This window comes from Zingiber officinale, chromosome 9B (assembly GCF_018446385.1).
Source record: "Zingiber officinale cultivar Zhangliang chromosome 9B, Zo_v1.1, whole genome shotgun sequence".
Classification (NCBI taxonomy): Eukaryota; Viridiplantae; Streptophyta; class Magnoliopsida; order Zingiberales; family Zingiberaceae; genus Zingiber; species Zingiber officinale.
The window spans coordinates 102,505,063-102,576,831 of record NC_056003.1 but is presented as its reverse complement, the minus strand read 5'-3'; the positions used below and the strand labels follow the sequence as shown (position 1 = coordinate 102,576,831).

At 43.2% G+C, this 71,769-nt stretch overlaps 2 protein-coding genes across 3 annotated transcripts; one reads left to right on the top strand and one right to left on the bottom strand.

Moving 5' to 3' along the window:
- The first annotated feature begins 47,328 nt into the window (after positions 1 to 47,328).
- On the top strand, positions 47,329 to 53,395 carry LOC122025587 (ubiquitin-conjugating enzyme E2-17 kDa-like). Of its 2 annotated transcripts, XM_042584421.1 has the most exons (5): positions 47,329 to 47,478; positions 47,612 to 47,696; positions 49,126 to 49,253; positions 52,504 to 52,608; positions 53,038 to 53,395. In XM_042584421.1, exons 2-5 carry the CDS (start codon positions 47,627 to 47,629, stop codon positions 53,179 to 53,181), a joined length of 447 nt encoding a protein of 148 aa, XP_042440355.1. In that variant the 5' UTR covers positions 47,329 to 47,478; positions 47,612 to 47,626; the 3' UTR covers positions 53,182 to 53,395. The 2 variants fall into 2 exon arrangements, with proteins under 2 accessions (XP_042440355.1, XP_042440356.1); XM_042584422.1 differs by having other exon boundaries at positions 47,387 to 47,696.
- Positions 53,396 to 54,126: 731 nt separating this feature from the next.
- Positions 54,127 to 65,010, bottom strand: LOC122025187 (glutamate synthase 1 [NADH], chloroplastic-like). The gene is made up of 23 exons (XM_042583958.1): positions 64,927 to 65,010; positions 64,272 to 64,529; positions 63,987 to 64,106; positions 63,746 to 63,859; positions 62,435 to 62,587; positions 62,227 to 62,327; positions 61,940 to 62,036; positions 61,503 to 61,612; positions 61,301 to 61,404; positions 60,975 to 61,154; positions 60,555 to 60,898; positions 60,416 to 60,480; positions 59,863 to 60,332; positions 58,839 to 59,684; positions 58,514 to 58,668; positions 58,278 to 58,439; positions 56,681 to 58,198; positions 56,403 to 56,618; positions 55,918 to 56,186; positions 55,493 to 55,798; positions 55,146 to 55,413; positions 54,799 to 55,056; positions 54,127 to 54,571 (listed from the first exon to the last, which is right to left on the bottom strand). Exons 2-23 carry the CDS (start codon positions 64,401 to 64,403, stop codon positions 54,371 to 54,373), a joined length of 6,189 nt encoding a protein of 2,062 aa, XP_042439892.1. The 5' UTR covers positions 64,404 to 64,529; positions 64,927 to 65,010; the 3' UTR covers positions 54,127 to 54,370.
- Positions 65,011 to 71,769: the final 6,759 nt, after the last annotated feature.

The following is a 71,769-nucleotide window of genomic DNA, read 5'->3' as shown; positions in this document are numbered from 1 at the left end:
GCAGCCCGAGCTACAGACCTGCGGTTGAGGGCCAGGAAGTACAAAGCGCAGGATGCAAGTCAGCCAAGGCTGGAAGTATAGGCCAATGGGTGGCGAGCTGATCAAGCACCGAGCTCAGACTGCGGTTGAGGGCCCAAATCTGAGCCTGAGGCTCGGAGCCGATCGAGGCGAGCCAGACTCTGCTTGAGGGCCAGGAAGTACAAAGCGCAGGATGCAAGTCGGTATCGGCAGAGCTAAGCAGAGGCCAAGAACTGGAAGTATAGGCCAATGGGTCGGAAGCGGCAGAGCTGATCAGAAGCAACCCGAGCTACAGACCTGCGGTTGAGGGCCAGGAAGTACAAAGCGCAGGATGCAAGTTGAAGATCAGCGTAGCTATGTCTAGACAGTTAGGGCTGCAGGTCTGCGAGTTGGAGGCCTGAAAATGCGAACCACAGGTGCAGGCTGGTGCGGGGACACAATGGATCGGAGGAGCTAAGTAATACGGGAGCGGAGAATCTCAACGGTCCGTCAGGGGTAATCATTACATACCAATGATGCGGGCGAAGACGAAGGTTCCAGAAATGAAAAGATGCCCTCATAGCCAGTAGTGGCCTGCCAGCTGTCCCTCATTACAGGACAAAACCCAAGTGCGAAGGCGGATGTTCCTAACAGAAAGATGCTTTCACAACAAATAGCAGCGCGACAGGTGTCCAGGACTAGAGGATAAAGCCGGGCGTCTAACGTTTTCTGACAGAAGGGCAGGTTCTAGCAGAGGACGCATAAAAGGGGAGAAATCCCTCGTACGCAGGTACGCGCACACACTCCCTCGTCACTTTTTTCCACAACTGTTTTCCTTTTCTTCTTCTGTCTGCTTTTTTCTGGGGAAAAAGGACCTGACTTGAGCGTCGGAGGGCCGGATCCGGGGACTTTTTCCCTGGGTTTTGGTCTCTAACGTGAGAGGGGGGGATCGTCTGAGTGTGTGCAGGGTCCTGCAGCCGCATCAGCCACCCGTGGGGAGCCTGCACCGCCCCCGACTTTCCGTCAACGCCCAGTCCACCGCGACCGGCCTTCGTCCGACTCAACTTCCGGACGGGATCAACCGTGATGCTCACCAAAGAGGAGCTCGACATGCTAGTGCAAGCCCGAGCGGCAAGATGTTCGAGCTGCAACAACAGCATGCACTAGCCGATCGGCTAGTACAACAGTCGGCGATGTTGGTGCAAGTTGCACCAGAATCAAACCTAAGTTTTGATGTTGTCAAAGGTTCAAGTTAAGTCTTGTTGTGATCTAACAAGTTGACTAAGTGTGCAGGCTGTTTACTCAACCGGGAAAGACCTAGCTGGAGGTTATCGTGGAACCCAGGTGCAAGTCCAAGTGGGTCGAGGGGACCCGAAGCTTGGCGGTGCGATCAAGAGGTCTAGAGGACCGAAGATCATGGAAAAAGTTCTGGCGAGCCGATCAAAGCTAAGTGAAAAGTTCAAACTAGATCTGGAGGATCTAAGTTTGACAGGTAGGTTGAGGTAAACAATTGGAGGAACGACAGTGAGGTCGGGTTCCCATAGGGAACAACCTTAAGTCGCTGATCCAACTAAAGAAACCAAGAAGGTTTCCAAGTTGAGATCAAGATAGTTCTACTGTCCTACATTACTCATGCAATTATAATATTATTGTGGTAACATTTGTTTTGCAGGATGTTTTGCCTAATACTGTTTTGTAGGTCCGACTGGATCGGTCAGCCGAACCACTGGATCGGTCGGCCGAACAAGGCAAAATCAATACAGTATTCAGATCAGGTCAGAACATATCAGAGTCCGATCAAACATTGATCGGTTGACCGAACATTATGATCGGTCGACTGAACCATGATGACTCGGCACCAGTTCATCAGCACCGATCAGCAACAAAGGAAAAGAAGCGGATCGGTCGACCAAACATAGGGATCGGTCGACCGAACATAGGGATCGGTCGACCGAACATAGGGATCGGTCGACCGAACCAATCAGCATTAATGGTGCATTAACTGTTGATCTCGACAAATCACGACGAACAGGGAAGGAAGCTTTTCGGTCGACCGAAAAGTTGGTTCGGTCGACTGAACCGTTAATGACTAGTTAATGCTAAAGATTGAGCCAGTGTCAGACTCCAGCTAGGAAGGAAGGGAGAGGGTTCGGTCGACCGAACAGAGGGATCGGTCGACCGAACAACAATGGTACTTATAAAAAGGAGCTCGAGGTCTGAGGCTCGGTAACGCTTTCTGATCTATAAAAAGGTTCTACTCAGCTCAAGATCCTCGTGCTACAAGTCTGTAACAAATCTTCAAGCTACTTCAGAAGTACCGACTGTGCTTCATATTCTACTTCTGTCGGTATAATATTTTATATTGCATTGCACTCATTATTTATTAAGATAGTAGGGTGTTACTATCTTACTCATTTGAATGATCTGCTTCTTTCCGAAGGATTTCGGAAAGAAGGATTATAGTGATTGCCCATCGGTGTGGTCAAGGACCACGAGCTTTCAAGTAGGAGTCGAGCTAGGCTCCAAACGAAGTAAATGAACTTGTCTCTCTCTCTTTACTTTCTGTTGTGCACGACTCTGATTTAAAAGTCTAAAGTTTTTAAAAGCGCGATATTCACCCCCCCCCCCCTCTATCGCACTAATTCGATCTATCAATTGGTATCAGAGCCTCGTTAGCTCTGAAATTTCTTAACCGATTTTCAAAGCATTTTTAAAAACTTTTTCTTTTTCGCACTTTTTTGGAATATTTTTCTTATCTATACTTTTCAAGCACTACTAATCCCAAGACGAAAGTCTTGGAAATATTCTTCTTTTAATTTTTTTCTTGTAAGGATGTTGAACTCGTACCAAAAAGGTTACAGTACTGTCCGACCTCCACTATTCAAAGGAGAAAATTTCAGTTATTGGAAGAATAGAATGGAGTGTTACTTGAAGTCCGACATTGAGCTCTGGTTCACGATCTTGAAAGGCTACACTCACGCGACGAAAGACGGAACACCTTTGGAACCAGAAGAATGGACTCCCCCAATGATCAAGAAGGCACAACTGAACTACAAGGCAATCAACACTATTCAGTGCGGGCTCACAATGGAGGAGTTGAATCAAGTTGGCCCCTACGACAACGCTAAAGAATTGTGGGACTCTCTAGTCAAACTACACGAAGGGACCGACGAATCTAAGGTAAATAAATGGGACTTACTCTTAAATAGTTTATTTAATATAAAAATGTTTCTCGGAGAGGCGACCTCGCAACTACACGCTCGACTGAAGGACATCCTTAATGGCCCCCACCTGATCGGACACAACCTGGAAAACCACGACACGATAAGATACGCTTTAAATGCTTTTCCGAGGAATGCTTTGTGGGCATCAATTGTAGATGCATACAAAGTTTCTAAGGACCTTTCAATTCTTAAGTTGGATGAATTATTTTGCGAATTGGAACTACATGAGCAATCTAACATAAGCCATGTCGAGAAAGGAGTTGCTTTGTATGCAGGCCGAGCAAGGAGACAAAATCAAAAATCAAGATCGAGTCAGAAAGCGAGTCAGACTCTGACTCAACAAACGAAGAAGAATTAGTCAACATGGTCCGAAGACTTCTGACGAAGAAGAAATTCAGAAGAACTGCCAAAAAAACACCTCTCAATCAGACCCAAAACAAATCAGAAATGATTTGTTATGGATGCAACAAGAAGGGGCATTTCAAAAACGAATGCCCAAATCGAAAGGAAGAAAGACCCAAATCGACAAGACGAAAGAAGGCCCCTCAAGCAACATGGGACGAAACTTCTTCCGACGAATGCGACACGGAGCAAACAAAGCATTCGAGCCATCTTGCATTTATGGCAAGAAACGAAGTTTCCGACACCGAGTCCGATGAAGAGTACGAGTCCGAGATCGACCTCGATTCCGAGAGAAGCATGGGATTGGAAGATCCAAATATGGTAACAATTTATTCCAAGTCTAATTTACTTAAAGTAGTTAAATGCTTATTTAAAAAATTATCAAAATCTGAAAAACAAAATAACTTGCTACTTAAGAAAATAGACCACCTTAAGCAACAAGTTAACTTGAGTAATTCGACTAACCAAGTTCAAGTCGGAACCTCAACTCAAGTTGAAAAACTTGAGGAAGAGAATTCCAACTTGAAGGGTCAAGTCGAGCGACTCAAGAAAACGTTGGAAAGGTTCGAATTGGGATCCAAGTGTCTAAATATGGTACTTGGGTCGCAACGTGTAACGACTCGGCCCCTCGGCCCCTTGGGCGGCCCAACTGGCGACCCCTTATGTCGTCGACCGACAACCCTCGATCGTGCAGTTACTCACTAGGTCTTCCCACCCCTGGCCAGTGGATTTTTTTCTTCCCCAGGATTCGAACTCTAGACCTCCAGGCTAAGTACTAGAGTTTATGAATCCTGGTAGCCAAGTACTAGAGCGACTCACTTGGCTACCAGGATTCATAAACTCTAGTACTTAGCCTGGAGGTTTAGAATTCGAATCCTGGGGAAGGCAAAAATCCACTGGCCAGGGGTGGGAAGACCTAGTGAGTAACGGCACGGTCGAGGGTCGTCGGTCGACGACATAAGGGGCCGCCAGTTGGGTCGCCCAAAGGACCACCAAGGGGCCGCCAAATGGGCTGCCAGTTGGGCCGCCCAAGGGGTCGAGGGGTCGGGTAGTTACACAACGAGCCGTGTACAACAAATCAGGACTTGGTTACAACCCTAAACAAACAAACAAATCATACTTGTCATTAATTAGTCAAAATGTTAGAAGGCAAGTCCAATCATGAGTCCAAACAAAACATTTAACCAAACCAATTAAACCAAACCTCTACTTTATCCCTAAGAGTCAGATTCATTACTTAGATAGACCTTATCTAAGTTATGACTCAAGGGGAGCAACTAGAAAGAAAATTCAACCAACTTGATCAATCAAACCTATACACTTAGGATTAGGTTTATTTTCTGCTTAGAACGGTTAGATAAAAAGGTTTACCAAACCCTACAACATAGCATCGGAATGGATTGGGATAATAGTACATCAAGGAAACTTTGTCGAAGGCATGTCTAGGCTGAATTTTATGTATTTTACCTGGTGCACTAGACTTAGTGGATCTAACCGAAGCTACCCCAGTCAAACATGGGCTAGTTAGACCAAAATTTAATATTAAGTTTTTTGAGCGGGAACAGTTTGGAAAGTCTTCAGCAAGTGGTCCACCGTTGATACACAAGAAGGTCATAAGTCTCGCCACTGAACTGAAAGTTTATCCTTAGGAGTCTGCTTGATTATCCCAAAGCTAAATTTGAATCTAACATGAGTTCAATAACGTTTTTCAATTAAAATTTCAAACCTAATTAAATTTTAAAACTTAAAAATTATTTAAAACTCAATTAATTTTTTTTTAAACCTAATTAAAATTATTTTAAAACTAAATTAAAATCTTTTTAAAACCTAATTAAAATTATTTTAAAACTTAATTAAAATCTTTTTCAAACTTAATTAAAATTATTTTAAAACTTAAAAATTATTTTAAAACTAAATTAAAATCTTTTTAAAACCTAATTAAAATTATTTTAAAACTTAAAAATTATTTTAAAACTTAATTAAAATCTTTTTAAAACCTAATTAAAATTATTTTAAAACTTAATTAAAATATTTTTAAAACTTAATTAAAAAATTATTTTAAAACTTAAAAATAATTTTAAACTTAATTTTAATTTTTTTTTAAAACTTATTTTTTCTTAAACTTAATTAAAAAATTATTTTAAAACTTAATTAAATTTATTTTAAAACTTAATTTAATTTATTTTAAAGCCTAATTAAAATTATTTTAAAACTTAATTAAAAAATTATTTTAAAACTTAAAAATTATTTTAAACTTAATTAAAATCTTTTTAAAACTTAATTAAAATTATTTTAAAACTTAATTAAAATCTTTTTAAAACCTACTTAAAATTATTTTAAAACTTAATTAAATTTATTTTAAAACTTAATTAAATTTATTTTAAAACTTAATTAAATTTATTTTAAAACTTCATTAATAATTATTTTAAAACTTAGAAATTATTTTAAAACTTAAAAATTATTTTAAACTTAATTAAAAAATTATTTTAAAACTTATTTAAAAAATTATTTTAAAACTTAAAAATTATTTTAAACTTAATTAAAAATTATTTTAAACTTAATTAAAAAATTATTTTAAAACTTAATTAAAAAATTATTTTAAAACTTAAAAATTATTTTAAACTTAATTAAAAATTATTTTAAAACTTAAAAATTATTTTAAACTTAATTAAAAATTATTTTAAAGATTAATTAAAAAATTATTTTAAAACTTAAAACTTACTTTAAAAACTTAAAAATTATTTTAAACTTAATTAAAAATTATTTTAAAACTTAAAAATTATTTTATTATTAAAAACTTAATCAAAATTATTTAATTAAAAAATTATTTTAAAAAACAAACTATTCTAAAAACTTAATTATACTATTTTAAAACTTATTAACAATACTAAGAAAACCTAAACTTATCCTTTAACCAAACTTTAGTTTAAGTCCTACATTTTTATAGGCATCCAAAGCTATAGATAAATGGATCTTGGACAGTGGCTGCTCCAGACATATGACTGGGGATCAGCACAAATTTACAAACATCAAATTCAAAAACTTAGGCTCAGTTACCTTTGGAAACAATGACAAACTAAAGATAATCGGAACAAGTGAAATTCAATTACAATCTAGCATATCAATCAAAAAGGTTTTACTTGTTGAACATTTTTGTTATAATTTGCTTAGTATAAGCCAACTATGTGATTCCGGATTTAAAATAGAATTTCTATCTTCTGAAGGCTTGATAAGTTATAATGACTCATCTAATATATTATTAAGAGGCTTTAGAGATAAAAATATATATTCAATTCATCTACCTGAAACAATACCCAAATATTTGTTAACAAATCATGATGAAACTTGGTTGTGGCATAGGAGATTAACTCACACCCACTTTAGAAATCTACTAAAATTAAACAAAATTGGTTTGGTTAAGGGTTTACCAAAGTTAGGGAATCCTTTAAATAAATAAAGTAATTCTTGTCAACAAGGAAAACAAATTAAATCAACTCATAAACCTACTAATCAAAATAGAACAAATAGAATATTAGACCTATTACACTTAGATTTATTTGATTCTCATTGAATAAAATATTTAAATGAGAGTCTTTACTGCTTAGTAATTATTGATGACTACTCTAGATATATTGGGTAAAATTTTTATCTAATAAAAATGAAACCTTTGAAATATTTAAACATTTCTGTAAACAAATAGAAACCGAAAAAGAAATTAAAATTAAGAAAATAAGAAGTGATAATGGAGGAGAATTTAAAAATCAAAATTTTAATAATTTTTGCCTAAAAAATGGTTATCACCATGAATTTTCATGTCCAAGAACTCCACGACAAAATGGCTTAGTAGAACGTAAAAATAGAACTTAACAAGAAGCTTCACGAATAATGTTAAACGAATATAATTTACCAAAGTATTTCTGGGTTGAAGCTGTTAATACAGCTTATTATGTCCAAAATAGAATTACAATTAATAAATATCTAAATAAAACATCTTATGAAATTTATTTTAATAAAATACCAAAGATAAAATATTTTAAAGTATTTGAATATAATGTACATATATTAAATCTTAAAGATTACTTAGGTAAATTTACTTTAAAAACTCAACAAGGAATATTTCTAGGTTATTCATCTACAAGTAGAGCATATAGGGTTTATAATAAGTCTACTTTAAAAATTGAAGAAACCACTAATGTATCCTTTAACGAATATGATGACATGTCTATTAATAAACATGGTTCAGTTGATAATGACGAAGAAGACAAGTTTACACAAACCAATCAACTTGAAAATTCTACTTCAAGAATAGTAAAATCTAACCCTAATCATCCAATTGATCAAATCATAGGAAATCCTGAATTGCAAGTTCAAACAAGATCTGCTTTTAGGAGCTTAAGTCAAATAGCCCTAATATCCAAAATCGAACCTAAAAACATAACTGATGCACTGGCAGAACCTGACTGGGTAATTGCAATGCAAGAAGAGTTAAACCAATTTGAATGAAATCAGGTTTGGGATTTAGTTCCTCCACCAACAGATAAGTCAGTCATTAACACTAAATGGGTTTTTAGGAATAAATTAGACGATCAAGGAGAAATATTAAGAAATAAAGCCCGTCTAGTAGCAAAAGGGTTCAGTCAAGTCGAAGGACACGATTACGATGAGACTTATGCCCCGGTAGCCAAAGGACTCGATTACGAGGAGACTTATGCCCCAGTAGCCAGACTTGAATCAATTAGAATGTTGCTAGCCTATGTAGCATTTAAAGGTTTGAAGTTATACCAAATGGACGTTAAATCGGCTTTCCTAAATGGACATATTAAGGAAGAAGTCTATGTAAGTCAACCACCCGAATTTGAGGATGTAGAAAAACCAACTCATGCCTTTAAGCTAAAAAAGGCTTTATATGGACTAAAACAAGCACCTAGGGCTTGGTATGAAAGAATGTCTAGTTTTCTTAAATCAAAAGGGTTTAAAGAAGGACAAATTGATCCTACACTTTTTATTAAAGCCTTTAATTCAGACATTTTCTTAGCTCAAGTCTATGTTGTGTTGGTCCCTTTGGAGGCCGGCAAGAGGGGAGGGGTGAATTGTCCTACAAAAATAAAGCTAACCTTTCTCGGATATATCGACTAATTAACAAACACTTGTAATAATAAAGAGACGAGACTAATTAAAAGAGATTAGACACAGAGGGTTTACTTGGTTTGCAATCAGGGGATTGCTAATCCAAGGAAAAGAAGGCGCAGTATCTGATGATCTCCTCTAGGCGGAGTAGCCTCTTACAGCATTGAGAGCACAGACAGAAAAGTAAAGCACCAAGAAACTGATTACAAGTGATCAGTTGAATGATCTGTGCTAATCAGTGTTATATTTATAGCACTGGTCGGGGCGCCCTGGGGGGGATAAAATTTTATCCCCCAACGTTCAGATCAAGTCAAAACTTGATTTGGTCAAAATCCATTTCCGGGCGCCCGGACGGTCAGGGCGTCCTGAATGGATCCGGGCGCCCGGACCACTTAAGTCAACCCAGTTGACTTTTTGTGGTCCGGTTCCATTGCTCCGGTTCAGCTCATCTCGGTTCAGGTCTTCTGTTCCGGCTCCGCTAGCTTGGGTGATCTCGGTCATCTGGAATAGGGCTCACCCGAACCCAAGTTCCGGCCTTCTCCTCGAGCAGCCTTCCTTCCCGGTTTCTCGTCCCTCGAACATCGCGTACGTTCTTCTCGTCCACCGGTGTACTCTTTCGCGGTCACCTCATCCCTCGGACGCACCGAGCCCGTCGACTCTCTCCCGTGCCGTCCTTCTCGCTAGTCGCGTCTTCTGCTCGACTTCCTGTGTTTCTAAGTTCTGTACACTTAGACACAAGGGTTAGACAAAACATGACCTAACTTAACATGTTTGATCACATCAAAACACCTTGGGGCTCCAACAATCTCCCCCTTTTTGATGTGAGCAACCCAAGTTAAGTTAGGGTAAACAAATGCAATAAAAACAAATAATTTTGCAAATGAGTCCAAAGATTATTCAATTCAAAAAAAAAAGTATATACCTCCCCCTAGACTTAACATACTTCTCCCCCTTTGATCACATAAAAAATTGGGGTTTCTAAACAAGTTTAAGGTAAATTCTAACTTAAAAAAATTTTCTAAGTTTTTGAGAACATGAATATTTTTGAAAATTTTCTCTAAAACAAATTGAATAACCCTTTTAAAGCATTAAGTAATTTAAATTAATGCTTTTTCAGTTAGTCAATTAAACTTTTCATTTCAATACTTGGTGATCCGGCGATAAGAACAGGGACCCCCCTCTGAGGGAAGTCAACGCCACGTGGAAGTCAAAGGGTCGAACGGCCGACCGGAGAAGAGGAGACCGGTCGGCCAAACGGGGTCCCATCGGAGTCAAAGGCACCCGGCGAGGAGTCAGGGTTCTGAGGCTCGTTGAACAGGATCGTACTGCTGAGCGGGTGGCCCACTCGGCCGAAGGCATAAGGTAGCAATACTGCGATCAGTCTCCACAGAGCACACTACCGGGAATATCCTAAGTGGACCAGCACGTATGACCGGCCAGACACAAGGGGACTGCCGACCGGCCGGACACTCGGCGTGTAGTAAGAAGAGAACAGGACAAGGAAACATCCTCTGACAGCGGGCATGTTCGAGGAGCAGGCCATACGCAGATCTTATGACAGGGGTCCGCTGTCCCATCAAAGACGTGCTCGGACTGTAGCAGTAAGGGGTCAGGTAAGCTTTTCTAACAAGCCCATATTGAGGTATGGGCTGAGGACACGTGTTCGCCTCGATCTGTGTGCGTGAGTCCCTTTCCAGCCCTATATAAAGGGCCTCACCCTTCACCGGAGGTACGTGTGCTACGATTTTTGGAGCCACTTCTTTGTTGTCTGTTTGCCTGACTTGAGCGTCGGAGGGTCGTCGCCGGGAACCCCCTCCCGGCCCGACTTCTTTGCAGGTTCGCCGGAGCGTCGTACGACCGGTCGGAGATCTACGTCAGCAACCAGGAGAGCGCCACGTGCCCAGCGTCCGTTGATTCAGCGATTCGGACAGGATCAATTTGGCACCGTCTGTGGGAACGCTCCTGAATCCGATCGGAAGCAATGGATGAGGCTGGACGACCGCACTCGGTGATGCTCTCCACAGAGGAGCTCGACGGTTTGATCGAGACAAGAGCCGCTAAGCTTGTGGAACAAAGACAAAAGTCGCAAGCCGAGCGGATTGAGCAGCAAGCAACATCAGCATCAGATGGCCGAGCGGAAGCACTGCCGGCCACAGTTCCATTCCATCGAGCCCTATTTCGCACTCCTGAAGCCGCAGCAGTTAATCGTGATCGAGGATCTTCTTCAGATGAAGTACCAAGACGAGACAGCAGAAAAGGCAAAGCCCCCCGAGCGGACGCCTCGCCCGAACGGATCAACCGTCAATTCTCAGAGGCTATTCTACAAGACTCTCTGCCAAAGCACTATGTGCCCCCGGCGATCGGTGAATACAATGGAACTACCGACCCGGATGATCATTTGGGTAAGTTCGACAACACGGCTACTCTTCATTAATACACAGATGGGGTGAAGTGTCGAGTTTTTCTAACCACCCTCTCGGGATCGGCTCAACGGTGGTTTCGGAGATTGCCGGACGGATCTATCTCAAGTTTCAAGGACTTCCGCACGGCCTTCCTTCACCACTTTGCAAGCAGTAGGCGCTATCAGAAGACTAGTGTCAGTCTGTTTGCCATTAAACAAGAAGCCCGCGAATCGCTCCGAGCCTATATCCAGCGGTTCAACAGGGTGGCTATGGATATTCCAACGGCCACCTCGGAAACCATGATGAATGCCTTCACGCAAGGCCTCGTGGACGAGGACTTCTTCCGATCGCTCATTCGGAAGCCGCCCCGGGACTACGACCATATGCTACACCAAGCCAATGAATACATCAACGTGGAGGAAGCCCAAGCGGCACGAAGAAAGGAAACTTCCACTGAGCGGGCTCCCCCTGCCGAGCGGAAGCCGCACAATGCTCATCAGCCGCCCAGAGGACCGAGGGCCGAAGCAATCCGCTCCCCCCAGGCTAGGTCCCATGTACAAGAAGTAGCTGCCGAGCGGCTCAAATCAAAGAGGAAGGTATGGACCCCTATGTTCTGCTCTTTCCATCGGACCGACACGCACAATACAAGGGATTGCCGAAGCCTTCCTCTGATTGCCCACCCCGTGCCCCGGGGTGGCCACCGCCGATCGCCATCATCCGACAGGCGACAGAGGCCTCGTGAAGCCAATCGGATGGTAGCCGACAGGCGACAACAGACTCCCGAGCAACATCACACTCCGAAGCGTGAGAATCCCCGGATGTCTCGGGAGCGGCCCCGACCGTCCGCTCGGGAAGAAGAAAATAGAAGTAACACTTCCCGAGGCGAAATCAACATTATAGCTGGCGGGCCGACCGGAGGCGACTCCAACCGAGCAAGGAAAGCGAGCGTCCGGTAGCTCCAGATCCATGCGGTCGGTTGCAGCCAGGAACGGGCAAGCGGACCCGAAATCAGCTTCGGGCCCAAGGACTTGGAGGGAGTCGAAGTGCCGAATGACGATGCCCTCCTCATCAAAGCGGTAATAGCTAACTATACTATTCGCCACGTTTTTATTGACACAGAAAGCTCGGTCAATATCATATTCAAAAAGGTCTTCGATCAACTACAAATTGATCGAGCCGAGCTGCTGCCCATGACAACCCCCCTCTACGGGTTTACGGGCAATGAATTTCTGCCGGTCGGACAGATCCGACTGGCTATTTCTCTAGGAGAAGAGCCGCTCAGAAGGACGCGGACTGCAAACTTCGTCGTGGTGGACTCTCCGTCGGCATACAACGTAATATTGGGACGACCGACTCTCAGTGAATTCTGAGCGGCCGTTTCCACCTTCCACCAAAAGATCAAGTTCCCGGTTGAAGACAAAGTGGGAGAAGTACGAGGAGATCAATTAGCAACTCGGCGATGCTACGTTGAGATGGTCCGAGCAGAAGCCAATTCCGCTCGGAAGACGCCACGGATCGAGGTGAACGCTATAACTGAAAAACCTCCCTCTTTGGTTTATGAAGAAAAAGAGGAAGTGCAGATTCACCCGACCCGATCGGAGGCCACCACGTTCGTTGCGGCCGATCTAGAGGCGAGCCAGAAAGAGGAAGTGATCAAATGCCTCTAGAGAAACTGTGATGTCTTCGTCTGGTCGACGCCTTGCAGAATTTCGCCGAGCATAAGCGACCTGAGCTACATGTCCGACGGACGCGGGAAGCGAGAAAAGGGATTTCAAGAGAAGAATGCCATCATCCGAGCGGAGGTTGAGAAGCTCTTGGAAGCCGACCATATACGCGAGGTCCAGTTCCTGAGCTGGCTGGCGAATGTAGTATTAGTCTCCAAGCCGGGCAACAAGTGGAGAGTATGCATAGATTTTTGGGATCTCAACAAAGCTTGCCCGAAGGATTTTTATCCTCTGCCTCGGATCGATCAACTGGTGGACTCCACGGCTGGCTGCGAGTTGATATGTATGCTCGACGCTTATCAAGGCTATCATCAAGTGCCGCTCGCCCGAGCAGATCAGGAGAAAGTTAGCTTCATTACAGCCGACGGCACGTACTGCTACAATGTGATGTCGTTCGACCTGAAGAACGCTGGAGCAACTTACCAGCGCTTGATGAACAAAGTGTTCAAGGAGCAGATCGGATGCAATTTGGAAGTATACGTGGACAATATTCTCATCAAATCCGTCCGATCGGCCGATCTCTTTAAAGACATGGAGGAGACTTTCCGAACGCTGAGGAGGTATGGAGTTAAGCTCAACCCTCAGAAATGTCTGTTCGGAGCAAAGGGCGGGCGTTTCTTGGGATACATAGTGACTGAGCGGGGCATCGAGGCAAATCCCAACAAAGTGAAAGCATTACAAGATATGCCGCCCCCAAGAAATCTGAGGGAAGTGCAGCGCTTGACCGGTCGGATAACTGCTTTGTCCAGATTCATCTCCAAGACTACCGACCGGAGCTTACCTTTTTTCAAAATCTTGCGCAAAGCCACTAAGTTTCACTGGGATGAAGAATGCGATCGGGCGTTCGAAGATCTGAAAACATACTTGAACTCTCTGCCTGTGCTAGCCAAGCCAGCCATGGGTGAGCTACTTTGTATCTATTTATCTTCAACTGAGCAGGCAGTCGACTCGGCACTAGTAAGGGCGAGCGGAGAAAAACCTATATATTTTCTAAGCCATATTTTAAAAGATGCTGAAACTCGCTACACTGGGCTCGAGAAGCTGACTTTCGCTTTGGTCCTCGCCGCTCGGCGCCTCCGTCCCTATTTCTTGGCTCATACTATCATCGTCCGGACGAATAGCCCATTGGGAAGAGTGCTGTTAAATCCAGAAGCGTCCGGGCGGCTCATCAAATGGACAACGGAGTTGAGCGAATTTGACATTCAATACCAGCCCCGTTCGGCGATAAAGGCTTAGTCCTTGGCAGATTTTATCACCGAAGTACAAAGGCCAGAGCCCGAAGCTATGTGGAAATTATTTGTGGATGGATCGTCCACTCGGCTCGGGAGCGGAATTGGGGTGTTATTACTTTCTCGCCAAGAAGAAAAGATGCACTTATCCATCCGGCTGGATTATAGAGCTACAAATAATGAAGCGGAGTATGAAGCCCTTATAATAGGCTTGCAGGCCGCCCGGCATGTGGGGGCCGGTCAGGTGACACTGCATTCAGATTCACAGCTTGCCGCGCAGCAGCTCTCAGGTACTTTTGAAATTAACAACGCACGGCTCAAACTCTACGCGGAAGCCTTCGAAAAGCTCAAGGCCCATTTCAGAGAGGTCATTATCCAGAAGATACCCCGAGCGGAAAACCAGGCGGCAGATGAGTTGGCCAAACTAGCAAGTTCAATAACGTCGGTCGTCATCCAACAGCCAACTGAACAAGTATCTTTGGTGGCACATGTCGACCGGATGGAGGGCCTCGCGTTTCCGAGCGACTGGAGGACAGCCATCATAGAGTTTCTGCGCTCGGGCACGACACCGCTCGATCAGGATGCTGCCCAACTATTAAGAAGGAGAGCCAGTCGGTTCACACTCATTGGAGACTAACTCTACAAGAAGGCTTTCTCTCGCCCGCTGTTGAAATGCGTGAGCTCGGAAGACGCGGCGTACATCCTCCAAGAAGTGCACCAAGGATCGTGCGAAGGGCATCCGGGCGGACGATCGCTGGCTAAAAAGATCCTGCTGGCCGGATACTTTTGGCCAACCCTGCAAGCGGATGCCGGTCGGACCTTCGCGACGTGCCTTTCTTGCCAGAAGTACCATAACTTCTCCCACCGACCGGCGGAGGAAATGAAAGCAGCTACCGTGTCCTGTCCGTTTGACCAATGGGAAATGGATATTGTAGGCCCGTTTCCTATGGCGATCGGGCAGCGAAAATTTCTACTAGTGGCAGTCGATTATTTTTCCAAATGGGTGGAGGTCGAGCCACTAGCCAAGATCACCGAGCAAATGGTCAAGAAGTTTATCTGGCAACATATCATCTGCCAGTTCGGCATCCCCCGTCGACTTGTTTCCGACAACGGGCGGCAATTCGCGGGAAAGTTGCTCGAAGATTGGTGCAAAAGCTATGGCATCGAGCAACACTTCACGTCCGTGGCATATCCCCAAAGCAATGGTCAAGCCGAAGTAGCCAACCGGGAAATTCTTCGCATTCTGCGTGCTCGGCTCGACCATTTGGGAGGAAGCTGGGTGGATGAAGTGTCGGGCGTCCTATGGGCCATCCGAACAACCCCAAAGGAAGGAACGGGCGTCACGCCCTTCCATCTAGTGTATGGCGGCAAAGCGGTTATTCCTGTCAAAGTCGGCGTCAAGTCCGTCCGGATCCAGAACTATGATGATGACAACGCCGAGCGGAGGAACATGGAGCTGGATTTGGTCGACGAAGAGCGAGCCAAGGCGTCCGTCCGGCTGATGGCGTACCGGTAAAGAATGAAGCAGAACTACAACCGACGCGTGATCCCTAGGGCATTCCAAGTTGGCGATCTCGTCTGGAAAAAAGTAAAGCCGATCGGCGACGTCGGTAAGCTGGAGGCCCCTTGGGCGGGCCCCTTCAAAGTCATTGAAAAGCTCCGCTCGGGTGCTTATTATTTGCAGGATAAAGACGGTCGGAGGCTAGATCGACCATGGAGCGCGAATCATCTCCAGCCGTATCGAGCTGGGTGAGAGGTGCGCTGATGTAATTTTATATATGTTTTGGTCACCTATATCCTTGTAATGCAGGAAGCAGAAATAATTAAAGGATGACAAATAGCTTCGCCGAACGGCAGTGTCAAAATTAGACTTAATGGCCGTTGAGCCCAGACGTTAAATATCGAGAGACGAGCCGGCGTCTATAAACCCTCCGAGCGGAAGACCGTAGAGCTCCGACGTTAAATATCGAGAGACGAGCCGGCGTCTATAAACCCTCCGAGCGGAAGATCGTCGAGCTCCGACGTTAAAAATCGAGAGACGAGCCGGCGTCTATAAACCCTCTGAGCGGAAGACCGTGGAACTCCGACGTTAAAAATCGAGAGACGAGCCGGCGTCTATAAACCCCCCGAGCGGAAGACCGTCGAGCGCCGACGTTAAAAATCGAGAGACGAGCCGACGTCTATAAACCCTCCGAGCGGAAGACCTTCGAGCTACGCCGTTAAAAATCGAGAGACGAGCCGGCGTCTATAAACCCTCCAAGCGGAAGACCGTCGAGCTCCGACGTTAAAAATTGAGAGACGAGCCGGCGTCTATAAACCCTCCGAGCGAAAGACCGTCGAGCTCCGACGTTAAAAATTGAGAGACGAGCCGGCGTCTATAAACCCTCCGAGCGGAAGACCGAGGAGCCGAAAATCGAGCCGGCGTCTATAAACCCTCAGAGTGGAAGACCGTCGAGCTCAGGCGTTAAAAATCGAGAGGAGCCGGCCTATAAACCCTCCGGGGAAGACCGCCGAGCTCAGAGCGTTAAATATCGAGAGGCGAGCCAGCATCTAAACCCTCCGGCGGAAGACCGTCGAGCTCACGTTAAATATCGAGAGCGAGTGGCGTCTATAAACCCTCCGGCGAAAGACCGTCGAGCTCCGGCGTTAAATGAGACGAGCCGGCGCCTATAAACCCTCCGAGTGGAAGATCGTCGAGCTCCGACGTTAAAATCGAGAGACGAGCCGACGCCTATAAACCCTTTGAGTGGAAGACCGTCGAGCTCCGACATTAAATATCGGAGACGAGCCGGCTCTATAAACCCTCCGAGCGGAAGACCGTCGAGCTCAGGCGTTAAATATCGAGAGGCGAGTGGCGTCTATAAACCCTCCGAGCGGAAGGCCGTCGAGCTCGGCGTTAAATAGAGAGACGAGCCGGCGTCTATAAACCCTCCGGCGGAAGACCGTCCGAGCTCCGGCGTTGAAAATCGAGACACGAGCCGCGTCTATAAACCCTCCGCGGAAGACCGCCGAGCTCAAGCGTTAAAAATCGAGGCAGGCGAGCTCCTATAAACCCTCCGGCGGAAGACCGTCGAGCTCCGATGTTAAAATCGAGAGACGGCGTCTATAAACCCTCCGGCGGAAGATCGTCGAGCTCCGACGTTAAAATCGAGAGGCAGTCGGCGTCTATAAACCCTCAGGCGGAAGACCGCCGAGCTCCGACGTTAAAGACGAGGCGGCGTCTATAAACCCTCCGGGTGGAAGACCGTCGAGCTCCGGCGTTAGAGACGAGCAGGCATCTATAAACCCTCCGAGAGGATAAGCTTGACGTTAAAAATCGAGAGACCGGCCGTCTATAAATCATCCGAGCGGAAGATCGTCGAGCTCGACGTTAAAAATCGAGGAGCCGACGCCTATAAACCCTCGGCGGAAGACCGCCGAGCTCCGGCGTTAAAAATCGAGAGAGCCGGCGTTTATAAACCCTCGAGCGGAAGACCATCGAGCTCCGACGTTAAAAATCGAGAGGCGAGTGGCGTCTATAAACCCTCCGGCGGAAGACCGTCCGAGCTCCGGCGTTAAAAATTGAGAGGCCCGCTAAGCCCTCCGGCGGAAGACCGTCGAGCTCCGGCGTTAAAATCGAGACAGGCCGGCGTCTATAAACCCTCCGGCGGAAGACCGTCGAGCTCAGGCGTTAAATATTGAGAGCGAGCGTCTATAAACCCTCCGAGCGGAAGGCCGCCGAACTCCGACAAATATCGAGAGACGAGGCGGCGTCTATAAACCCTCCGAGCGTAAGACCGTCGAGCTCCAGCGTTAAAAATCGAGAGACGACGGCGTCTATAAATTTTCCGAGTGAAAGACAGTCGAGCTCCGACGTTAAAAATCGAGAGATGCGGTGTCTATAAACCCTCCGGCGGAAGACCGTCGAGCTCAGGCGTTAAAATCGAGAGACAAGTCGGCGTCTATAAACCCTCCGAAGGAAGACCGTCGAGCTCAGGCGTTAAACGAGAGGCGAGGCGGCGTCTATAAACCCTCCGGCGGAAGACCGTCAAGCTCCGGCGTTAAATATCGAGAGGCGAGCGTCTATAAACCCTCCGAGGAGAAGCCGAGCTCGACGTTAAATATCGAGAGGCAGGCGTCTATAAACCCTCCGAAGCGGAGAGCCGAGCCGACGTTATAAAATTGAGAGCGAGCCGGCGTCTATAAACCCTCCGAGTGGAAGACCGTCGAGCTCGACTTTAAAATTGAGAGACGAGGCGGTGTCTATAAACCCTCCGAACGGAAGACCGTCGAGCTAAAAATCGAGAGACAAGCCGCGTCTATAAACCCTCCGGCGGAAGACCGTCGAGCTCCGGCGTTAAAAATCGAGAGACGAGCAGGCATCTATAAACCCTCCGAAGCGGAAGACCGTCGAGCTCCGGCGTTAAAAATCGAGAGACGCCGTCTATAAACCCTCCGAGGAAGACCGTCGAGCTCCGACGTTAAAAATCGAGAGACGTGCCTATAAACCCTCCGGCGGAAGACCGTCGAGCTCGTTAAATAGAGACGAGCCGGCGTCTATAAACCCTCCGAGCGGTAGACCGTCGAGCTCCAACGTTAAATATCGAGAGACGAGTCGGCGTCTATAAACCCTCCGAGCGGAAGACCGTCGAGTTCCGACGTTAAAAATCGAGAGATGAGCCGGCGTCTATAAACTCTCCGAGCGGAAGACCGTCGAGCTCCGACGTTAAAAATTGAGACGAGCCGGCGTCTTTAAACCTTCCGAGCGGAAGACCGTCGAGCTCCGACGTTAAATATCGAGAGACGAATCGGCATCTATAAACCCTCCGAGCGGAAGACCGTCGAGCTCCGACGTTAAAAATCGAGAGACGAGCCGACGTCTATAAACCCTCCGAGCGGAAGAACGTCGAGCTCCGACGTTAAAAATCGAGAGACGAGCCGGCGTCTATAAACCCTCCGAGCGGAAGATCGTCGAGCTCCGACGTTAAATATCTGGTCACGTTGACTAAGATACTAAAGTCGACTGAGAGATCGTTTTGCCGAGCGGCCAAGTAACCAAAGGTACTTGGCGAATAACTTTCAAAAAATTCCATTTGCGAAAAAGTATACCTTCATCCGAGCAGACTATCCACGCGAAATACTTCATAAAAACCCCTTTCGAATACGAGAAAGGTGGGATGAAAGGGAGAACTATGAGGAGAAGCAGGCGAATATAAATGGTAGTTAGCGAGCCGAGTGGACAACACGCATATGGATTAGCAAAGGGAAAGGCATAGCATTATAGAAACTAAGGCCGAGCGGCCAAATTACAAAAAAGGTAGTCTTCGCCCGTAGTCTTCGCCTGAGCGAGCGAATTACATCTAAATTTCTTATTCAAGATAATCGTACAGATCCTTCGGGATATTGTCAAGAAGAGCCACTTGATCTGCGGCCGGGATGGCGGCGGACTCGGGAAGTTGCCCCTTGGACTTCAAATATGACATCGTGGCGGTCATAGCAAGGTCAAACGCCGTATACATCCGCTCATAGACCTTCTCCGAAAATTCGGTCGAACGGATGTATTTCTGTTGCAGGGCAGCGACTCGGCTTGGTTCGGCCTCCTGGTATTCTTTAAAGGCCGCTCGGGAAGCATCGGCGGCTGCCTTGTGCTCTTGTAAAGTCGCCTCGAGCTTTGCCACCTCGTCCGTTCGGGAGACCTTTTCTTTGGCCAGTTGGTCCATGAGCTCCTTTACTTTCTGCTCTAGGCCCCGAGCCTCCACATTCTTTTTCTCCAGGTCAGAGATAGCCGTGTTCTTCCGCTCGGTCGCCAAGCTTATCTTGTGATCCAGAGATTTTTTCACTCGCTCGAGCTCGGCCAGATTGTAAGCCTGGTCGGCTGTCTTCTTCTGCTCGGCCGCCAGTAAATCCTGAGCCTTTTTAAGCTCTTTCTTCAGCTCGACATATGAAGGGCCTTGAGAGCCGGACGGACCGCTTGCAGCCTTCAGTTGTCTCAATTCTGCGTCCACCATCGCTAGACGACTGTAAACGGCGATCTCCTCCACCCATCTCTGTCACGAGCAAGGTGTTAGAAGCCGATCGAAAATAATGCGTAACGGACTATATGAAATAAACTTACCCCCGTGGCCTGTTGCATATGGCTGTTGGCCAGATTACTGAGGGGGATCAGGGCGACGCGCGCCCGAGCGTCGACCCACATTTCGGCTAAGGGCCCTTTCATGGTAATCAAGTGCTCGGGCGTTGCTGGCCGATCGACTTCAGGCATTAATTCCTCAGTCGGGAGATGAAGGGAGACCTGGATGGTTCGGCGCCGACCGGGAGTTGTCTGAGCAGATGCCGGAGAAGGATCGGAGACCGGCGTCAAAAATTGGGATAAAATGGTTGAACGTTGGACTTGACGGGGAGCGGGCGGAAGGACGCTGACTGGAATGGCCTCAAGAGGGTCCGCCGACGCGTCCAATTGAGATGGAGTCCGGTCGGAGGAAATAGCCTCGACCTCTGGAGCCTTGCCACGAGCGGTTGTAGTAACCCGCTCGGATGGTTGGACCGCAGACGTGGCCGATCGGAGTGGAGTCTCCACTCGGCACCTCTTTTGTCCGGGTTGTTCCTCTCCCCGAGCGGAACCTTCCTCTTGGCCAGTTGGTCCTCCGCTGGGGGTGGCTCCGCTTGCCACGTTCTGATGAGAGGCCTGAGCGGCCGACTCTTCCTGAGTCCCGCTCTCCCCTTCATGCGAGCCGACCGGTTGGATGCCGAGCGTCTCCATTTCTTTGGCTGCGCGGCCTCGAGCGCCACCACCCTCTTCTTCAAGATGCCAGCCATCACCGACTCCATGACAATGTTTGCTGCAAAGGAAAAAGGAGGAAATCAGTTAGCAATCAAAGCGAATGCACAAGTAAAATTCTTACCGAAGCCGCTCAGGAGGGGTGTTCTGATCGGACTCAGCCCGAATATGTACATAACCCCTTCTGGAAGGAATTTGGTGATGTCGACCCGCAGACCGGCAAGCATATTGGCAGCGTGTAGATAATCCGGTCGGGTCTTGAATCTTTTGAGCTCTGGGGAGGTTGGTGGTCCGATCTGCCACTTCATCAGGAAGGGGGCCCGCTCGGGCATGCGGAGGTAGAAATAAAATTCTTTCCAATGCTTATTGGAAGAAGGGAGTTTATTGAAGAAAACTAGACCGGGCCGAGCCTGGAACATATATGTGCCCAGCTCGGACTGTTTAGGGTAATAAAAATAATAGAAAACCTCCGGTCGGAGGGGGATAGTGTGGATTTTGAACAGGACAACGACGCCGCATAAAAGGCGGAAGGTATTGGGGACTAGGCTTCCAAGCGGAATGCCGAAAAAGTTGCAGACGTCAACGATGAAAGGATGAATGGGAAATCGTAGACCGGCTGTAAACTGGTCGCGGAAGACACAAAAGGCTCCGCGCGGCGGTTTATGAGGCCGAGCGGAGGGACCGGGTAAAATGACTTCGAAATCAGAAGGGATGTCAAAATTTTCAATCAAAAGATCGGCGTCGCGCCAATCGAAGCACGACTCCATGGTAGTATACCATGGGCCAAGGGCTTCGTCTTGTGGCTGAGAAGAGCTAGCCATTGTCCGAGCGGACGAAACCAAAAAAGATAAAAGGATAAAAGGAAGAAGACGGCAACGAAACAGTACCCCCGAAGATGGAAACATGGGAAAGAAATGCAAAGAAAACGCCGGAAACGAAGAGGGAAAGAAAGAGAACCTTGCAACGAAGAGGAGGATCGAAGAAAGAGCACCGGAGATCACCGAAACCAGAGGAATGAGATCGCCGGAAAGCTGGAACGCGAGAAGTTGGGAGGCACGCAAGAGCAAGAGTGCGGCGAAGGGAGAAAACGGAGCTTTTTATAGGGTGGAGCCCGAGCGGCCTCCACCGTTGGATCCAGGTCACGAGAATCGGAGCACTCATTGCGTCGTTCATTTTGAACCGCCTTGATCCCATCAGAACACCACGCTGACGCCGTACAATGACGGCAGCATCACCACGTGGCATTCAACCACTGGAACGCATTTAATGAGCGCGTGCTAGACCTTAATGATGGAGATTGGCGGAAAAATTCGAAGATTCTTTAATTGACAAACTATTTCTTTTGACTTAATATTTTTTGTTATATTTTGAATTTCTAATTCACAAAAATATTTCAAGAATATATGATCCTGTCCGAACTGTAAGCTGATTAAAGCTGGGGACGTGGCGCTCTCTGTTGGCTTCGTGTAGACGTCGGGATGAGGTGGACCTCCGGTGAACCTGCAACAAAGTCGGGCCGGGAAGGGGTTCCTGGCGACAACCCTCCGACGCTCAAGTCAGGTGAGAAGAAAACTGGAGCAAGATAATGAGAACTGTAGCTACAGTGTGGATCATTTCATACCTCCGTCGAAGTCTGGGGGTCCTTATATAGACCCTCGGGGAGGCGCATGCACGTTCCTCAACGCGTGAGCGCTTCCCCAAATATACCTCCAAATGGATGTGTCAGAAAAGCACGTCTGACGCCATACCGCAACTGCCCAAGCATATTTCTGACATGACAGTGAAAACTTCCACCGTACGATCTTCTGTCTGGTCCAGCCGCCGACCATGCTGTCTGTCGGTGACACGTATCTCGAAAAATATATCTCTGGTCGTCCCCTTTGTACTCTTCTGCACCTTCTGTCTTTTGTCGGGCCGAGCTGGAGAGCCGCTCGGCCATACTGGTCGTCCGGGGGGGGACGTAGGAGGGGTAAAGCGAGTGGGTTGCTCGGTCATATGCTCGGATGAATAGCGCCTATGTTGGCCTACGGCCCAGCTGAGCGACCCTTCGGCCCAATCAACTGTCGTATGTGAATTCCTGAGTGTCAGAAACTCGAACCTTAGCCGAGTTATCTCCTTGCCGACCTGGACTTCTGCCGCGGCCGCTCGACAAGGTGGCCCCCGCTCGGCGCACCTTTTACGTTGATCGCCTCGACCCTGACCTCCACATGTCCTTAACCTCTGTCCGTAAGGAACCCCTCCTTTGCTACTGGATCACGTGCCTCCCCCTCAAGTCTAGTCGAAGGAGGCTGCAAGTCCGACTGACTGAACCATCGGCCTGGTGACATGACGGTCGTTCTGCATCTGATGAGAATGTCGCTCGGCCTGGAACCCACTGACACTTGGAGAGTTCGACATGCCGATGGATGTCTTGCCGACCCAACGTTGGGCAACGCCGATGCCCTCTGAATTTCCTCAGAATTCGTGCAAATCCTCACCATTAAGGCCGAGCACGCGCCCTCGCCTGTGTAATGGCGGTCATTAAATGCACCCAATGGGGTGATGCCATGTGGCCAGGCGACCGTCATCGCCTGCTCGAGCTGTCAGGCTCGATGTGATCCCTGGCGCTTTGAATTCAACGAGTGGATGTGCTCCTCGGATCCCGTGCCATGGATCAGGCGGTCCTTGCAGCTCGAGCCCAACCTTTATAAGGTCGCTTCCTCTCCTTCCGCCGCTTCCACTCTATCGTGCCCGTGCTTTTGAAGGTTCCTGCTTCATTCTCCGGCGAACCCATTCTCGACATTCCGGCCCTTCGCTCTCTTCTCCAGCCATCCTCTTTTCTGTAAGAACTCTTTGATCATTCCTTTTTTGTTTTCTTCGCACTTTTTCTTTGCATTCCGGTGGTGTCTGCGAATCGCAGGCACTGTTCCGTTCATATCCTCCGTTGCCTTTTCTGTTTCCCTTTGCTTTGCATCCCGGTGGCAATGGCTAGTTCTTCTGCCCCCTCTCCTGGTCTTTGGTATCAAACCATGGAGAGTAGGTTTGATTCGGGAGATGCCTTCAAATTACTTAATACTTATGAAATCCTTGATGACCATAAACTGATTCTGGCCGAGTCATCCGATCGACCCCATGACCCACCGACCGGCACTGTTACCTTCTTCCGCGACCAGTTCGTAGGCGGCCTTAGGTTTCCGATCCACCCATTTATCTTAGAAGTTTGCAACTATTTTCGTATTCCGCTTGGCAACTTGTTCCAAATTCCTTTAGGCTGCTGTGCGGCGTAGTTGTGCTCTTCCAAGTACACAATATTCCCCTTAAGCCCCAAATCTTCCATTATTTTTACTACCCTAAGCAGCCCGAGCTTGGCACCTTCTTGTTTCAAGCTCGGATCGGTCTAGTTTTCTTTGATAAAATGCCTACCTCTAATAAGCATTGGAGAGAGCATTTTTTCTTCCTGTGTTTTCCCGAGCCACCATCCTTCCGGACGAAAAGGCAAACTTCGTTGCCGACTCCTCCCGAACTGAAAAGGTACCGGAATGAGCCCGCTTTTCTGCATGCGGCGAACTTGCTGGCCGGGCTGAAGCTAGACATACACAAGCTGTTGTCCGAAGGGATGATGTACCTATTCGGATTAAGCCCGATCCGAACGTGGCTTCTGAACGGCCCGGGTAAGGAATAACCTTCTCTCCTTTTCTTGGCGTATAACTGATTTCTTTTCTTTTTCTTGTAGCCGAGACTATGATGAAATCAATGGTGTTTGGCCTGCTGAAGCGCAAGGTCGACGAGATAGAGGCGTTGCCGCGCAGGAGGCGGAGAAACTAGGCCTCACCCCGATCGGCTCCCACGAGGGTGAGAGTGAAGAGGTACGTACGGGGGGCGAGGCGTCAGCCGCGCGGACGGTCACCACAGATGCAGCTGGGGAGAACGCTCCACCGAATGCGCCACCGGCCACTCGACCCGAGGAAGCCGGCTCTGATGATGATGAAGTTCCGTTGGTTGGGCGTAAACGTCGCCGAACGGGCACCCCCACCCGCTCAGCAACCTCTGCCATTCACGTGTCCGAACAGACAGACGATCCCCCAGCTCCTGCATCTGTGGAAGCGCTATCGTCCGACCGGACCCAATCTCAAGGAGACTGGCCTGCCGACCCCGTCGCCGCTCAACCTCTTACCTCGCTCCCTCCAACTCGCCAGATAATCAAGCGCTCTCTCATCCGCTCTGAGCCGGTCTGACAAACTTCTGCTCATTCCGCGTCCGCTCAGTCCACTCCGTGCCGACACAGGACTATCAAGGCTCTGCTCCACCTGTCGATAGAGGAATATTTGCGCTAGGCTGACCAGCCGTCGAGCCCCGAACACTTAATAACAATTCGGGGGCCCCTCACAAAAGTCTGGGAGGACGCCCGAGCGCGCATGGGCGTGATGTCACCTGGGCTGCTCGGCAACAGCCATCTGCAACAAGCTACTGGGGTAACCTTTACAAGCTTTTTCTTCTTATCCTCTGTTCGGTATTTTACGTTTTTAACTGAATCACAGCATTGGGTCAAGAGTATAGCAGTGTGCCACCGCTTAGCTTTCCTCTAGGAGGAATTCAAAAAGCTCAAGGTCTCTGGGGGGACCTCTCTTCAAGGCCCTTCCTACGCCAAGCTAAAGGCCGATCTGGAGAAGGCCAACAAATTGCAGGAGGTCGAACGACATAAATCTTCGGGCTTGCAAACCATGGTAGACCGGCTCGAGACCCAGGTCAAAACCTACGATAAGAAGATTACTCTGGCCACTAATAGGAAGAATCAGGCCATTACTGACCTGGAAGCGAAGAACGCTGAAGCCCGGGTTCTTGAGGTCAAAGTCAGCGAGTTGACCAACTTGTTGGCTGCTGAGAAGAATGGTTGTTCGGCGGAGGTGGCCGCCCTTCAAACTGACCTGAAGACACTCCAAGAGGCGTTGGATGCCTCTCGCTCTGCCTTCAAAGAATATGAGGATGCCGAGCCGAGTCGAGTCACTGTCATGCAGCAGAATTACATCCACTCGGAGAAGTTTGTAGTGAAGGCCTGCGCTGGCTCGTCCACGCTTTCGAGCTAGCTATCACCGCAACGACTGACTATCTGAAGAAAAAGGGCTAGCTGCCCGAAGACTTTACTGTTCTCGTCCGCGACCATATCGACCTTCTGACCACGATTCCGGACGAGATTTTTAATTATTTAGAGTGAAGTCCTGTATGTATGTTGGTCGTCCGGCCTCTATCACCCTTTTGTAATCGCCATTTGGCTAGTTTTGTTGAATGAATCTTTCTATGCCCGTTTTCTTGTCTAATCATGCACATTTGGACTGCGTGGTTTCTGAGCCCGTGCCTCTCTATATTCACGTTACCGTTCGGTAGCCTAATGTCGTATCACCGTAAGTTTATTGGGTGTTTATCAAGGCTGGACCCTCTAATTGTCGTTCGTCAATCTATAAGTCATGTTTTCAATCGCCGCTCCGACCCTAAGGTTTAACGTCGACGCTCGACGATCTTCAGGCCGGGGGGTTTATAGTCGCCGGTCCGACTCTAGAGTTTAACGTCGCCGCTCAACGGTGTTCAGGCCGGGGGGTTTATAGTCGCCGGTCCGACTCTAGAGTTTAATGTCGCCGCTCGACGGTCTTCAGGCCGGGGGGTCTATAGTCGCCAGTTTGACTCTAAAGTTTAACGTCACCGCTGGACGATCTGGAGAAGCTTGGACGTTTGGCAAGCCCTAGTTATGCCGTGGTGTTTTTATGATCTTATTCCTGCATTCAAAGGATAGCGCAGAACAGGAATACACACAATTAATTACACAGGCACACCTTTTACCCGGCCCGATAAGGTTGGAGGTGGTTAGTGTTCCATGGTCGTTCTAGCCGTCGTCCGTCTTGATCTTCGAGGTAGGATGCACCCGATCGGAGCTTCTTGACGACCTTGAAGGGTCCCGCCCAGGGAGCCTCCAGCTTGCTCACATCACCGACTGATTTTACCTTCTTCCATACTAGATCGCCTACCTAGAATGCTCTCGGGATTACTCGCCTATTGTAATTTTGTTTCATCCTCTGTCGGTACGCCATTAGTCGAACAGCTGCTTTAGCTCACGCCTCATCAACCAAATCCAGCTCCAGCTACCTCCTCTCGGCGTTGTCCGCGTTGTATTGTTGCACCCGATCGGATTTGATCCCGACCTCTACTGGCATGACCGCCTCTCCTCCGTACACCAAGTGGAACGGCGTGATCCCCGTTCCTTCCTTAGGAGTCGTGCGGAGTGCCCATAAGACGCCGGGGAGTTCGTCCACCCAGCTGCCTCCGAGGTGGTCGAGCTGAACCCTCAGAATCCGAAGAATTTCCCGGTTAGCGACTTCGGCTTATCTGTTACTCTGCGGGTATGCCACTGAGGTGAAGTGTTGCTCGATGCCGTACCCTTCGCACCATTCTTGGAGCTCTTGTCCGATGAACTGCTGCCCGTTGCTGGACACGAGCCGCCTTGGGATGCCGAATCGGCATATGAGATGTTGCCAGATGAATTTTTTGACCATCTGCTCGGTGATCTTGGCCAACGGCTTTGCCTTAACCCATTTGGAGAAATAGTCCACCGCCACCAGTAGGAACTTCCTCTGCCCGGTCGTCATAGGTAAGGGTCCCACGATGTCCATGCCCCACTGGTCGAACGGACAGGATACCATCGATGCTTTCATCTCTTCCATCGGTCGGTGGGAGAAGCTGTGGTATTTCTGGCAAGAAAGGCAAGTACCTATGGTCCGAGCGGCGTCTTCATGGAGAGTTGGCCAGAAGTACCCGCCCAATAGGATCTTCCTAGCTAATGATCGGCCGCTTGGGTGTCCCCGCAAGATCCTTGATGTACTTCCTTCAATATATATTCCGCGTCCTCCGAACTGACGCACTTTAAAAGCGGTCGGGAAAAAGCTTTCTTGTAAAGCTGGTCCTCGATAAGGGTGAACCGGCCGGCTCTCCTTCTCAAAAGCTGGGCTCCATCCCGGTCGGACGGAGTGGCTCATGACCGCAAACACTCTACTATAGCCGTCCTCCAGTCACCTGGGAATGTGAGACCCTCCATCTTGTCGATATGAGCCACCAAGGATACTTGCTTGATCGACTGCTGGATCACCACCGGTGTTACCGAGCTTGCAAGTTTAGCTAATTCGTCCGCCGCCTGGTTCTTCGTTCGGGGTATCTTCTATATGATTACCTCCCTGAAGTTGAGTTTAAGTTTCTCGAAGGCTTCCGCGTAGAGCTTGAGTCTCGCATTATTTATCTCAAAAGTGCCTGAGAGCTGCTAAGCGACAAGCTGGGAATCCGAGTAAAGGATTACTCGGTCGACCCCCACATGTCGGGCGGCCTGCAGGCCAGCTATGAGGGCTTCATACTCTACTTCATTATTTGTTGCTCGATAGTCCAACCGGACAAACAGGTGCATCCGCTCTTCCTAAGGAGAAAGTAGCAAGATACCAATCCCACTTCCAAGCCGAGTGGATGATCCGTCTACAAATACTCTCCATAAAGCTTCGGGCTCGGGATTCTACACCTCCGTTATGAAATCCGCCAAGGACTGCAACTTAATCACCGAGTGGGGTTGATATTGGATGTCAAATTCACTGAGCTCCGTTGTCCACTTGATGAGCCGTCCGGATGCTTTTGGATTTAGGAGCACTCTTCCCAGCGGGCTGTTCGTCATGACAATGGTCGTATGTGCTAAGAAATAGGGGCGGAGCCTCCGTGCGGCCAGGACTAGTGCGGAAGCGAGCTTCTCGAGACCGGTATAGCGGGACTCAACGTCTTTTAAAATGTGGCTAAGGAAATACACGGGCTGCTCTTCTCCGTCCTCTTTCACCAACGCCGAGTCAACAACATGCTTGGTTGATGACAAGTATATATGGAGCGATTCGCTTACGTTCGGCTTAGCCAACACAGATAACGAATTCAGATAGGCTTTCAAGTCTTCAAACGCCCGATCACACTCCCCATCCCATTGAAACTTAGTAGCTTTTCGCTGGATCTTGAAGAAAGGTAGGCTCCAGTCGGCTGTTCTGGAGATGAATCGCGATAACACCGTTATCCGATCGGCAAGACGTTGCACTTCCCTCAGATTTCTAGGAGGTGGCATATCCTGCGGCGCTTTTACCTTGCTAGGGTTCGCCTCTATACCTCGCTCGGTCACGATGTAACCGAGGAAGCTCCGCCTTTTGCTCCGAACAGACACTTTTGGGGGTTCATCTTGACTCCATACTTCCTTAGCATTCGGCAAGTTTCCTCTATATCTGCACAAAGATCCTTCGCCCGGAGAGATTTAATAAGTATATCATCCATATATACCTCCAGGTTGCGCCCGATCTGCTCTCGGAACACTTTGTTCATTAGCCTTTGGTATGTAGCCCGCCGTTCTTCAGCCCGAACGGCATTACGTTGTAACAGTAAGTCCCGTCCGCAGTAACGAAGCTCACTTTTTCCTGGTCTTCTCGGGCAAGCAACACTTGGTGGTAGCCCTGATATGTATCCAACATGCATATCAGCTCGCATCCAGTGGTGGAATCTACGAGTTGGTCGATTCAGGGCAGAGGGTAAAAATCCTTTGGGCATGCTTTATTCAGGTCACGGAAGTCGATGCAGACCCTCCATTTGTCGTCTGGCTTGGAGACTAGCACCACATTTGCGAGCCAGCTTGGGAATTGCACCTCCTGTATATGGCCAGCTTGCAGAAGCTTCTCGACTTCAGCTCAGATGATGACATTCTGTTCGGCGCTGAAGTCTCTCTTTCTCTGCTTCACCGGCCAAGCGTCCGGTCGAACATGGAGCTCGTGTTGTGCTATGCTTGGCGAGACTCCCGGTAGCTCGTGAGTCGACCAAGTGAAGACGTCGCAATTCTGTTGAAGACATTCGACCAGCTTTTCCTTCTGGCTTGGTTCCAGGTCGGATGCTATGAACGTAGTGGAGTCCAATCGGGAAGGATGGATTTGCACCTCTTCCTTTTCTTCGTAAACTAAAGTTGGAGGCTTTTCGGTTACGGTATTTACCTCGAGGCGCGAGGTTTTCCGCACGGACTTGGACTCGGCTCGGACCATTTCCACATAGCATCGCCTGGCAGCCAGCTGGTCTCCTCGGACTTCGCCCACTTGGTCCTCCACGGGGAACTTGATCTTCTGGCAGAAAGTGGAGATAACCGCTCAGAATTCGTTGAGTGCGGGTCGCCCCAATATGACATTGTAAGCAGAGGGTGCATCGACCACTATGAAGTTAGTGGTTCTTGTTCTTCGTAGTGGCTCCTCACCCAGCGATATAGCCAACCTAGTCTGGCCAACTGGCAAGACCTCATTGTCGGTGAATCCATACAAGGGGGTTGTCATTGGGAGCAGCTCGGCCCGATCAATTTGCAGTTGGTCGAACGCCTTTTTGAAGATAATGTTGACCGAGCTACCTGTATCAATAAAAATGTGACGAATAGTGTAATTGGCTATTACCGCTCGGATGATGAGGGTGTCGTCGTGCGGCACTTCGACTCCCTCCAAGTCCCTAGGTCCGAAGCTGATCTCGGGACCCTGTGCTCGCTCTTGACTGCAGGCCACTGCATGAATCCTTAATTGCTGAGCGTGTGACTTTCTGGCCATGTTGGAATCTCCTCCTGTAGGGCCCCCAGCGATAATGTTGATTTCGCCCCGAGCGGTATTGCTTCGATTTTCCTCCTCCCGAGCGGAGGGCCTTGCTCGCTCCTGTGAGGCTCGGGGGTTGGCCCTCAGCGGATGATGATGTTGCCACTCGACCGACTCCATGGCGCCACGTTGCCCAGTGTCTTGATGTCGGGGGCACCGATCAGGTGAAGGGGATCGGCGGCAATAGCTCCTAGGCGCGGGGTGAGCGATCGGCGGAAGGCTTCGACAGTCTCGAGTGTTGTGGGTGGCTGACTGGTGAAGCGAACAAAACATGGGAGTCCATACCTTTCCCTTCTGCTTAGGCCGATCAACCGCCACATGTTGGACGGCTTGCGATCTCGGTTCGTGGTGCGAACGTAATCCTTCGGCCCGAGGTCCCCTTGGCGGTTGATGGCTGGTTGGTTACCTCCGCTCGGCTGTCGTCGGCGGCTAGACCTGTGCTTCTTTTCTTCTTGCCGCCTGGGCTTCCTCCACATTGATGTATTCATTGGCTTTGTGTAGCATATGGTCGTAGCTGTGAGGCGACTTTCTGACGAGCGAGCGGAAGAAATCGCCCTCTACAAGCCCTTGCGTGAACACATTCATCATGGTCTCTGAGGCGATTGTCGGGATGTCCATGGCCACCTGGTTGAAGCGCTGGATGTAAGCTCGGAGCGTCTCCCTCGGGCCTTGTTTTATGGAGAGCAGGCTGACGCTGGTCTTCTGGTAGCGCCTGCTGCTCGCCAAATGATGAAGGAAAGCAGTGCGGAACTCTTTGAAACTTGTGATCGATTCGTTCGGCAGTCTCCGGAACCACCGTTGCGCCGATCCGGAAAGAGTGGTGAGAAATACCCTGCACTTTACACCATCGGTATATTGATGTCAAGTGGCCGTGTTGTCGAACTTACCCAGATGGTCACCCGGGTCGGTGGTCCCGTTATATTCTCCGATCGTCGGGGGTGTGTAGTGCCTTGGCAGTGGATCCTGAAGAATGGCCTCAGAAAACTGTCGATTGATCCGCTCGGGGATGACTCAGCCCGAGGCGCCTTCCCCTTTATAGCATCCCATACGGGCACTTCGTCTGATGACCCTTGATTGGCTTGTGCCAGCTCGGACAGAGTCTGGAATAATGCCTGATGAAACGGAATAGGGGCGGGCGGCGCATTCCCCGGAGTGCCGGTCTGACCTTTATTCTGCGCCCATGTGGAGTATTGCTCCGGTCGGTCCTCCTCCGCCGCTCGGCCACCTGATGCCGAAGTTGCATGTTGTGCTAACCACTCGGCTAGCGCCTTATGCTGCTGTTGCTCCACGATTTTCGCCGCTCTTGCCTTAATAAGGGCGTCGAGCTCCTCCTGAGAGAATGTCACGGTGTGTGGTCATCCAGCTCCTTCCATCTTCTCTGCTCGGATTCAGGTGCGTTCCCAAAGACAGCGCCAATTTGATCCTATCCGAACTGTGAGCTGATGAAAGATGGGGACGTTGTGCTCTCTACTGGCTTCGTATAGACGTCGGGATGAGGTGGACCTCCAGCGAACCTACAACAAAGTCGGGCCGGGAAGGGGTTCCCGGCGACGACCCTCCGACGCTCAAGTCAGGTGAGAAGAAAACTGGAGCAAGATAATGAGAACTGTAGCTACAGTGTGGATCATTTCATACCTCCGTCGAAGTTTGGGGGTCCTTATATAGACCCCCGAGGAGGCGCATGCACGCTCCTCGACGCATGAGCGCTTCCCCAAATATACCTCCAAATGGATGTGTCAGAAAAGCACGTCTGACGTCATACCGCAACTGCCCGAGCATATCTCTGACATGACAGTGGAAACTTCCACCGTATAATCTTCTGTCTGGTTTAGCCGCCGACCATGCTGTCTGTCGGCGACACGTATCTCGAAAAGGACATCTCTGGCCGTCTCCTTTGTACTCTTCTGCACCTTCTATCTTTTATCGGACCGAGCTAGAGAGCCGCTCGACCATACTGGTCGTCCGGGGGGGATGCAGGAGGGGCAGAGCGAGTGGGCCGCTCGGTCATATGCGCGGATGAATAGCGCCTATGTTGGCCTATGACCCAGCTGAGCGACCCTTCGGCCCAATCAACTATCGTATGTGAATTCCTGAGCGTCGGAAACTCAAACCTTAGCCGAGTTATCTCCTTGCCGACCTGGCCTTCTGCCGCGGCCGCTCGACAAGGTGGCCCCCGCTCGGCGCACCTTTTACGTCGATCGCCTCGACCCTGACCTCCACGTGTCCTTAACCTCTATCCGTACGGAACCCCTCCTTTGCTACCGGATCAATATAAATTCTAACTTGATAAAGTTTTTCGACAATATTTCTAATTTGCAAAATTCGTTCGACAAAATATTTTATAATTTGCAAAATTTATTCGACAGAAGATTTTCTAATCCGGAAAACTCTTTCGATGATTCAATTTCTAATTCGCAAAATTCTTTCAATAAGATAATTTGTAATTCGAAAAAAAAATTATATCCGGAAAAAGTTTTCGGCAATATTTCTAATTTGCATAATTCTTTCAAAAAAATACTTCGTAATTCACAAAAGTCTTTCGGCAATATTCCTAATTTGCAAAAATCTTGCGGCAACGTATTGATAGAATAAATCAACTGGTCAAGAGGTGGAAACCATACTTGACTTACCTTGTTGATCGTTGATTCTCCCCCTATTGAATTGCTTTCTTCTGAAGACTCTCTCCCTTTCTCGATGCTCATCTCGGATGAGCTTTATTCATCTGTAGGTGGGTGTTCCACTATGATTGCTGTTTCGGCAATTTCCTCGATCTCGAATTCGGCTTCTTCTGATTCTTCATGAATCTTCAAGAACTTTCCCAAAGTTCTTTTGTGTTTTTGTATTCTCCGATTCTGTCGAGATCTTCATCTGGTATTACGCTTAGAAGGTGAAATTCTACCCGAGCGTTTGCCATAGACCCATCACGTTGCTCATTGGACCAGTGATGATACTCGTGTTCTTCTCCATTCGTTGCCTTTAGTGCTTCATAACCAGATTTCATTATTAAAGAAATACTAAAATCAGTGTTTAGATATATCTCTATTTGTTTCTTCCATAAAGAAAACTCCCCCTCGAATGCTGGTGGGTAGATACTAGCTCCGACCATCGTTTTGTTGCTTCAGACGGTGGTTAGTCCTTCTGAGGCATCTCGGCTCTGAAACCACTTGTAGGATCGTTGTGGCCGGCTAGAAGGGGGGTTGGATAGCCTGCAATCACAAAAACAAAAATACCTTTCTCGAACTCTTAAACTAATACTTGCATAAAGAATAAGCAGTAAGTAAATAGATCACTAAAAGAAGAGACACAAGTATTTAATTGGTTACAACTGATGTGGTTGTTAATTCAAGGAAGTTGAAGCACTAAATACTCCTTCAGGCGGAGAAGCCTCTTACAACGTTGAAGCACAGAAAACAGAAGCTTAACTCTAAATTATAGCACACAAGCGTTGGAAGTGAATTTCTGAGTTCGTTAAAAAGCTTCTGGACCAAGGTTATATTTATAGCCTTGGTCGGGGCGCCCCGAAGGGTTCCGGGCACCCTCGAGGGGATAAAATTTTATCCCCCAATGTCCAAATAGCAAAAGACTCATTCTGGTCAAACTTCAAGGTCTGGGCGCCCGGAGCCATTCCGAGCGCCTCGGGCTGTTCCGGGCGCCCGGAATGGTTCCGGGCACCCCGGAGCCTAAAGTCAACCAGAGTTGACTTTTTCATCCGGGGACCACTGCTCCGGTTCAGTTCACCTCGGTCCGGGTCTTCAACTCCGGATCCGCTTGCTTGGGTGATCTCTGCCATCCAGAAAAGGGCTCACCCGAACCCAAGTTCCAGTCTTCTCGAGCAGGCTTCCGCTCCGGCTCCTCGTCCCTCGGAATCGCCGCATGATTCCTTCTCGTCCGCCAACGTACTCATCCGCAGTCTTCGTCCCTCGGTCGCACCGAGCCCGTCGACTCTCTCCTGTGCCGACCTTCTCGCTAGCTGCGTCTCTTGCTCCCCGAGCAATCTTCCGCTTCGGCTTCTCCCTTGGAACCAGCGCACGCCCTTCTCGTTCGTCGGAGTACTCTTCCGCGGCACCTCGTCCCTCGGACGCACCGAGCCCGTCGGCTCTCTCCCCGTGTCGTCCTTCTCGTAAGCCACGTCTTCCGCTTGAGTACCTGTGCTCCTAAGCTCCTGCACATTTAGACACAAGGTTAAAAACAACACAGGACCTAACTTAACTTGTTGATCACACCAAAACAACCTTGGGGTTCCAACAATTCCAACCCCCCTTCTAGCCGGCCGCAACGATCCTACAAGTGGTATCAGAGCAACAACCACTTTCTAGACAAAGCCGCATAAAGAAATTAAATGTTTAATTTCCTTACTGAAAATGCTAAGTCTAATTTTAAATTCAAGTTAAACATGTTTTTGGAACCCAATAGAGGTTCCTACCTATAGGGTTAATCAAGTATTTCCTAGGTATATAGGCTTTTGATATTTTTCTAATTTGACTTTGGTGAAACCTATAGTACCAGTTTAATCCTCAATAATTTTTAAAAGCAAAAATATTTGAACAGGTAGACTTTTTCAAATTTTCTATTTCTTCTTTTAATTTATTATTTTCTAGTTTCAATTTATCAAAATCCTCTATTAGACATGATTTTGCCAAAATTCTTTTTGTTTCTAAAATTTTATTTTTTAATTTGGTATTTTCATTTTCTAATTTATACATGGATTTTGCCATAGATTTAATTCCAAAGTCAAGTTGATCAGGGGGTAAGAGGAATACCTCACTTACCATATCAGATTTGAAGCCTGAATATCCCCCTGCTTCGCTGCTTTCATTTTAGGTCGCTCCCCCTTCATCGATGTTGGGTTCTGATGTACTTTTCCCTTTGTAGCTTGCCATCAGCGCTAGCCCGATATATTCTTGAATTTCGGACTCAGATGATGAAGTGTCGTCCCAAGTAGCTTTTAGGTTCTTGTGCTTTTTGGGTACTTTGCCTTTGTCCTTCTATAGTTCTGGACAGTCTTCTTTTGAAGTGTCCTTCCCTTTGACACTGGTAGCAACGCATCCTTCTTCTATTTCTTGGATTCTTTTTATTCTGCATTTTTTTAAACTTATTAGATCTAAAAAACTTTTTAAAGTTTCTTACCATATATGCTTCCTGATCCTCTTCTGAATCTGACTCAGGTTCATCCTTCTTGATTGCGTTTAGTGCGATCATCTGGCTTGATTCCTTTGTTGTCCTTGCACACCTGGTTTCATGTAACTCAAGAGTAGAGAACAATTCTTCTAAAGTACTTACCTCCAGGTCTTTTAAGATATAGTAGGCGTCGACGATTGATGTCCATTCTGGAGTTCTAGGAAACGCATTGAGTGTGTAGAGTATGGTGTCCCGGTTTGTTACCGTCTCACCGAGGTTCTTGAGACCAGTAATCAATTCCTTTACCTTCGCATGTAGATCGGCTACCTTCTCACCTTTTTCGACGGATGTTCGTCAGTTTGTTCCGGAGGATGTCTCTTCTAGCCAGTTTTGCTTCGGATGTCCCTTCGTGGAGTTCCAGGAACTTCTCCCAGAGTTCTTTGGCCGACGAGTAGCTTTCGATGCGGTTGACTTCTTGAGGCGGCAACACGCTCAGCAGGTGATATTCCGCATGGTTGTTCGCTACGGAATCACTTTGCTCCTTCTTTGTCCACTGGCTCTCTTCTTTTTCTTCTCCATTCTAATTCGTCGGAGCTACAAAGCCATACTTTATAATTAACCGAATTTCGAAATCAGTTTTTAGGAATACCTTCATACGACACTTCCAGTGTGCGAAGTCCCCCTCGAATTTTGGTGGAACGATACTTGGTCCGGCCATCTCGTTGCTTCGATCGGCGGTTAGTCCTCCTGAAGCGCCTTGCTCTGATACCACTTGTTGGTCCCTTTAGAGGCCGACAAGAGGGGAGGGGTGAATTACCCTACAAAAATAAATCTAACCTTTCTCGGATATATCGACTAATTAACAAACACTTGTAATAATAAAGAGACGAGACTAATTAAAAGAGATTAGACACAGAGGATTTACTTGGTTTGCAATCAGGGGATTGCTAATCCAAGAAGAAGGCACAGTATCTGATAATCTCCTCTGGGCGGAGTAGCCTCTTACAGCGTTGAGAGCACAGACAGAAAAGTAAAGCACTAAGAAACTGATTACAAGTGAGTTGAATGATCTGTGCTAATCAGTGCTATATTCATAACACTGGTCAGGGTGCCCTGAAGGGTCCGGGCGCCCTGGGGGGGGGGGATAAAATTTTATCCCCAACGTTTAGATCAAGTCAAAACTCGATCTGGTCAAAATCCACTTCCAGGTGCTCGGAATGGTGCCGCGCGCCCAGACGGTCCGAGCGCCCTGAATGGATCCGGGCGCCCAGACCACTTAAGTCAACCCAATTGACTTTTTGTCGTTAGGTTCCACTGCTCCGGTTCAGCTCGTCTCGATCCGGGTCTTCTGTTCCGACTCCGCTAGCTTGGGTGATCTCGACCATCCATAATAGGGCTCACCCGAATCCAAGTTTTGACCTTCTCCTCGAGCAGCCTTCCTTCCCGATTTCTCATCCCTCGAACGTCGTGTACGTTCTTCTCGTCCACCAGTGTACTCTTCCGCGGTCACCTCGTCCCTCGGACGCACCGAGCCCATCGGCTCTCTCCCGTGCCGTCCTTCTCGCTAGCCGTGTCTTCCGCTCGACTTCCTGTGTTCCTAAGCTCCTGTACACTTAGACACAAGGATTAGACAAAACAGGACCTAACTTAACGTGTTTGATCACATCAAAATACCTTGGGGTTCCAACATGTTGACGATATTGTATTTGGATCAACCAACTCAAAATTCTTAAAAGAATTTGTCACTTTAATGGAAAATGAATTTGAAATGAGTTTAGTTGGTGAATTAAACTATTTCTTAGGTCTTCAAATTATACAAACTAAAGATGGTAACTATGTACATTAAACTAAATACACAAAAGACCTTATTAAAAAATTTGGTATGGAAAACTCCAAAGAAATTAAAACACCTATGGCAAGTAACATAAATCTTGATAGTGACGAAAATGGAAAATCTGTTGACTTAAAATTGTACAGAAGCATAATAGGAAGTTTACTTTATCTAACGGCAAGCCGACCCGACATTTTATTTGCCGTCAGTATGTGCGCCCGATACCAAACTTGTACGAAAGAGTCTCATTTATCATTGGTTAAAAGAATTATTAAATATTTAGATGGAACTATTAATGTAGGAATATAGTACCCTAGAACTTCACAATTTGACTTGGTCGGATATTCGGATTCTGATTATGCCGGGTGTAAGTTAGATAGAAAGAGTACTAGTGGAGGATGTCAATTACTAGGATCATCTTTAGTTAGTTGGTTTAGTCGTAAGCAACTATGTGTTGCATTATCAACCACCGAAGCCGAATACATTGCGATGGACGAATGCGTAGCCCAATTGCTATGGATGCCACATACCTTAAAAGACTTTAATCTAAATTATAAAAATGTAAAAACCTACATTGATAATATTAGCTCTATAAATCTAACTAAAAATCCAGTTCATCACTCTAGAACGAAACATATAGAGGTAAGACATCATTTCATTAGGGATCATGTTTCAAAAGGGGACATTGAACTTAACTATATTGAATCTAAATCTAACTTAGTGGATATCTTCACTAAACCATTACCTGAAGCAGAATTTAGTAACTTAAGAAGATAATTAGGGATGTGTTTTATAGAATAAGTTCTTTTATTTTTAAAAATTATTACTTAGTTTATTTTTCAAAATTATTTTTGTAAAAATCCCTCTTTCAAAATTTTGATTTTCAAAACTCTTTCAAAATATTTTAATTTTCTAGAGTAGCCTAGGTTCTACCGTAGAACTGCATGTTCATATTGTTCTAGGAGCCAACATCTCACAAGGACAGTAGGATCCCTTGCTTGATAACTTAGAATAAGTGAGATGCTTAGGACCTAGAATAAGATTTCAGATGCTTATGTCAGTGCATCGCTATAAATCTGGGCTTTAAACAATATACATGAATCAATTTGAGTTAACTAGCTAGTAAAAACCTAGTTAGTTCTAAACACTCAAATTGACCAACTTGAGTAAAATTGTTGCTATCTTGTGATAGTTAGCCTTGAACGAAGGTTGGACATTTCATCATAAGGACTCTTTCTCTTTAGTTTTTACCCATGCTTGGACTTTTAGGTTATTATCGGATTTAGGGGAGCCTCCAACGAAAATTTAAATGTTTAATCTACAAATTTTACTTTTTAATTTCTTTTCAAAATTACTTAGTAATTTTTTCAATATTAAAGAAATTTTTAACTAAGTTGAAATTTTTCAAACTTTTATACTTCTCAAATATCACCTAATCACACTAACTGTAATTTTTGTTTTATCTTTAATAGAATTTAGCTTCAAATTGTTTTCTTTAACTTCAAAAATATTTTATGATTTTTTATTTTCACACTAGTGTAAATTTTCAAAATCTATGCTTTTCCTGTTTTCAAAATTTCCTTTTAGATTAAACTTTTTAGCTTCATTCATTTTAACTTTGCTACATTTTTGTTCTATTTTACAAATTTTACTTTCTGTTTCAATATTTTCAAAGTTTTCTCTTTAATAAATTTATTAACTTTAACTTTATGCAATCAAACGTACATTCTTACTTATTGATTTGGTGGTCTTCCCCTATTTTTTAATGTGTGTCAAAGGGGGAGAGATAGTAAATTCAGGGAGAATTGTTAAACTCAGGGGGAGAGTTAAAAATTAAAATTGCTTATTTATTTAATTTTTGCATATTTTAATTTAACTTTGAACCTTGGTTGCCAAACATCAAAAAGGGGAAGATTGTTGGTGCAAGTTGCACCAGAATCAAACCTAAGTTTTGATGTTGTCAAAGGTTCAAGTTAAGTCTTGTTGTGATCTAACAAGTTGACTGAGTGTGCAGGTTGTTTACTCAACTGGGAAAGACCTAGCTGGAGGCTAGGCAGGAGAAATCTTAGCAGATCGTGGAACCCAGGTTCAAGTCCAAGTGGGTCGAGGGGACCCGAAGCTTAGCGGTGCGATCGAGAGGTCTAGAGGACCGAAGATCAAGGAAAAAGTCCTGGCGAGCCGATCAAAGCTAAGTGAAAAGTCCAAACTAGATCTGGAGGATCTAAGTTTAGCAGGTAGGTTGAGGTAAACAACTGGAGGAACGATAGTGAGGTCGGGTTCCCGTAGGGAACAACCTTAGGTCGCTGATCCAACTAAAGAAACCAAGAAGGTTTCCAAGTTGAGATCAAGACAGTTCTACTGTCCTACATTACTCATGTAATTATAATATTATTGTGCTAACATTTGTTTTGCAGGATGTTTTGCCTAACACTGTTTTGTAGGTCCGACTGGATCGGTCGACCGAATCGCTGGATCGATCGACCAAACAAGGCAAAATCAATACAATATTCAGATCAGGTCAGAACATATCAGAGTCCGATCAAACATTGATCGGTCGATCGAACAGTATGATCGGTCGACCGAACCATGATGACTCAGCATTAGTTCATCAGCACCGATCAGCAACAAAGGAAAAGAAGCGGATCGATCAATCGAACATAGGGATCGGTCGACCGAACTAATCAGCACTAATGATGCATTAACTGTTGATCTCGGCAAATCACGACGAACAGGGAAGGAAGTTGTTCGGTCGACCAAAAAGTTGGTTCGGTCAACCGAACCATTAATGACTAGTTAATGCTAAAGATCGAGCTAGCGTCAAACTTTAGCTAGGAAGGAAGGGAGCGGGTTCGGTCGACCGAACAACAATGGCACTTATAAAATGGAGCTCGAGGTCTGAGGCTCGGTAACACTTTCTGATCTAAAAAAAGGTTCTACTCAGCTCAAGATCCTCGTGCTACAAGTCTGCAACAAATCTTCAAGCTACTCCAGAAGTACCAATTGTGCTTCATATTCTACTTCTGTCGGTATAATATTTTATATTGCATTGTACTCATTATTTAGTAAGATAGTAGGGTGCTACTATCTTACTCATTTGTACGATCTGCTTCTTTCCGAAGGATTTCAAAAAGAAGGGTTATAGTGATTGCCCATCGGTGTGGTCAAGGACTACGGGTCTTCGAGTAGGAGTCGAGCTAGGCTCCGAACGAAGTAAATGAACTTGTCTCTCTCTCTTTACTTTCCGTTGTGTACGACTCTGATTTAAAAGCCTAAAGTTTTTAAAAGCATGATATTTGCCCCCCCCCCCCCTCTATCACACTAATTTGATCTATCAGGCGACATCGACAGCAGGAGGGCAAGCGGGAGTTAAAGATCGACCGGAACCAGTTTCCATATGGGGGCAGAATAGGGGTCCGACTGGCACACAGGGGGAAGCGCCGCCCGCGCCCATCCCATTTCATCGTGGCTTGTTCTAAACCCCCTTAGAAATAGCTTAGGCGAACCAAGAAAGAGGGTCATCTTCAAACGACGCTCCCATTCAGGACGCACGAAAAGGAAAGGTGCCTAAAAGTCACGCTTCGCCCGAGCAGATCAATCTGCAGTTCTCTCAAGTGATTTTGTGTGACCCTCTACCCAGGCGTTATACTCCACTGGTGATCGGGGAATACAATGGAATGACCGATCCAGATGATCATCTGGATAAATTTGATAACGTGGCCACGCTGCACCAGTACATTGATGGGGTGAAGTGCCAAGTCTTTCTCACTACTCTCTCCGGCTCGGCACAACGCTGGTTCCGAAGACTGCTGGATGGATCCATACGCTGCTTCAAGGACTTACGAGCTGTATTCGAGCACCATTTTGCCAGCAGCCGACGCCATTAGAAGAAGAGCGTCAGCCTTTTTTCCCTAAAGCAGGGGCCTAAGGAGCGCTCCAAGTGTACATCAGTCACTTTAACCAAGTAGCCATGGATATCCACTCGATCTCATCTAAGATGATGATAAACACCTTCACTCAAGGGCTCATCGAAGGAGAATTCTTTCGGTCGTCGCTCATCAGGAAGTCGCTTAAGGACTTCGACCACCTACTCAGGAAGGCCAATGAATACATAAATGTGGAAGAAGCCCAGACAACGAGGAAGAAGGAAACACCAGCCGAGCCCGCATCGGCGCTCGAGCGGCGACCGTCGAGCAGCCACCAACCGCCAAAAGGGCCAAGAGTTGAGGGAGTGCGACCACACCAAGAGGCCAGGACACATGACGTACAACATGTGGCTTCTGGTCGGCAGAAGGAGCAAAGGGCAAAGTATGGACGCTAATGTTCTGCTCTTTTCACCAGTCGGCGATGCACAACACGTGCAACTGCTATGATCTAACACTGATCGTCAGCCGGTCGGCTCCGAGAGTATACCGTCACCGATCTCCATCTCCCGATAGGCGGCATAGGCCTCGATTTACTGGGCGCCGAGAGGATGAAAGAAGGGCGCTCAAGCAACGCCATCAGCACCAGTGGAGGGATAGCGCTGATCCCACCTGAGTCCCGGTTGAGCGAAACATACCCTCCGCTCGGGAGGAAGAAAACAGAAGCAACGCTGCTCATGGAAAAATATGTCGGTACCCCAAGGTAGTTTTGATGTGATCAAACAAGTTAAGTTAGGTCATGTTGTGTTTACCTTGTGTCTAAGTGTGCATGAGCTTAGGAGCACAGGAAGTCGAGCAAAAGACGCAGCTAGCAAGAAGGACAGCATGGGGAGAGAGCCGACGGGCTTGGTGCGTCTGAGGGATGAGGTGTTGCGGAAGAGTACACGGGCGGACGAGAATGAGGCGCACAACATTTCTGAGGGACGAGAAGCCGGAGCGGAAGGTTGCTCGAGAAGACCGGAAGTTGGGTTCGGGTGAGCCCTATTCCGGATGGCTGAAATCACCCAAGCGAGCGGAGCCAGAGTGGAAGATCCTGACCGAGGCGAGCAGCACCGGAGCAGATGGCCCCCGACTGAAAAAAGTCAACCCTATTGACTTTTAGGGTCTGGGCGCTCAGAACCTCATTTTTATCCACTTCAGCGTGGATGTTGACCGTTGCATCAGGGATAGAATTATATCTCACTCCACGCACTCAATATAGCCTTGGTTCAGAAGCTAGAGAACAACAAGAATTACTGAGCAACACTTGTACACGCTTTCCTCTTTGTTTAGCTTCTTCATTTTTGTGCATAAATTGCTGTAAAGAGGCTTCTCCGCCTGAAGGAGAAAGTAGTGCGATTCATTTCCTTGGATTAACAACTTCTCCGGCTGTAACCAAATAAAAACTCTGAGCCTCTGCTTTTTTCTGTTCATTTAATTATTTTATGCAAGTGTTCTTTTAAGTCTGAGAAAGGTTCATTTCTTTTAATTGTGCAGGGCTATTCAACCCCCCTTCTAGCCGGTCAACGGTCCCAACAAGTGGTATCAGAGCAAGGACACTTCAGGAGAACTAACCGCCAATCGAAGCAAAGACGATGGTCGAACTGAGCATCTACCCACCAAAGTTTGAGGGGGAGTTCGGTAGCTGGAAAAAGAGAATGCAGGTATTCTTTAAAATCGACTTTGAATTAATGTTAATAATGAAGTTCGATTTTGTAGCACCCGAAGGTAAGGAAGAATACTAGTGGACGAAAAAGGAGCAGACCGACTACGTGGCAAATGGCAAAGTAGAGTTTCATCTGTTGAGCATCCTTCCGCCATAAGAAGTCAACTGCATCAGCACCTACAACTCAGCAAAGGAGCTTTGGGAGAAGTTCCTTAAGCTACACGAAGGGACATCTGAAGCCAAACTCGCGAAACGGGATTTACTTCGCAACCAGCTTACCAACCTTCAATTTGAAGAAGATGAAACAATTGCATACTTTCACTCGAGGATTAAGGAGCTTATCACCAGACTTTCAAATCTTGGAGAACAGGTAAGCAACCGAGATTCTCTAAGGTACGCTTTTAATGCATTCCCTACAATACGAAATGGGCATCATTAGTTGATACTTAAGGACTTAGAATCTATTACCTTAGAAGAATTATTTTTAACTTTTAAGTGCATGAATCGAGATGTGCAGGTACAAAGGAGCCGAAACACAACATCGCCTTCAAGGTAACGAGAGACGAACATGAGTCAGAATCCTCTCTCGACGACGATGAAATGGTAATGATGGTAAGACATTTTAAAAAGTTATTTAAATCAAGAAAAACTAACCATCCGCAGAGTAGAAAGAAAAGGACAATTAGATGCTACCACTGCAATGAAGAAGGCCACGTTAAGGACAACTGTCCTAAGTTAAAGAACAAGGATAAGGACAAAGGAAAGAAGCATGTCCAAACGAACAAGTACAAGACTTTAAAGGCGACGTGGGACGAAACATCGTCCGAATCGGAAGTTGAGGCTTTCTCTGGACTTAACATTAATGGAAAGTCATCAAGAAAATGAACACGAAGCAAACTCGTCCGAAATGAGCATCGAGAGCATCGATGAAGGGGGAGCTATATCGGAAGAAAACAACAGTTCAGGGGGAGCTACGGATAATGAGATCGATAAGATAAGTCAAGTACGATCTCTACCTCCAGATAAATTATTTAAATTTATGAAATTATTAACCAAAGATTGTTACAAACTTGAAAAAGAAATTAAGAAATTAAAGTTAATTCTAGCAAAATCTTATCCATTAGAAGAATTTGACAAAATAAAGCTATAAAATGACAATTTGCAACTAGAAATAAATAACTTGAGAAATAATACATTCACATATAGTACAAGTGTTAGAAAATATGCGCTGGGGGCGAGCGTATTCGTTTTTTTTTTGCCACCAAGTGTTAGAAAATATAACCTGAACTGGTATTTTAAATATCATAAAGGACAAATTAGAAACATTTCAAAGAAATATGTCTCTAAGAAATTCCTAATTAACCCAGTTGGAAGGAACCTTTACTGGGTTCCAAAGTCTTGTCTTAATTAAAAGATTAATTGGACTTAAGGCTTTCAGAGAATACATTAAATGTTTAATTTCCTTATGAGACTTTGTCTAGAAAGTGGTTGTTGCTTCAATAACCAAGAAGGCCTAGTGCCTCGCTATAGTCTGGAAGCCAAATATTGAAATAAAATGTTTAATTGACTAACTGATAGAATATTAAAATTAAAATTAGATAATGCTTTAAATAGTAACTCAAATTTTTTTTATAGAAAATTCTCAATTTTTTCTTTACAAATTTATTTAACTTAAAAAAAATTCTCATTTTTTTAATCTGTTTAACTTAAAGTTTTTAAGTTATTTTATAAATTTCGCTTTACCAAAATTTATTTTATAGTTGCACAAAAATTTTATCTTTAAAATTAGAAAATTTTTCTATTTGAATTTTTTTTACTTACTTTTTTTTTTGCAACACTTAAAATTTCTAAAATTATTGCAATTTTTTTTTTATATCAAAATAATTTTCAGAATTTTCAAAACTTGATAAGTTTTTTCAAAATTATTTAAAAAACAAAATTACCCTTAGATTTTTCTTGGTACCCCATTTTTTATGTAATCAAAGGGGGAGAAGAAAAAGATTAAGTCTAGGGGAAGGTAGATTAAAATTAAATATTTTTTTCCACTTTAATTACCTTTATTTTTATGTTAGTTTACCCTAACTTAACTTGAGTTGCTCACATCAAAAAGGGGGAGATTATTGGTACCCCAAGGTAGTTTTGATGTGATCAAACAAGTTAAATTAGATCCTATTGTGTTTAACCTTGTGTCTAAGTGTGCAGGAGCTTAAGAGCACAGAAAGTTGAGCAAAAGACGCAGCCAGCGAGAAGGATGGCACGGAAGAGAGTCAACGGGCTCGATGCGTATGAAGGACGAGGTGTTATGGAAAAGTATGAGGGCGAACGAGAAGGAGGCGCACGACGTTTCCGAGGGACGAGAAACCTGAGCGGAGGTTGCTCGAGAAAGCCGGAAGTTGAGTTCGGGTGAGCTCTATTCCGAATGGCCGAAATCACCCAAGCGAGTGGAGCCGGAGCGGAAGACCCGGACCGAGATGAGCAGCACCGGAGCAGAGGGTCCGGATCGAAAAAGTCAACCCTATTAACTTTTAGGGTCCGGGCATCCGGAACCTCATTTTTATCCACTTCGACGTGGATGTTGACCATTGCATCAGGGATAAAATTCTATCCCACCTAGGTGCCTAGAACGCTTTTGGCGCCCCAACCAAGGTTATAAATACAACCTTGATCAAGAAGCTAGATAACAACAAGAATTATTGAGCAACACTTGTACACACTTTCCTCTTTGTTTAGCTTCTTCATTTTTGTACGTAAATTACTGTAAAGAAGTTTCTTCGCCTGAAGGAGAAAGTAGTGTGATTCATTTCCTTGAAGTAACAACCTCACCGGTTGTAATCAAGTAAAAACTCTGAGTCTCTGTTTTTTTTTTCTGTTCATTTAATTATTTTATGTTAGTGTTCTTTTAAGTCCGAGAAAGGTTCATTTCTTTTAATTATGCAGAGTTATTCAACCCCCCCTTCTAGTCGGCCAACGGTCCCAACAAAATAGACATGATCACTGGAGGGCCGACCGATGACGACTCCAATAGAGACAGAAAGTCGTACGCTCAGCGACTAGAGATTCGTATGGTAGGATACAATAGGGAGAAGGTCGAAGGGTCCAAGATCAACTTCGGTCCCAACTTTCCATCTTATCGAGTGATCATTAAGTATAAAAATAATTCTAAATCGAATTTTTTTAGGTATGCATGATATATGCAGCCTAAAATATTTAAGATAATATATATATATATATTTTATGTCTTCATCAAATCCTAAACACATGTGTACATCTAAACTGTTTTAGGTTTAATTTTTTTTAAAAGCTTAAAAAATCATCAAAAAATTAAAAATTAAAAAAAAAATTACTGTGTCTAACTGCACACGGTCACACATACAGGATCCTTACGGCACTACGAGTAAGGACATGATCGAATTTAAACCACCCCTCCTTTCCTATTATGTAAAGGAATGGTATATCAATCATGAGCATGAGACAGCGCAGTCATGAACAGTGGCCCTACTGACAGAATCGAATTAAAACCCCAACCCTCTCCCGTTATGTAAAGGAATGATATCAATCATCAAGGCAGATATGATGTGGGATTCTCTACTATTTCATATGTTTTGCTACTTCCTTTTATTTCTTCTGCGGTGCAATTTGAAGTCCGCCTTGACCATTTTTAACCAGTTCAGATTCCCTGTCTCCATTTCTCTCTGTCCCCATGTCCCATTACCGATCGGACGGTTCAGATGATATCTCAAAACATCATGATATCTTTAAGATGTATGTAACATTTTTATGATGTGGAAAGTATCCTTGAGATGTCATCTGAACTGTCCGATCAGTAATGGAACATGGAGATAGAGAAAAACGGGGATAAAAGATCTAAACTAATTTTTAACCACCTCCTTTTGAGCACAGACTCACACTGCGTTACAAATCAAGGCGTCGTCCTGATCTCAATCCGACGGTCAATATCTACCTCATCGCCGACTTATACTTCCAATCTGTCCGAACTCTTGGGTCCGTCATTAGTAGCATCTCGCCCCATCTCAATTGGATCAGGTTCAATTGATTTTTTTTAATATTGTGAAATTATTTTTTATCCGGTTAAGGGAAAAAAAACACTTCTTTTAATATATATTTTAAAAATAATTCATTTTGAATTAGAAAGGAAAAAAAATAATTGATTTTTGTCCTTAATTCAACCCAGTGAGAAAATGGAATTTGTTCAGACCCGGACCAACTGTTGAACGGCCGATGGCGTGCGCGAATTATAGATGGAATATCATGGAACGGCGCCAGTTACTACACGAATTCTCTCGCGAATAGGCAGCCCCCCGTTACCGTGTCGTCGGGCGAGTGGTGTAGAAACGCGTACAAATTCAGTTCTTCGTTCTTTCCCCTTTTGTTTTTTGTCATCCGAACCGCGTGTGAGAGAGGGGGGTCGTCGATCCGCCTAAATTGTCCAAGACAGTTAAGCTGATCGCCTTGTTCCTCCTCTCTTGTCTTTCATCAATTGGTCGTCGATTTCTATTTTCTGGGGTTCGATTCGTGCTGAATCGTTTGGATCGTCTTTCCTGCTTTTTTTTTTCTAATCAACTTTTAGGTCATCGCCGAATCCATGGCTTCGAGGCGTATCATCAAGGAGTTGAAGGATCTCCAGAGAGACCCCCCGACCTCTTGCAGCGCAGGTTCTTTCTTTTTTCCTTTTATACGTGATTTTTCTCGGCGATGTGATAAAATCCCCTTTAGTTTCTTCATCTGATTCCGATTCAATTTTTTTTTTGTCCCCTTTAAATTTTGGTCGTCGGAAAGTCATTACACGGAGGAGACGACGTCAGCTTATGTTGGAATCAGAGGCCTGCTAACTTAGGAGTTTGTAGGATTAATATGTGTATATGTGTAGAATATCATCCTACAAAATTTATTCGACCATTCTGTCTTTAACGATAGCGATCCGGGCATATGGTAAAGTTATATTAAAATTGTTCATGGCGGATAGCTGCTCGAGGTTGGATTACTATCTTTGTTCTGCGTTCCTCTTGAAAAAGAAAGCTTTTTTCACTTTGCATTTGTTCCGATTTTACTCCCTTCTGCAGAATATTGTTTCCTTTCTTCTGGAATGATAGCTGTCTTGATATATAAAAGGGAATATAATGGAAAGCATTTATAGTGGATGACTGCTTCAGAATGTCCTATAATCATGTTCTTATTTGTTATGGTCAAATCTATAGCTGATACAGTGATTTGCTAGCTTTTGAATCTAACTCGGATCTTGGTTGGAGAAGTTGGCTAGAGAAGCATGGGTCTGTCAAACTGTTAGGAACACAGATGAGGTAGGTTGGATTTGGTCAAATGTCTGGCAACTCACCAGGGTGAACTGGTGGGGCTAATTTCTGCTTGACTTGAGTGATTTGAGTTAAGGTTGAGTTTGTGGTTGAGGTGGAGTGAATTTGGAGAGTTAATCAGAGTGGAAATTGATTTAAAGACTCATCAGAGTAGGCAATTAATTGTTGCATAGCTGTCTCCTAGAATTCTGTGGATCAATATAGCAAGTCTTTCCTCCCTTTCTCTATATGTCGCCTTGTCCCTTTAACAGTTTTCCCATTACTGTCTAGTATGGCTGTGTGCATTTTAGCTTTTTGTTGGTTGAGTCTTTAACATTTGGATCAGTGTCTGTTCACACTATTGGCTTTCTCAAAGCACATGTGTTAACCATCTAAGAGCCTTTAGAATTGATGGATAATTTTACCCACATCACTATTTCTGTATCTTCTCTATTCACTTATCCATGTTACCAAGTCGCTCATGATTGCTAATTCCATTATATTTCATACAAACATTATTAGATGCTAAAGTAACCAATTAAATGGAAAAATATAGGACCTGGCACCTAAGGAATAACTCAGGAATTGTTTATACTGATAGCTCTTTGAGGAATATTCTTGTTAGTTTGTTCTTTAGTAGATGACTAAGCACAATTCAATATACCAAAGATTTGACTTGCTTGTAAGCTTGGTTGCTTTTTTCAACTTGTCAAGCTTCTGAATCATGCTCATCTAAACTTAATTTACACAATAAGCTTCAGCAATGGTCCTCCTAATTTTTAATGTCCTACAGGGCCGGTTGCTGAAGATATGTTTCATTGGCAAGCAACAATAATGGGTCCACCTGACAGCCCATATGCAGGGGGAGTTTTTGTTGTCACTATCCACTTTCCTCCAGATTATCCCTTTAAACCTCCTAAGGTATTGTTCGCTGTTCTAAATAAAGAGAAGAAAATTTGTACATGTTATCTTTTTCTGTGTATTCATATAATTTCAGTTCTTTTTTCCTATCTAGTTCTTAGATAAATTAGTTAAAGAGCACATTTCAATTTAGTTAGTAAAAAAATTATCCAATGATGTTATATAGTTTATAATATATGCTAAAGTGTGCCATATAACGGAGGCCATAATGTACAAATCCAACTATAATGGGACACACATGGAAGTAAAGTTCTCAGGCGTAGATGTAGAAATATAAGCTGATCTTTTGGAGTTGATTACTGCAAATTACCAATGAATGCTTTAGCATATTTCAACTTGGATATTAAGGAAGATCTCTCAAGGTTATGCTGATCTCACTATGACAACTTTTATGCTTAGACTGCATTTGGGCTATAGGCGTGACAAACATTCACTAATGATATGTATAATCAACTGCAGAAGCGTGTTATATAATGGAGGACAACATGTATAAATTCAAGTAATCTATCAGATTTTTTGAAGCTGATTATTGTAAATCGCCAATGGATGTTTTAGCATATTTCAACTTGGATCAAGGAAGATTCTCAAGCTTGTCTAGACATAATCTGACACAGATCTTATACTTAGGCTCCATTTGTGCCATATAACCATATAACCTGTGACAGACACTGCCAATGAAGTGTAGAATCAACTGCAAGTTGATAACTAAGTTGGCTGACCAGTACTAGTTCTTTGGGACTCCTACTATGTCCTCATCCTAGAGGTATGTGGTGGTTGGTATGGTTAGTACCAGACTATCTGGAACTGGGACAGGACCATGATTATGAACATAATCGAATTGTTGATTCAAAATTAAGAATATAATTAACTGCATTTAGCATATCAGACTCATATCGTGGTATAAGGGATTTAGTTTAATTTTGTATCTCAATCTCTACTCCATACTGTTGGTATATTAGTTTGTTTTTAAAGTAACAGCTTTATTACGTGGCACGGGATCATTGAGATCAAGAACCTATTTTCCTGATCTAATAGTATAGGAACCAATTTTATAATAATCACAAGGTTTAGGTTGGCACGACTACAAATGGTTCTTCTTTAATTTCAATAGTGAAAGGATTTCAAATGATGGGTGCAATACATGCTCATTTTAGCTCTAGATTCATATCCCATACTAGTTCCTTACTTTCCTTGTTCCTTCAGTCTGGGATATACTACGATTCATAACCCATCAGCAGTGGAACTATCCTCCTCTGACTCATAGCCACCCTGAAGGTCCTTAATCACAATTTTAGACTTGGATGGCCTCAGTTTTTCATTCTCTAGCTCTCTTTCTTTTTTTTTTCCTTGTTCTCTCTATTAAATCCTAGGGATTGAGTTATCATTTTGATTTGTCTTTTTATAATTTGCTGAGCTTCTTCAGTAACGCGAATGATGGCTCCCTCATCCTTGGTTGCTTTGCTTATGATTTGATAAACTTCATTGGTATTACAAATACACCGTTATCTTCTTGCCTTGGATCTTGATGATTTCTTTTTCTTAGTGCATCTAGCAAATCAAGCATTGCCCTCTTGTCTTCTCTTCTTTATTCCATGTTCCACTGCATTCCCTAGACATTGCTAATCTGCTAAGGTTAGAACAATAGATAAAACTAGTTTCTCAAATTTTATTACTCTGACTCAGACCAAAATATGGGCTTGAAGCCAGATTAGTACTAATTCGATTGAGGCCAATAGGGGGTTGTGGAGATTCCCTGAGGTGACTGCAATTTGGTTGTAGTGTCTGAAGGGGCTCTTTGAGCTTGATCGAGGTGGATACAGTTCCTTGAGGTGCTTGGCTTGCCGACGAGGGGAGACTTAAACACTCGTGGCTTCTTCTATCTTTTACTCTTCTGGAAGCTGCTCGACTCTACTAAGGTTAGTTGTGTTGTCTTAATGAGCATTGTCCTCTAAAAAGGCCCCTAACATTACCTATTCATAGGCGTTGGCCAATGTCGCAGCACTAGTTGTCTTTTTTTGCTTGATTCCATCTTTGTGCCCATTGGACAATGCTTGTTGCTACGGACCAAACACATGGTGGTGATTTAGAGCGGTTGTTCTCATATTAAATATCTATTCCTGCTTCATAGTAATACCTCTTGGCAGGAATCTTCAACACAAGATCACGGCAAAGTGATCTTCATTGGTGAACTAAGCCTCAAATAGATTAAAGTCTTGCACATAGCTTCACTTTTCTGAGAATGTTATTAAGCTACAAGTTGATGTGAAGCAATTGTTCCCTAAAAGGACCATAACCCTTTCAGATGCAAGCAAGTTCATTGAAAGTTCATCTTTGATCATCAACTGTCATTCAGAGCTTTTTCTAGAGCAATTAGCTGAAGCAATTGCCATGTAGAGTAGTATTGGGTGGGAAGTGCAACAGCTTTACGGTTCCTACAGTCTTGTGGGAGATAGTAGAAGATAAATTTTAGCTGAATCAGAAATGTAGAACTAAACTTGTTTAATCCTTTCTTCTTGAGGATTCTTGATGCTGTACATTTTGATGAAATTCTTTCTTCTTGTAGAATGTTGTAGCAATTGAAGTTGGAAATAGGTTGCACTCCTGCTGTATCATGGAAATCAGTCTGAAATTATTTTGCTCAAAGTAAAAGAAATGGTTAAATAGAAGAAGAAAACCTTGTATAATTGAGTTAAAATTGGTGAAGGTTTTCTGCCATATTTCATCTGTTGTGCATTTTTTTTGCCTGTTCTATTGGAATTATAAAAGTTGGCTTAGATGCAAGATCTGGTTTATACATTTTGTAGTTTTTGTTATTCCTGTAGTCCTATGCCATTATGGTGAAGATAAATCACATGACAAGTCTCACCAACATGGCTTTGGAAATTTCTCTTCTATTTCAACATTGTTTTAGAGTTTACACACTATTACTTATGCAAACTATCATCACCACAAAAGGGTAGAACAGAGGTAAAAAGAAACAAAATCATGTTTGCATATATTGCAGTTGAATTATCCTTGCTTGTGTTGTTCTGTGAATTATGGAACTACCTTCGATGCAAAACCTGGGCCATGACATTTGTGGCTTCATGTTCTGCCTATGGAAAAGATAAAAACAGGTGGTAAACTCTCTCCATAGGCTACAGTCTCTGCTTCACTTGGACATCATCACGCTTATCTAGTTTTTGGGTTGATAACATTAGTTGGCAAGCGTCTATTAACTAGTTTCTCTTCATCTTATATTCTTCTCCAGGTTGCTTTCAAGACAAAGGTTTTTCATCCAAATATTAACAGCAATGGAAGCATTTGCCTGGATATCTTAAAGGAACAATGGAGTCCTGCATTGACTATTTCCAAGGTTCTTTATTCCCTCTATTGGTTATTCTTTAACAGTTGTGTTGCATGAATTCGTAAAGAAATGATTTCCATTAGGGCTCGCTGGTAGCCATGGAGATTCATTCTATGGACTAATTCTACACTTTTTCTCAGCCCTTCTTCTCTCTACCTACATTAAAAACTAACGTTTGACCTTGGGATGTTTAACCTACATGATCCATCAACGAGTTAAAGTTGTTTACCAGTTATCCAATTTGCTCATAACTTAAGTAGTGTCTTTAGTTACTTTAGATGATTGTGCCGACAAATAGATAAATGATTCATGTGTATGTGTTCGTCTTCATCACTCTGAAAATCCAAGTTTTAATTGACTTTCCAACACTTATCTACTACTAGCCTGTATATCAGTGTGTAACAAAATAAGGTTTGAGGAGGAAATGTTCTATTACAGGTGCTGCTGTCGATCTGCTCCCTCCTAACTGATCCAAACCCGGATGATCCGTTGGTTCCAGAAATTGCTCACATGTACAAGACAGACAAGAGCAAGTATGAGACTACAGCAAGGAGCTGGACCCAGAGGTATGCAATGGGTTAAGGTTATGATGAATATTGAGGAGCTGGACCCTTACGCATGTTTCATTGCTAGACTGTTTTATTTGTAAAATTAAAAGTAATCGAAATATTTCACCAATTAAGAGGGGTTAAGTGGCTTCTACAGCAAGGAACTAGACTGTTTATTTGTTCAAACTAGTAAGCAGTGTGCTGTATCTGACTATTTGATGAAATTTCTAAAGTTGGAGTTCTGGTAATTTCATGCCATCTGCATTGTATTTGTATTTTTGATTTATTGTCTCACCGCGATTGAATTCCCCGAATGAAGCATTCGTCTCTATTTTACAATTCACTTGCTAGATCAAAATAGCCTCATTTTATTTGTTTTTGTAATAAGAACATTTCTTTTCTTCTATTTTTCCTCTTTACGGTCAGCTTATTTTTATTCTATTAGGCCTTTTAATTCTATAGCTGCAACTAGGTCACGTGGTTTATATCCCATTAATTTGGTGAGCTCAGCTAAAATTGATGGTTGTATTTATATCGAACAATGACATAACATTGCATATGAACACATATGTATTTATAATTTAAGGCGAGGTCCAACCTTATTTATTTTATTTCCCCCTCTGTTTTGGCGTTGCCTCAACAGCAATACTATTTTTATACACTCAAGATGATGAATCTTGATGTGGATGCGACATTGTTGGATCATCAAGTACATCATACTCATGCAAAATGGGATGGGGAAAGACAAGTTCTGCGGTCTTTTATAAAAGATAGATTCACTACTTTAGCGGCCCTCTTAGTGCTGTCTGTGGTACTTTATAGTGTATATTTCATGTGCTTGAGTTGTATGGGTTGATCCGGAGGTCCTTTATAGTGTATATTTCATGTGCTTGAGTTGTATGGGTTGATCCGGATGAATCTGAAAGCGCAAGTAACTGACGATACATCAGAAAGCAAGTTCTGTGGTCCTTTACAGTCATCAATTTCTGCCTTCTTTATTTGAAACCCCCCAGAGAACAATACAACTTTGGAACAGCAAACAGAAAGCAACACGAGCACAAGAAAGGGCACAAGAAGAAGAACAAAAAAACTACTTTCATATGCACATATGTCAATCTCACACCTTAACTACCCCAAATTACACGACTGAGGAAACTCACTAGCGACCTACTGCTTAAATTTCCACATTGTAGAGCACCAGCATCAGTGCTGTGGTCTGCCACTTAGGCCTCATCTCTCATCAAGTACTTGTCTACCTCCGATGCTGCTTGTCTGCCCTCATTGATGGCCCAGACAACCAGTGACTGGCCGCGCCGGCAATCACCAGCAGCAAAGACTCCTTCGACATTGGTCGAGTAACGTCCCAAAGATGTTTTGAAGTTTGATCGGTTGTCTCGCTCCAGCCCAAGTTGGTCGGCAAGCGTCTACAAAGATATTCTAATCAGACTGCTTAGAATAGATTAGCAGCAAATCCATGAACATAGGTAAGTTAGAACTACCATTTAGAACAAACCTTTTTTCATCAACATATCCATTAAGGTTTCACTATATCAGTTTTGTACTGAAACTACTGATTTTGCCATTTTGAAATCAGAATCTATCATAGAGATAAAGAGAAATAAAAGGCTATAATTAACATTAGAAATCTCACCGATTCTGGTCCCAGGAAACCCATTGCTATTAGGATCAGATCAGCCTCAATTATCTCCTGAGAACCTTCAACTTCCCTGAACTGGACTCGCCCACTGCTATCCTTTTCCCAGTGAACTTTAACTACCTCAAGGCCTTTCACCACACCATTTTCATCTCCTACAAATCTCTTTGTCAAGACCTGATATGATCTTGGATCTTTTCCGAATTTGGTGGCTGCTTCTTGATGACCATAGTCTATTCGGAAGATCCTAGGCCACTGCAGTAAAAAGAAAAGAAATAAAAAAAAAAATCAAATTCAGAATACGTACTCTATTATTATGAACTAGAGTAGGAGAAAGAACTAACCAGGGGCCATGGATTATCAGGTGCTCTTCTTCGAGGTGGCGGAGGGAGGAGTTCCAAGTTTATGATACTGGAGCAGCCGTGCCGAATGGCTGTCCCAATACAATCAGTTCCTGTATCTCCTCCCCCGACCACAACTACCTTCTTGCACTTGGCAGTGATGTATTTATCATCCTCCAAATTGCTGTCCAGCAAGCTTTTGGTGTTTGCATGAAGAAACTCCATGGCAAAATGAATGCCAGAGAGCTCCCTTCCGGGAGCTTTTAGATCCCTGCACAGAGTTTCCAGTGTGCCAAATTTCAATTACCAGACACAAGGACTTTAAGTAATGCAGACATAACTAAAGTTACCTTGGTCTTGTAGCTCCACAAGCCAACACAATGGCATCGTTCGCGGCAAGGAGATGATCAACGGAGTACGACGGATCTAATCCAACATTTGCATTGACCACGAAGTTAATTCCTTCCTCCTCCATTAGACTAACACGGCGTTGAACAATGTAATACTTGTCTGCCTTCATGTTGGGAACTCCATACATCATCAAGCCCCCTATGCGGTCAGCGCGCTCATAAACGGCTACCGAGTGACCCATTTTATTAAGCTGATCAGCAGTCGCTAGACCAGCTGGGCCACTGCCAATGATGGCTACCTTCTTCCTGCATCAATAACACAAGCTAGTCGTTTCTTTGTAATTAATCAAAAACACTTCTATGGTCACTCTAATCTACACTCAAACTGAAATATGAAGACTACTGAATGTCAAAATCAGTGTTACCCAGTTCTCAGAAGTGGTGGTCGAGGTGTCATCCATCCTTGCTCAAATCCATTATCGATGATGGCACATTCTATGCTCTTAATGGATACAGGATTCTCATTAATCCCGAGGACACAAGAACCTTCACAGGGCGCAGGGCAAACTCGGCCAGTAAATTCAGGGAAGTTATTTGTTTGCAAGAGACGATCCAAAGCTTCATGCCACCTATTTTGATGGACAAGATCGTTAAACTCTGGTATCTTATTTCCAAGAGGGCAGCCAGAGTTGTCCTGCATATTGTGAGAAAGATGAATTTAAGCCCCCTCATGTTTTGAAAAAGACAAAAAGATTTGTCACAATATAAAGAAGATTCCTATCAGAAAAAGTTTGAAATGATTCAAGAAATGAGAAAATGATCAAAAGAAAGGCTGTAGCTTCTCTAATTAGTACTCATTCAGAGTAACTTTAGGTAATCCATCTGCCAAAAGCTTTGTGTTGGAAGTTACCTGATGACAAAATGGAGTTCCACAGTCCATGCAACGAGCAGACTGAGTTTTTGTCAGTGGTCCAGGTTTCAATTCTGTAGCAACTTCTTTCCAATCTTTTATCCGATCATTAGAATCTCTATATGAAATACCCTGACGCTCATATTTAAGGAAACCACCATCCTTGATAGGATTATCAACCTGCGTTGGCCGGTTTGCTGACACTGGAACTTTCTCCTGCGAATAACAAGACAATGTAAATATGATCATCGTATGAACAACATAAGTAATTAGTTTACCTTCTTAGATTCTTCATTAGCATCTTTTTCCGTCAATGTTTCTTCTTCTTTATTTTCAGTCGATCGTAGAAGAACCTTCTCATATTCTTTAGGAAACACCTTAACAAACATTGGCATTAATCTATCAAAGTTGGAAAGAACCTCCGTTGCAAGCACACTTCTGGTGTGCTGTTGATGTCGTTGTATCATCTGTTTCAATGTCGTGACGTCCTCTTCGTCCTCAACCTTGTAAAGGTTAACCAGTTCGAGATTGCATCGACTTTTAAACCTTCCATCCACATCAAGAACATAAGCAATTCCGCCACTCATTCCAGCTGCAAAGTTCCTTCCAGTTTTCCCGAGCACAACCACAGTACCTCCTGTCATGTACTCACATCCATGATCGCCAACACCTTCGACGACTGCTCGAGCACCGGAGTTGCGGACGCAGAACCTCTCCGCCGCCATTCCGTTAAAATACGCCTCCCCTTTTGTGGCTCCATACAAAGCAACGTTGCCAATGACTATGTTTTCCTTTGGATCAAACTTACTGTTTCTAGGAGGGTAGACTACAATGCTGCCACCGGATAACCCCTTCCCGACATAGTCGTTGCTGTCTCCTTCGAGTTCAATTGTAATGCCGGGGCAGAGAAAAGCCCCGAGACTCTGGCCAGCACTGCCATTTAGCTTGATATGGATTGTGTTCGGAGGTAATCCTTCCATTTGATAACGCCTAGTGACTGTGTGACTAAGCATGGTACCAACGGCGCGGTTCTCATTTGAAACTTTCTCCTCAATGTACACAGACAAACCTTCATCCAGAGCAGGTCTCGATGATCGAATGAGTTGCTGATCTAACACCATGTCCAGGCCATGATCCTGCTTCCGAATGCAGTACTGAGCAGCTCCAGGCCTGATTTCAGCTGCCGGTGTAAGCAGCAGTGAGAGATCGATATTGTTCAATTTTTCATTCCTCAGGATGACGTCTCTGTCCACCTCTAGCATATCCGCACGCCCGACCATTTCGTCGACAGTTCGAAAGCCCAACCGTGCCATGATCTCGCGCACTTCCTCTGCCAGCATGAAGAAAAAGTTAAGGACGTGCTCAGGTTCTCCTGCAAATTTTTTACGGAGGACTGGATCTTGGGTGGCAATTCCAACCGGGCAAGTGTTCTTATGGCATTTTCGCATCATGATACAGCCGAGAGTTATGAGAGGAGCAGTGCTGAAACCAAACTCCTCTGCGCCAAGGAGGGCAGCTACGGCGACATCTCGTCCAGTCTTCAGCTGACCATCAGTTTGCAAGACTGTTCGGCCACGAAGGCCATTCTCGACCAGAGTTTGGTGAGTTTCAGCCAGTCCAAGCTCCCAGGGAAGCCCTGCATTCTTAATTCCAGTCCATCGTGAAGCTCCGGTACCGCCGTCATGGCCGGAAATCAAAACATGGTCTGCATGCCCTTTCACAACCCCGCTGGCAATCACTCCAACACCAGCTTCAGAAACTAGCTTGACACTGATTCGAGCCTTTGGGTTTGAATTCTGAGAAGAGAAGTAGACTTGGATACATTAACACTTACTACCTTGCATAGATGTTCAGTAATATCATCATACTGGGTACCTTGAGATCAAAAATTAACTGCGCGAGGTCCTCGATTGAGTATATGTCGTGATGAGGAGGAGGACTAATGAGCCCGACACCTGCTGTCGAATTTCGAGTGACCGCGATATTACCAATGACCTTGTGTCCTGGCAGTTCACCCCCTTCACCTGGTTTGGCACCCTGTGCAACACAAGTCAATATTTAAGCATCAAAAGATTGATACTGTGGAGTAGAAAGTTCAACAGGTAGAGTACCTGTGCCATTTTTATCTGAAGTTCATCAGCATTTGTGAGGTAGTAGATTGAGACACCAAATCTTCCACTTGCCACTTGTTTAATTGCGCTCCTCTTTGGATTGTTTGAACCATCTGGAAGCGGCTCCATGCGTGAAGGTTGTTCTCCTCCCTCACCTTAATGAAAGTCGACTAAATCTTATGAATAAATCTTTTTTTCCAAGAACAAAGTAGTATATTCAATATGCAAAAGGGGCAATCAGATTGATAGAATCAAGTCCAAAATTGCACTTTTTAAAAGAAAACTGAGAAAAGTTTCCCTTGTGGAGTTGCAAGACAGATTTTACCAGTGTTTGATTTGCCTCCGAGTTTGTTCATCGCAATGGCCAGAGTTGAGTGTGCTTCCAATGATATGGAACCATAACTCATAGCACCTGTGCAGAAACGCTTCACGATTTCCCTAGCAGGTTCCACTTCGTCTAAGGAAACTTTCTCAGTCACATCTTTAAACTTCAACATACCACGCAAGTTGCAGCCCTTATTAAGTTCCTGTATGAGCCTTGAATATTCTTTGTATGCAGCCACACTGTTGGATCTGGCTGCCTCTTGCAACTTGGCAATTGCAAGGGGATCGTTGAGATGCAATTCGCCATCTTTTCTCCAGTGGTACTTCCCAGGATTAGGAAGTGTCACTGATTCTATACTTACAGGAGACAATCCTCTTGAAGGAAATGCTGTTTCATGAAGACGAAGAGCATCTCCAGCAAGCATTTCAAATGTTGCACCTTGGACTCTGCTCGGTGTTCTCTTGAAGCATCTGTCAATCACCTCAGATGACAGACCTACAGCTTCAAAAATTTGTGCACCCTTGTAAGATGCAAGAGTTGATATCCCCATTTTGGCTATGACTTTCATCATCCCATAGTTGCTAGCTTTAAAGTACTGCTCAACAAGGCCATCTTTTGCTGGAATCTTTCCATCAATCTGCAATCGCCAAATTGCTTCAATTGCCAAATATGGGCATATGGCGTCTGCACCGAATCCAACCAGTGTACAAAAGTGATGCACTTCGCGAGGCTCAGCAAATTCCACTATCAGCCCAATCAGTGTTCTCTCTAGTGTTGAGATCAGATACTGATGAACAGCACCAACTGCCAGCAGAGAACTAACAGCAACATTCTCTGATGAAAATCCTACATTGAAGTCGAGCAAAAGCAGTAAAATCAAGAAACATCCATCACATGAGTAACAAGCAATAATAGAGGAAACATGCTTTGGAGATTAGTAGTTAAGGAAGTACTGTAGACTTGCAATTCATAATCAGTTTCAGATGGGTAAGCTATGAATTTAACGACAATAATAGGTTCTTACCTCTATCAGACAATACTATGGTTGTATAGCCATCATGTATAGCTTCGCGAGCTTCAGAGCATATCTTGTCCAAGGTCTCCTGTAAACCTTTTCTGCCATGTCTTTTTGGATATGTGATGTCGAGCACTTTGCTGCGCCAACCTCTGTAGTTCATTTTTTTTATAGCTTCCATTTCTTCAATGGAAAGAAGGGGCCCTTTCAAGGACAGGCGGTTGCATTGTTCTTCGGCGGTCTCAGTGAGATCACCTTCTGGACCAATCATGCACTGCATAGATGTAACAATTTTCTCCCTGATTGGATCAATTGGAGGGTTGGTCACTTGAGCAAACATCTGCTTGAAGTATGCAAATGTTAAATTCTCTCTAACTGACATCACAGCCAAAGGAGTATCGTTTCCCATTGATCCAAGAGGTTCACTACCATCTGCTGCCATAGGCAGCAACAACATATCTAGATCTTCTACCGTGTAGCTGCAGAGAGAAAGTCCAAGTTATGCCGTTTCAAGTATGCATGTCAAAATAGAAAGAACAAAACTCGGCAGTAACTCACTCACCCGAAGGCCTTAAGTGGAGTCAGTATACCACTGATTCCCACTTTTTCCTTGTTCTCATAGTCATTCTGGGGTACAGAAGATAAGGAATGAGATAAAAAAACCATTTAAAGTAGCTGCAGAAGCACCTGAATGAACTTACCAGTACTGCTCCAAAGATATTGGGGGGAACCATGTCGTCTTTGGTGATAGAACTGACAATCTCATCAAGACAAATCTTTTGTCTCCTAAGCCACTCCCCGTATGGCCTGGCTTGTGAGTACTGTTTCTTCAGTGCCTCATCATCGACGACAACACCTTGTTGAAAATCTACTAATAGCATCATTCCTGGGTTGAGCCTTCCTTTCCTAGCTACATCCTCTGGAGGGACATCTACAACACCAACTTCACTGGCCATGATAACAAGGCCAGTGTTTGTAATGTAGAACCGACCTGGTCTCAATCCATTCCGATCAAGTGTGGCTCCAAGATAACGACCATCAGTAACTGTATTTATTTTAAACTTTCATTAGTTAACTGGTGTTTGATGTTCTTGTCACCAAGAATAAATATAGCTTCTCACATGCTATAAGAGCAGGTCCATCCCAGGGCTCCATGAGAGCTGAGAAATATTCATAGAAAGCCCTCCTTTCAGGATCCATGTTTGTGTCATTTTGCCATGCCTCAGGTATCATCATCATGACAGCTTCTGGCATGCTCCTACCAGAACGAACCAAGAGCTCAAGAACACCATCCAATCCCCCTACAGAATTGATATACAAAAGTCAAGTTCATGCACATTTATACAGAATCCACTTCCATGACTCGAATTAAATCAATCCAAGTGCAAATGCGTGACCTAAAACAAGTTTGCAACTTAAGTAGGATCAAACAAATTCACAAGGGTACCAGAATCAGACGAGCTTGCATCGACAATCGGTAGCAATTTTTTCATTTCATCCTTTGATAAGCCCAACTCCTTGCACTTTAAGAGACCCTCTCGCGCCCTCATCCTAAGGATGAATAACTAATAATGTGATATGTAAGGAAAAAAAACATGCTGAAAAATATATATTTAGCTGATGATTTTTTTTTTTCTTTTCAATTTTACCAATTTATGTTTCCTCGTAATGTGTTAATCTCGCCATTGTGACCCAAAACACGCATAGGTTGGGCACGATCCCAGCTAGGAAATGTGTTCGTGGAGAAGCGGGAATGGACCTGCATATGAACATGGCTGAAATTTAATTTGCACAAATTAAACTCGCATGTTAAGGTTTTAGTTCAGTTAGGGGATAAGTTGTGAATGGAACTAGAAAGGACATAAGATGGGTTCTTCAGACAAGATACAAAATGGCAAGGAAACTATAAATAACCTTTAACAGAAAAAAATTCTTTTTGTCTGAGTTATAACTTATACAATTGACCACGTGAAAGGATGAAACAGAGGTCTATAATAGGAATCTCTAGGTTATTAGAAAGCATACAAATCCCAAGGCATCAACTACCTCAAATAACAAAGTTGTGGTTGGAATTTGAGAAATTTACCATGGCCATGTAGCTTGTGAATTTTTCACTTGCAAGATCTTCATGATAATATGTTTTCAGTTGAATAGGTTTCAGCTGACCTTTATAAACAATTGTCCTGAAAAACAGAAATAGTTAGCAAAATTTTATGAGGTCTAGGAGTTTTCTCAGCCATCATCCTATTACAAAACTTGATCAGAAGAAGACAAACATTGAGGATTAGAATAAATTATCATCCATTATCAACAGTCAGGTCTTTCATATAAAAATGAACATTTACAAAGGAGAGAAGAAGATGAATGAATCACCTTGAAGACAATGAGCATATATAGAATTCCTTGACACCATCACGCTTCTGATTAAGAACAGCTCGAATCGTAACTATTGAGAACCTCCGTAGTATATACATCTACATTAGTTCAGGTGATGTTATTCAAACACTGTCACAAGTAAAAGTTCTATGAGACTGTAAATTTTTTCTAATACTCAACAAAAGAATAGACATTAAAGCTGGACCTGTTGCTCAAAATCGGCATTTGATTTCAGACTTGGAGTAACAAAAACCTGCTCAATGATTGGCTCTGTCCGCTGAGCAGACTGACCAAGATCTGTATTATCTTTTGGTACTCGGCGCCAGCCTAGAATATCATGTCCTAAGGTTTCCGCAACCTAAAATTGAAGGAAGTTACCGCTCAAATCTTCTTAGTCATAGCTAGCACTAAAATGTAGTGGGAAGTTAGCAATCACATAAAATACCATTTAGAAGAAATAATAAAAGGAAGAGTAACCCAATGTAGTAAGTTCCATGACAAGTGAAACAAAGCTCCCTAATATCGACGTCCGAATAAGACTGTTGGCACTATGTAGTCAACAAATTTTGATAAAGCATGAAAATCCTTGGCCAGTTTAAACAGTAGATAATTATCCATTTTTTGTAGAAAAAATAAAGCATCTACCTGGGCTTTCTTGCATTTAGTCATGCATGTTTCCAGAAAACAATTCAAAATGCTTGTTAGAGAAAATTGTAACCATATAAAAATTGTATTTCTAGGATTGAGCATCTTGTTAAAAAAAAATTCATGTTTGTGTTTTAAATCAATAATACAATGCTGAGAGGTATCCTGCTTCAAATTTGTGCACGTTTGCGAGAAAAGTAACGGAGCATTTGGTTACATGTTTTCCATTTCCATTTTATGGAAAACGTGCATTTTCTAGAAAATAGTGTTTGGCTTGCATTTTCCATATTTGTTTTCTAAAAAAATAGATAGCATTTTCTAGAAAAATAGATCTAAAAGTCATTTTATATTTTCCAGAAAATGCGTGTTTTTTTAGAAAATGAATATGGAAACAGAATAACCAAACGCTCTTTAAATTTCTTCCATTCTCAAGCTTATTCATGGTTCAGCAACAGGGTAACTTCATTAAAAAAAAAATGAAAACTAACTATACATGAAGAAACAAGAGAACCTTTTATGTAGGTATATCATCATTGGTGATATTACAATGATTTCCCATTGGTTAGGGTGAAAAGAAACCTTGAGGGAGTAAGCAGCCTGAGCACTTTCAGGCTCCTTGCATATCTAATGTGGGGACTGAATTATGTATCAAGTACCACATAGAAAGGATCTGTTAACAAAACTCTTTAAACCTCTAGAGCATGCAGATGATTCATTAATTTATTTGGCACATATCATCTTCAGTAGGAAAGAAAAAAAAAATGGAAGGTGGTAATCAAATCAGTAAAAGGAAACATTATTTCCACATCTAGGCTATCACACAGCTAGATCCCAACCGTATCAACTGTAAGAATTCCATATGGCAAATTACCTCAGTAAAAGCAGTTTTGGTCTTCTCTCGACGAATATCATCAGTTGGCATGAAGAACATGCCAACAGCATATTCACCAAGTGGCGGCAGCACAAACCCCAAATTCTTGGTTACCTAAAAGACAAGCACACGGAAACTTTGATGTTAGTAATGCATAAGGCAAAGTGAATGATGAATGAACGGGATGATCAAAATCAAAATTTGATCTTCTAGACAATTTGAACAGACATCAAGCACGTACCTCTTTAAAGAAATCATGTGGAAGAGCTACAAGGATGCCAGCTCCATCTCCAGTGTTCTCCTCACAACCACAAGCACCACGATGAGCCATCCTTTCCAGCATCTGCAACGCATTGTTAACCTGCAGATTTGACAAATGTTCAGGCACGTCCCCAAATGACAAGGTTTCTTTTGGATGAAAGGGCATACAAATTTAATCTCCGGGATTGAAATGAATTCAAGACGATAGAAGTAGATACAAATTTCTCAAGAGCATATGACAGCTTAAAGCAAAAAAGCAGCTTACTGTTTCATGGCTATACTTTCCGGTTAGGTCAGCTATAAACCCCACACCACAGGCGTCTTTCTCAAAGGAGGGATCGTAAAGACCAAGAGGCCTCACAGGCACCTCGGACATGGACCACAGCTTTCCGGCCATTTCGAGGGTTATTTAGACTGGAAGTTGTGGAGTAGAAATTCAACTCGTTTAATTTTGCAATCTTCGAGGGAAGTCTTGAGCTTTACAGTATACAAAGCCAGCCTCGACCAGATTCGAAGCCTAAGTCTGCATAACAAACGGAACAAAAACCATAAGCACCGACAACATCAGCGGAAATTCAGAACGAAGAGAGACGCCAAAACTTGCAATCCACTACAACGAAATAAAGGAGACTCGCGGAAAATGAAATCTTTTCGCTGAATATGAGAAAGAAACAGAAACAGAGAGGCCGGTGATTCCCAAATCTCGGATACTGTTACTGGCTACATCGAAAACAAGGCAGGATGAACAGAACGAAGAGAGACTCCAAAACTCGCAATCCACTACAACGAAATAAAGGAGACTAACGAAAAATGAAATCTTTTCGCTGAAGATAAGAAAAAACAGAGAGGCCGGTGATTCCCAAATCTCCGATAGTGTTATTAGCTACATCGAAAAACAAGGCAGGATGAACAGAACACACATTCCTCGACCGTCTGACCTCCAGATCGACAGGAAGACCGGTGAACACCGAAGGGGACGTTGGAATCTAAACGCCGCGTCTCTCGCTTCGAGTCCATTTCGTCCTCGGCATTTATAGGTGTTTTTGGCGGCGGAGCCGGCCATTAGCATCTATAGGCGTGCATTTTAAAAAAGGAACAAAAACCATGGTTTGATTCATCAATTAAAAAAGCAAACGGCAATTCAAAGCAGCACATAGCTTTACATTTCCAAATCAAACACTATATTTTATTTTATTTCTATTTTTATTTTTAAGGGATAGGTATCAAGCACCATATTTTATATTTTATCAAAAATATGCCTCTTTGCCAAAATATCTTTCTATCTAATTAAATTTTTTAAACAAATTAGAACTAATCAAGATAAAAATTAAAAATTAAATTATTTGATTAAATTCTTTCATCCTAAAGTTGTTAATATAGCCTTTAAAATTTTAATTTACATCAAGTTAATACTTTTTGCATCTTAAAGCTATTTATATATTTTTTTTAAAAAAAATAAACCTTTTAAGTGATCAAAAGTCAATTTAAAGTTACTTCATTCCACTCTGAGTTGATTTCAATTTTTTTAATCTTAAACCTATACTAATTTTCTCTTAATAATCTACTAAATCTATTGTTTTTTAAATAATAATAATAATTTTAAAGAGTTCAGATTTATTCTAAATTTAAGTTATTGCATATATTCATATATTTATTTTTTAATTTAAAATTTTAATATAAATAAATAATTTACAATAAAGAGAACCTTAATTATAATTTTTTAAAAAAAAAATTTATTTTCTAATAATTAATTATAAGAATAAAATAAAATAAACGGGAAAAATAGAACGAAAAAAAATAAAAACCAGATTTTTTTTTAGAAAAATAATTTAGAGTTATTTTTATAAAAGCAGCACCCCAAATTGATTTGAAATTTAAGGATCTTATCCAATAAATCTTTGAATGAGGAGGAATTTTAAGCATCTGTTTGTGGGGAGCGGATGTATTTCAGGATGGACAGTTGACTAAGATTAAATTTAAATCTTAATTAGTAGTTGAGTGTATGTCCTCTTCATATATTATTTAATTATTTATGTTTAATAATTATTTATGATTTATTTTATGTATTGATTAAACATGGTAAGAGGAGATTCTATTCTTAGGGGTGTCAATTCGGATGGGTCGAATTGAATTTTTTTTTAAATCCAACCTGAATCCGACCCGAACCCGAGTTCAACCCAAACACCTCAACCCGAACCCGAATCTGACCAACCCGATCAACCCGAACCCAACCCATATAACCCGAAAATCCTATTCAAAATGACTTTTTGGGGCTATTTTCCCTATAATTCTTCACTTTTATCTCAATACTCCATCATTATCATACAAACATGATATTAATATATATAAAAATATCTAAATTTTTAAAATAAAATTTGATTTAACCCAAAAAAAACCCCACAAAACCCTATATTTAAGTCAACCCGGGTCAACTTGGGTCAACCCGAACCCGAACCCGACCCGACCCGACCCAACCCGAAACTTTTTTACTCTCCAACCCTCTAACCCGAACTCGACCCGAATCCGAAAATATTCAATCCGAACCTAATTTTTTTCGAATCGATTCAAATTGAATTATCAGATTAGATTCATTTTTGACATCCCTATCAATTCCATAGACGTTGTCTCGGACCATGACCCGTTTGCTTAACACGTAACCAATTTGTACACGCCACTTCTTAATTATCTGTGGTTTTAATTTTATTTGTGAAAAAATAATGTTAATTTGCTTCTTGTGGCAATAAAAAAAGAGGTTGACCTGGGTTTGTATTGTAAATTAGATTCGTTAAGAGATTTGTTGCTTGTGAAGGATAAAAACTTAGATTCTAATTTCACTCCTTCACTCAAAGACTTGACGTGAATGCATGAATATTTAAGATTAGCGAAAGCCGTTGACTTTGTTAACTTCTAAAACGGAAATCGTAGAAGCTTTATGTTGTACGAAAATGAGGCAAGCGGCCGGGGCCCATACAGAGAGTCTAACGTGAATATTTAAAGATGGATGATGTGATCGACAACTTAAATATCTAGCAAACTTTCGAATTTTAAATATTTAAAGGTTTCTGTCCTCTCAACTATTAAAAATAAAATTATTCATGATTTATTTCTCTATAAACAACCGTAAAATCGATCGCCTGGAACATTTAGGATAAACCTTTTGCCACCCAACTATAAAATTTTAGACACAGATTAAATAATAGTTTATGTTTAAAAAAAAAAATCAAAATCTTGTTTGACTTTGGTTGAAAAAAATCAAAAGCGCCCCAAAAATTATAAATTATTACAAAACACATTCTTTTGTAAAAAAAATTTAAAGGTATCTCTTCAGTGAATTTTATTTCAAAACTATCGCTTGATGTTACTGGTAGTTGTTATATTATATAAAAATTACTCAATGGTTACTATAAAATGTAAAAGTTATTTAATAATTATTACAATAAATTTAGAGTGAGTTTAACCTTTTTTTAAATATTATTATATTAAAATATTATTTATCAATTTAATTAAAATTATTTTAAAAGAATTGTAGAAGTTATTATGTAGCTGCTACCAAGGGCGGAGCCAGGCTTTCTATAGCCCGGTGGTCCAATTAAAGTTGTGTTAATTTTTAACTTTGATTGTATTGATTTTTTTCATTCCCAAATAGAGTAAAATGGGTCTTAGCCCGGGAAATCTTTAGAGGAGATTTGCAACCCAGGCGGGCTACAAATCCTGGCTCCGCCAGTGGCTGCTACAATCATAAATCAAAAACTCAACCTAAATACGTTATAGTAACTATTGGGTATCTTCTACATATTGTATTATAGCTATTAGATAATTTCTATATGGTGTAAATTCTAAATCTTAAATTTTAAATTCACCCTAAATATGTTATAACAGTTATTGGATAGTTTCTACATATTATAGTAGTTAATTGATAAAAAAGATAGATCCGTTACCTTAGCGATTTCTTAGTATCGGTTCCACGGATATAGAGGAAGGTACATATAGGTACACAAACGATAGACATATGATAGAGTAATCTCAAATTCTCAGTTCTTGAGAATTGATTCCTATTCATTATATCAAAAATATTATATATTTATCATCTATGTTATGTCCTGAGAATTTAATAACTACTTGATAACTTTTACATATTATAATAACTACATATAACTACTATAATAGCACGGGATTAAATGATATTTTCATGATAAAATTAATAACGAGGCGTCCGTTTGATATTTTTCTTGATTTGTGCCCTTTTACTTTTCCATAAATATGGTAAGAGTTTATGTTTTTTAAATATATATATATACTATTTCACCGACTTTTGACATTTCTATAAATATTATAAGAGTTTGTGTTTTTTAAAAATATATATGTTAGTATTTCACCCATTGTCGACTTTTCTATAAATATTATAAGAATTTAGTTGTTTAATATATGTATTACTATTTCACCCACTTTGGAAAAAAAATTAACTCCAAAATTTAGAAAATCTTTGAAAGTCGATTTATTTGATAAGACTCCATCTAGAAAATTTGAGTTTAGGATTCCTTTTAACAAGTTTCATTGAGTGTGTTTCGGATTATATTTCTTAAAAGTTTATCTTGAGATAAATTAAAACGGTAACTCTTACAATAGCTCGTGATAACTAATTTATATTATTTGGGTTAGTTGATGACATGGAGATAAATAAATTAAATTACTAAAAGAACACAATTAGTTTTTTTCTTTCCTTTACTTAAGTTAAGAGTGCAAATAACCCAAGTAATTGAGGTGGTCTAATGGGAATTTATAAAAGTGTTTGTTGTCATAATGCTAAGCATATTGCTTATCCTATTTATTAAACTATAGTAATTCCTCCTCGGCATTTTACTTCTTCAAGCCATTTTTTTTTAAAAAAAAATAGAAGGTAGCTTTTACACTATAATTAGAAAATTGAGCAATTTTATAATAGGCAAAAATTAGAAGAATATTTATTTATTTATACCAAGAGATACTTGGAAGAAAGATTAACCTTAAAGAGATTCAAGACAACAATTAAAAGTTGAAAAACAAGAAGAAGATATTTGGCACATAAGGATTAAGTAGGTCCAACAAGGTTTATAAGGACTTGTAGGGATATGAATCTCAAGTCTCCTCAAATAATAATGAGTTTTTTTTTTCAAAGGATGACAGAACCATTAGCTACAAAGAAGTGAGATGGAATATTGATTCCAATAAATAGCTTGAAGTCATGAAGTTTGAGAGGGATGTATACCAACCAAGAGGTATCTGTCCCATCTAAAAGAGTTAAACTCATTGGATGCAAAAAGTATCCAAGAAGAAGATTAATATGAACAATGTACAAACACACAACGTAGATTTGAGACAAAGAAAGATAGTATTAAATAAATGATGCTAACCCATGTTTGTAAAATCATGATTTGGATACACAATCCTATAATCTAGAAGCATAAATCGATCCTAATTGTGCGGAATCGATTTTTACAGTAGAATAGAAGCAAGATCGAAACGGAATCGGTAGGGTCAAAGAAGCATTAGTAGAAGCTTTTAGAGACCATAATTTAGGGATGTAAATGAACCAAACATCCGTGAACAACCTTGGTGTTCGGCTTGGTAAGAGTTTGTTTATATTCATTCAATATACATAAGATTAATTAAATAAACAAGCTTGAATAGCTTGTTAAATTAAACAAACAAGCTTGAATACATATGTATTCAGCTTGTTACCGTTCATAAACAATGTTTGTGAACAACATTCGTGAACAATATTCACAAACTATATTGATTGATAAAACTCTTATCAATATGCTAAATAAATAATAAAATAAAATAAATAAATAAGTTTGAATTATCAAATTCAATAACCAATCAAATAACTAAAAGTTTTAAACAACCAAATAAGTTTAAATTGAGAGTTTGATAACATCTAAATGAATCAAGCTCAAGCCAACCTTGAATTAAGAGTTCAATAACATCTAAACGAACCAATCTCAAGTCAACATTCAAGCAAGCTCAAGCTCATAAAAAATAAGCCAAGCCAAGGTTGAACAATCATTTCAAAGGATTAGTTCATTTTAAGCTCGGCTCAACTTAGTTTGGTTATCTTATCAAATAAGTTTGAACACTCCAATGCTCGGCTCGACTCGGCTCGGCTCGGCTCGACTCATTTACATCCCTAACCATAACTTTTGACTCAAGTTGAGCTATATGATACTCGTTCAAAGATCTATAGTTAGTTAAGTGGTTTACCCTTAGTTATCCAGTTTTAAATCCAAAAATATTGTTTAAAGTCTTTTCGGATGTGCAAAAGATTTTTAGTCTTTTTTTATTATCTTTTTTTTTGTCTTTGCAAATTTAGTGTTAGGATTTTGAGATTATTTAAATATCTGTTTAATTATTTTTAGTTAGTTTTAATCAATGATATTCTATCATTTTTTCCTAAAACGATAATTTTTTTTATGCATATTGTCTAGTATTTTGTGGAATCAATGGGTCTATAGAAGCTAATTTTCAACTTTCACATTCAAATCAAAGGATGAATAGCTTCTGCTACATGAGCTATTTTGTTGGCCTTTAAATTGAGTTATTTTATAAACCAAGGGAATATTCTTTGTTGGTGCAACCTTAGGTCAAGGTTGACCTGGGTGACCCGACTCGAGTTGACCTGACTCGAGGTATATTTTGATGTTTGACAAGAATAGAGAAGTTGTATTTTGATGTTTGACAAGAATAGAGAAGTTGTATTTTGATGTTTGACAAGAATAGGAACTTGGGGGATTGTGGGTGCAACCTTAGGTCAAGGTTGACCTGGTTGACCCGACTTGAGTTGACCTGATTCGGGAAAAGTCCAAGTATGGAGACTTGGCACGGAAAAGTCCAAGCAGGGAGCTTGGCACGGGAAAAGTCCAAGCAGGGAGCTTGGCACGGGGAAAAGTCCAAGTATGGAAGCTTGGCATGGGATAAAGTCAGAGAGGGCTCGGTAGCTCGTTCTCTGGACCGGACGTGGAAGTCGGAGAGGGCTCGGTAGCTCGTTCTCTGGACTGGATGGAGTCGGAGAGGGCTCGGTAGCTCGTTCTCCGGACTAGGTCAGAGAGGGCTCGGTAGCTCGTCCGCCGGACGAAGTCCGAGAGGGCTCGGTAGCTCATTCTCCGAACTAGGTCGAGAGGGTCGGGAGCTCGTTCTCTAGACTAGAGAAGGTCGAGGCCATAAACCAACAGAGGCTTGGATCGGTCCGCTGACCGATCCGATGATCTTTGTCACTGGATTGGTGCATCCGATCCATGATATAGTTATCTGATCGGTCTCTGACCGATCGGTAACTCACAAAGAACAGGTTATCCGATCGGTCCGGTGACCGATCGATAAGCGATGGATTCGTAAAATAATAGGGGATCGGCCGTGGACCGATCCACTAGCGATCGGTCCGACCGATCAGATTCTCGACCGATCGGCCATAGCCCGATCGGTCCGAGCCCAGCCGCTGAGTCACAACGCTGATTGTCTTCTTTGTCTTCTTCGCAGGTTCAGGATATAAATCGATGTTGAGGGCCTCTACACAAAGAGAGAACTTACTACTCTTGACTGCGATCTGAGCTTTGCTGAGCTCTTCATCCCTGAAGCTTCGTGTGAGCTTCCCTCGGCTGGACTCCAACTGATCAGTTGCTGCTATTGTTGGCATCCGTGAAGTGGTTGCTTCATCACCAGTCGACGAGAAGGCAAGCAAACTAGTGTTTTTACATTCATATTGTTCTTGGCTTCTTTTTTTATCTTTG

Excerpts from the sequence above, each read along its gene's own strand:
- LOC122025587 (XM_042584421.1), top strand. The coding sequence starts at position 47,627 with ATGGCTTCGAGGCGTATCATCAAGGAGTTGAAGGATCTCCAGAGAGAC. Across the intron at positions 47,697-49,125 it reads CCCGACCTCTTGCAGCGCAG|GGCCGGTTGCTGAAGATATG; the intron begins GTTCTTTCTTTT and ends AATGTCCTACAG. Across the intron at positions 52,609-53,037 it reads CTGCATTGACTATTTCCAAG|GTGCTGCTGTCGATCTGCTC; the intron begins GTTCTTTATTCC and ends GTTCTATTACAG.
- LOC122025187 (XM_042583958.1), bottom strand. The coding sequence starts at position 64,403 with ATGGCCGGAAAGCTGTGGTCCATGTCCGAGGTGCCTGTGAGGCCTCTT. Across the intron at positions 61,613-61,939 it reads TCACAAGCTACATGGCCATG|GTCCATTCCCGCTTCTCCAC; the intron begins GTAAATTTCTCA and ends GTTCATATGCAG. Across the intron at positions 56,187-56,402 it reads GAACTCCATTTTGTCATCAG|GACAACTCTGGCTGCCCTCT; the intron begins GTAACTTCCAAC and ends CACAATATGCAG.